The 71530-nt window shown below is 44.5% G+C and overlaps 1 protein-coding gene across 1 annotated transcript; it reads right to left on the bottom strand.

Annotated features, from left to right (window-relative positions):
- Positions 1–34156: 34156 nt before the first annotated feature.
- MTURN (maturin, neural progenitor differentiation regulator homolog) lies at positions 34157–67510 on the bottom strand. The gene is made up of 3 exons (XM_020892475.2): positions 66923–67510; positions 55164–55286; positions 34157–39439 (listed from the first exon to the last, which is right to left on the bottom strand). The coding sequence occupies exons 1-3, from the start codon at positions 67082–67084 to the stop codon at positions 39329–39331; spliced, it is 396 nt and encodes a 131-aa protein (XP_020748134.1). The 5' UTR covers positions 67085–67510; the 3' UTR covers positions 34157–39328.
- Between the last annotated feature and the right edge of the window lie 4020 nt (positions 67511–71530).

The following is a 71530-nucleotide window of genomic DNA, read 5'->3' as shown; positions in this document are numbered from 1 at the left end:
ACCAGTGGCTCCTTCTCCCAGGTGTTAATATAACTTTCCACTGGGGTCCCAGGCTCCCAAATCCACAATCTCCCAACCCCCTCCTGGCACTGGGGCTGCAACCTCTCCCAGCCCTTCAACCTCCATCTCAAATTCCTAGGCTCCACCTCCTGGCTCCAACACATGCCCATTTAGGGTAATTCCCAACCCTCCCTGGACCAGTCCAGAAAGACCAAATCAAAACCCAATGGGTGCTGTCTTTTCAGCAGCCTTTAAAACACAGAAAATCCCATCATTCTCAATGGGAGAAGGGGGCAGAATACTGAAGAACCTGAAAATCTGACTCTTCACTATGAAGGAAGAAGAGGAGTTTGTTGTTGTATTCTTATGCTCAGGAGTGTAAAGCAGCAAAATAAATCACTAAGTGGGTGCTTATATGAAAACTAAATATGCAACTAAATTACTCCAAATGCCCTATTGTGTCTGGGGACGGGGATGAGGAGGGGGACCATTGCCTCCTCACAACATATTCTTCCAATGTTGTGTCTCTTCAAAAATTTTAACTGTGGTAAAATACACATAACACTAAATTCCCATTTTAACCATGTTAAAATGTATAGGTCAGTGGCATTAAGTGCATCATATTTTGGGCAACCATCACCACTGTCTATCCACTTTTTCATCTTCTCAAACTGGGAAATTCTGTGTCCATTAAACAATAATTCCCTTTTCACACCTCCTTCCAGTCCCTGGCAACCACCATTCTACCTTTTGTCTCTATGACTTTGATTATACTACTTCACATAAGTGGAATCATATAGCACCTGTCTTTTGATGATGAACTTATTTCCCTTAGCATAATATTTTCAAGGTTCGTCCATACTGTATGTATGTCAGAATTTCCTTCCTTTTGAAGCCTGAATAATATTCCATCTCAATATTCCAATAATATTCCATAATGTTTTCGCTTACTCATTTATCCGTCAGTGGACAAGGACTGCTTCCACCTTTTGGCTATTGTGAATAATGCTGCTATGTAAATGGATGTATAAATATCTCCTTAAGTCCCTGCTTTCCATTCTTTTTGGCTTCAATAACGTTTTTGAAAATTCTATGTCAATATAATGGCCATGAAGTCTATGTTGAAACATCATAGGGTAAATTAAGAAGTGAAATGCAGAAAAGCCAGTCCAGGGGCGACTCCTTTCCACCCTCATTCTTTGGCTGATGGTCCCAGCTCAGTGTTATTCTGCCTCTGACAGTGAATTTCTCAGAGATTAATTAGACAGGTCATTGAAGTTAGGCAAATAAGAACACTGTGAAGAGCTCCTCCCTGATGCTCCCAACGCAGGGGGCCCAGGTTCTATCCCTGGTCAAGGAAATAGATCCCACATGCTGCAACTAAGACCCAGTGTAGGAAAATTTTTTAAAAAGAAAGGAAAGAACACTTAAAAGAGATAAAGGGAACTAGGGGTTTTCAAGTTGTCCAGGAGCAGACTCAGGTGCCTCTTCCCTGATCTCAGATCATCTTGATGAATTCCTGCTTGAACATCAAGTGTCAACCATGGGACTCTCCGGGGCCTAGGCTATGTATGATTCTAGCTTGCCACCTTCCAGGTAGTATAACATCAACCAAAGCAGGAGGAAAACTCACCAAGGTGTAAATATAAGGCAGAAAAAAAAAGACACTTGCTATCTCCACACCTGGAAGGACCTGCCCCACCCTAAAGGGGGACATAGCTTTAATAAACATCTCTGGACCGTTTTTCCCAGTATATTCTTTTTTTGTCAAACCAAGTAATTGAAACATTTTTAATAGCTTCATCATTAACAAAAATTGGACCAAGGTGGTTTTTATTTTTGTTTTTAGAGAACTAAACCAGGCATCTGAAATTTAAAAGGTACTAACTCACTGAATTTCTGCATAGGTTTTCTTATGTAACTCTGCTTTTCCCCAAACAACCAGGGCAAAGGGAGGCAGCAGGAATCTTTGGAGTCAAACTTTAACATGGCTGTTACTCAAGATGCCAGGTTAAAAAGTCAGCGAGACTTGACAGGTAAAGCTTCATAAATATTATTTTTATTTGAAAGCAAACTGAATATATTATAGAGAGGAAGACAGATCTTCCATTCAGAAGACTAAGAGGAAATTGAAACTTAAAGCAAGCCATGTGGGTCAGGAGCCCCAGCATGGAGGACCAAGGGGTTGATCTTACAGACATTCTTTAGGGAACAGCAGCCAGCCTGCTGATAGATGGAACGTGTCGGAGTCTTTGGCAAAGGAACTTCTATTGAATCTCAAGTTGTTTGGACTCCTTTGAAAAAACTGGTATTAATCCAAGTCTATTATTACCACTGCATTTTCATTTCCTCTTCTCTTTTATGTTTATATTTCTTGTTGCCCACACTAGTCCTGAATGGTTTACCTGCCATTCTACATACAAGCAAAGCAAATATTTTTAACCACAGTGAAGTCACATCCTAATATTATTCACAGGCCTTTTGTTCATTCTGAGTCAGAGGAAAAAATCTCCTATTCTTCACGTAGATCTTAATTGGGCTTTAATAGAAAAATAATTTGAGTTTTTCCTTTAATATTTAGTAAGCACAGTGCTGTGCTAACATTTACCTCGGCGCTCAGATGATTTTGCTAGAGTAGTGGATGGAGGGACATCTGCCCCCAATTATCCCTCTTTTTCTCTGCCTTTTATTGTTCTCTTTCTAGACCACTTATCCCCCAAAGAGAGTCATGGGTCAGTCAAAATTCACAGTGGAACCCTTTCTGCAGTGCCTTCGTGGAGTCTGTCCTCCTCTTGTTCCATGGCAAATCTGTCATCTAGTGGTTGGTCCTTTTTCTCACCTACATAGTGAAGCTTATGATTTATTACAAACTTGGTCCAAGGCCTAATTTCTGCTCCTAATACCCTGTCATTTTTGGATGAACTGTGCAGTTTAAGGGCCAAGATTATAATGAAATGCTGGCTTGACAGTTCAAAACAGCGGGAATTAGGAAATACAGGAGATGCTGTCTTCAACTTCATTAAACAAAGATGTTTAACATACCTAGCACCACTGTTTCTGAGCTATGGGTGGAGGTTGCCTCCTTTCATTCACTGTGTTAACTGGGATCCTCATTTTATTGAGTGTAGCTCATTTATCAGCCCAATGTCCTTAGTTCAATTCTTTTAAAATAACACCTCTTCCAAGAAGTTCACTGACATTAAGTAGAAGTGAAGCAATGATTTTTCTTCCTTATTCTGTTGTTTTGGAACAATTTGTCATCTCACAGCACCCAAACTGAAACCAGCTATTAACTTCATCTCCAGATGGGTTCCTTTTGTCTACAAATATGTTCCTCTAGTATTTCCTAGAACATGAATGGTTGAAGACATCAAGACTGAGCTGGCACAGAAGATATTAAAGAAGAGGAACTTTGCCTTATTTGATTTTGTGTGTTTCAAAGGGCCCAGTACATAGTTGATGCTAACCATGGGGTGGATGAATTAATTTAACAATAAATAGGCTACTGATTTATCACCTGAAAACACTCTGAGATGCTTTATAAGACCCCTACCATTTTTTTAGGGCTATTGAAGACTGTGCCTGTGTTTCAAGAAAGAAGGTATAAGAAACAACTTGGACCTCGGACAAATAGTAACAAAGCCAGACAAATCCAGCTCTGAAATGAGCAGTGGCAACAATCCAGCCATTGATTTCTTAGTATCTGGACATTTCCAGGAATGATGAGATGCTGCTTTGATAGTGATTCCAAATTGCTGCTTCTTAGTCACTTAGCTTCTACAAGATAATATTTTTTTCTAACCCCAAACCACAACGGTCAGAACCACAGAACAACATACTGTAATAAGAGACATGTGCACGGCCATGGCATTTCTCAAAGTGTGTCCCACCCAGAGACAGTCCCAGCAGCTATCTGTATCTGAAAGTGATTGGGGGCCAACTGAACTGTCACATATTATACCCTCATCCAGAGAATTGCAACATACAGTTCTATATCAAAGACAGTTAGGGAGTTTGGGATGGGCATGTACACACTGCTGTATTTAAAATTAAGAACAACAAGGACCTACTGTACAACACATGAAACTCTGCTCAACGTAATGTGACAGCCTGAATGGGAGAGGGGTTCAGGAGAGAATGGATACATGTGTATTTATAGCTGAGTCCCTTTGCTGTCCACCTGAAACTATCACAACATTGTTGATCGGCTATACCCCAATACAAAATAAAACATTTTAAAAAATGACTGAGAATTTGACCTGCTAAATATATTTGATCACAGATACCTATTTTCATATATTATCTATCACTTTCACACAGAGCCCACTCTAGGAAAAACAGTTCAGCCTGAAGTTCGCTGATAGTGTTTTCATGCACATAGAGCAAAGATTTGCACCTGTGAGAAGTCCACGCCAGGAGAGACATGCAGACTTGGCTACCAACACATTTTCCCTTCTTATCCTAAAAGGTGGCCTTGACCATCTGCCAGAGGAGTCACATTTAGCCACACACCCACAAGTGAGGCTTGGCAGGTAGACCAGAAAGACCAGAAAATGGGCAGCTTGAGGCATAGTCTTGCAAAGGTTGGCAACCAAGGGGTAGAAATGCCAAACCCTGGCCTGGGTTGAATGTGCCCTCATTCCTAGAGACATGGCACTATTCTGTTAGTCAGAGATAGAGTCTTGGCCTGTCACAGGGATGGGTGGTCGCCCTGGCAGCACATCCAACACTTATGTCGAGCACCAGGTCAGAGGCTGGCACACATCCTATGAATATTGGATTTCAGAGCCTAGTCACAGGATTTGCTAATACTGTGAAATAGGCCTACAACCTAGCAAAGGAGACAAAAATGTACACACATTTCCTCTACAAAATTCAAATAGTCTCAGGGGTTGCCAAGGTTTCTAGGGCAAAGTATGTACCAGACGCTGGTGTGTGAAACAGGTTTTCCAGTCCTCCCTGCAGAGAGCGATGGTGTCCTACACAGTTGTAGCCCTGTGGTCCTCCTGGTGTGATCAGGTGCTAGACGGGTGTGTTTTAAGATGTGTTTCTTCACCCTTCTGCCTTCCTACCCTGTGTCCTTTCCCCATCAGTCAGCCCCAACACTGTTTGCCTCACAGATGAAGAGACATTGCAGAAAGCTGAGCGATAGGTTGATGAGTCAGTTCTTAGCTTTTCATTTTTAAAAGCCTAAGCCTCAGGAAAAGCAAAAAAAAAAAAAAAAAAAAAAAAGCCTAGGGCATGAAACACACATTTGGAAGAATACCCAACGAGGGGGCAGAGTTTATTCCTCTCCCTACTTCCTCACCCAAATGGGAACTCTCCCAGTTGGGGAAAGGAGAGGAAGGAGTGGGCAGACACTGATGTGTCCCGGAGGTGCACTGTGCATTCAGGGAGAAGGGTTGACAGAAAAATCCAGAAGGTGAGAGGAATTGAAGTGTGTGAATTTGTAGAAGAGGCAAGATGGCAGAGAAGATGTCTACAGGCTCTCGAGTTCTCTGTGAGAACCGCTGGGTTCTCAGGGGCCCAAGAATGGCAGTAAACTCACAGAGAGAGAGCAGGGAGTGGGTGGAACAAGCGGCCACTCGGTGGTGAATCAACAACCCAAACAACAGACAAACACGTTCAACAATCTGAAGGGGTGGAGAGTGGTCCCTAGAGAGGATTTAGGCAGATCTGTATGATACAGCATAATCAGATTCTAACTCACTTCCAGACCTCCAGTCCCAGAAATCAGTCCTGACTTCCTTGTCCCCTGCCATCCCCCAGCTCTGGTCCTGGTTAGCGCCAACACAAAGAGGTGCCTGTGAAGACTAGGTGTGACTCATGTATGGGTATGACCCAACTCCTTGGGAACTTAGACAATCTCAAAGGAACGGGCGGTGGGAGAGGAGGAAGGTTGAATAACTGAAGTTCAATTTCTGTCTCCCCATGCCCCCCAAAAGAGGCTTATGATAGAAATTAATTTCTGCTAAAGCAAAACAGAGTTTCATTCCATGCACACTTGTTTGTGGGCTAAGATTTGTGTTTAATATGCTAGAATAGACAGTGATTGAATCCTCAATAACATGATTACTTCTGTTATGACAAGTTATTGTTTATCATGCTGAATAGTGACAGAAAAAGAGTATAGCCTCATGGAACTCAGAGATAGACACACATATACACAACACACATGTAGACACAGGTACACATATAACCACTACCTACAAACACAAATACATACACTAGAGATACAAAGATACATAAATAATAACATCTTGTATCCACAGACAGAGACATTTACCAAAGAGACACCCCCTCACATACACACAGGCACACACAAACACATCCCCACTCCCCTGAATAAATGTGAAGAACGGGTAACAAGGGCCTTTATACAAATGATCCAGGCATAACTACTAGAGCAGAATGACCCGTGGCAACTGCTGTTAGACATCAAACACATGTTTCCCATTTTGTTCCCATTTAATCCATCTTCTCTGACCATGGACTCAATCCACATTCCAGTGGGACTCCATCTGGAGTTCCTCACTGAAGTCTGAAAATGCACATTTCCAACTTTGGCTCGATTTCCAGTGAGAGCAAGAAGGAAGTATATGCCCTAAAGTGAATTTCAGGATCTGTTAAATCTGTAAAAGTGGATCAGATCAGAGATTGAGAGCCTGTGCCAAGTGACGAACTATCCAGAATTATACACATCTGTCAGTACTTTTGATACCTACCACTCAGAATAAAAATACTTGAAATAACACACACACACATACATGAATGCATACACAGACACTTCCTCCTTTATACCTATTTAGTTTGTTCGCACCACCCATTGCCTGTTGTTTTCCTCACGATTAGAAGTGTCATGGGCATTAATCAGCATCTATTAAAGCTGCTGAAGTGGGGTCACATGTCTTTGAATTTCTACATCAGATTTCCTATATCAGATTTCATCTATTCTGGGGCAGAGGGGGGTTAGCCTCCACTACTATGGTAGACACTGATCTTGTTGTCACATCCCCCACATCCATCCATACTCTCCATCCCTCCCTAATTTTTAGCTTGGCACATGGACATAAGCTTGGCTGAGACCCCTCTGGAGAATGTCAGCACCCTAGGAATGATGAGAAGACAACATGGAAGGACCTTGAACTCCCAACAACATCACAGGGCCAGGCTGACAGCCCAGCATGAACTGTCACATGAAACAGATACACTCTTTCATTTCGGGTATTGTTATTCAAGGAGTCTGTCAAAACTGCATATACTCTATCCCAATTAATACTAGATTCAAGGTGTTTGAGTTTGAACGTCCTTCAAGAACAGAAGAGAGAGCCTTGGGTCCATGAGTTGGAGAGTTAGAACTGAAACCTGCTGAAAGCAGAGCCCCTTCAGGTCTGCACACTGAAGGAGCCGGTTAGCCAGATAAAGTCCATTCACAGCAAATGGAAATGACAGAGAAAGCTGCCTGTCTTTGACTTGGCTCTGCATGGGGAAAATGTACTTCATGATTACCCTTAACTCTGCTTGTACTGAGGCTTTAAATTTGCATTGCTTCATGTCTGGTAAAAGTAAAGAAGATAAAACTTAGTCCTAGGCCTGTGATGCCCCTGAGACATCAGGCAGAAGCAATGGCAGAACCTCCATCTCCCCAAGGTACACTTCTTTAGCCCTGACTGAGCAGACAAAGGCCTGTTGGAGTGAGACATGAGCATGAGAGACAAAACATAGACACGAGAACAGGATCCGCCATGGGCAAGAGTCAGTCGGCAGAGCAAAGCATTCCGGTCTTCACTCCTTACTCTTCTCCACTGTTCTGTGCTTGGCCCGAGCCTGCAAAGACTCCATGCCAGTCTGGGGTCCAGGGACATTTGTGAAACTGGAACCCTGGAATCAAGACTCTAGCCTCTGGGTGCAGGAGGCACATGGCCCTCTGAGGTCCTCCTGTGAACCCAGGAACTCAAAGAGAGCATGGCATGTCCCTCTTCAGACGCCAGGCTTCAGGCTGCTTTCCTTTCTTGGGAGGACATTTCACACACAGAGACAATCACATTTGGACAATACATCTTTCCCAGGGCTCAAAGGCTTTATGCCATTCACGGTGGGAATGTGGGGACCTCCCTGGCTGTCCAGTGGCTAAGACTCTGCACTCCCGATGCAGGAGGCCCAGGTTCCATCCCTGGTCAGGGAACTGGAGTTTCAGATGCTGCAGTGAAGATCAAATATTCCATGTGCCGCAACTAAGACCCAGCACAACCAAATCAAAATAAATAAATTTTTGAAAAGGAGGGGGAATGTGGAACACTTATTCTTCTGCAGTAGATAACAAAACAAAAAGTGGTATTTGAAACAGATTATTTTGTGATCCTCTCTTTCAGATCCTTTGGAAAGGATGCACTCCTTTCTCCTCTATAGTTGTTAGTTTGGACAGAGCCGTGGCTTCTGAAGTGGAGTCTCTGGTCCCTTCTGCTTGATGCACTTCTCCCTCACTCTTGGCGGCTCTTTACTATTCAGTTCAAGTGTCACCTCTTCTCAGAAGACACCTCAGGCCCTCTGTTAGTATTTAGGCAACAGTAAAAATAATAGTATGTGTTTACTGAGCATTTACATTTTTCCCAAGCACTTTGTACATAGCATCTCATTTCAACTTCCCAACATTTTTATGACATTGGTGAAATTATTTTCTTTTTACAGATGGGGAAACTGAGGCACAAGATTAAATAAATTGTTCAAAGACACACAGGAAGTGATAAAGTTGGGATTCAAACCTATAGGTCTAGTTTCAGAGCCCACCTCCCTGGGCTTGGATAAGGATTTGGGTGCAAACGATCTGTCTGGGAGGTGATTCCAGGAAGCCCAGGTGAGGGGGTGGGAAAGTGAGAGAGCGAAGGAGGAAAGTCAGTACCTGAGGGGGTCACCACTGCAGACAACAGGGGGCTCAGGCCTGCCGTAGGCCGTCTGAAGGGCAGAGGATACCATACCTCAGAACTGCTCACCTGGGGGTGCGGGGGCTGGGGAGCTGATGCCATAAATGCAGTCCCTCGTCTGGTGAAAGCTGGTCCTCAGGGACCTAACCCCTCAGCCCTCTGGTCTGTCCTGTGCCTGGGCTGAGCACTCTCCTCCAGGAAGAGGAACATAGATACTTGAGCAGAAAGCTGGTGATAAGTACGGAAATGGTCCCCAGAAGCTGTAGGAGACATCCGGGGTGGGCCAAGCAGATACAGCAGGGCACCAAGAGCGTCTGCTGAACCAGCCACTCACCCATCATGTTCTGCTGCCTCCCCATCTTCCTTCTATCATAATGGCATTTGTCACCTTCTTGTCAAGTGGATTTCTGCCTCTTTCCTCATTAATCAGAATTCTTGATTTTAAGTGAAAAAAAAAAAAAAGACTCCCAACTTCAGTCAGTTTTTAAAAGGAAGTGTGTTGGTTAATGTAACTCCAAAGTTGGATATCCATCCACCCATCTAGGAGGAGGTGTGTGCTGCTGGGCCAGGGACTCTTGCGATGCAATCACAGCCTTGCCCTGACTCTCTCTTGCCCATTTTTTAAAAAAATTTTTATTTATTTATTTATTTTTATATTGTAGTGGTTTTTGCCATACATCGACATGAATCAGACTCTTGCCCATTCTTTCACGCTTCTCTCCTCTCGGTAGGCTCTAATTTCAGGCAAGATTTTTCCATGAGGTTTCAAAGGTAGCTCCTAGCATCTCCAGCCTAATGCTGTTTTTACCTTACTATCTCAGGTACAGAAAGAGTCTTTCCTTAGTTCCATTAAAAGTCCTGGGGAAGGCCTTCACTGGTGGTCCAGTGGCTGAGACTCTGCACTCCCAATGCAGGGGCCCTGGGTTCCATTCCTCGTCAGGGAAGTAGATCCCACATGCTGCAAAATAGATTGAAGATCCTGTGTGCAGCAAAAAAGACCCGGCCCAACCAAATAAATACATATATGTTCTAGGGAAGGATTTAAATGGCTGACCTCAGGTCACATGTACATTTATGAACCAATCACCATGGCACTCTGATTAGCCAAGCCTAGTCATATGCCCATCCCTGGAGCCAGGGGAGGTGAAGTTAGCACTCCTAGATCCACACTGACTGACTTGGACTCCTCACAGAGAGATGCTGGGCAGAAGAAAGTGTGCATCCTCTCCACTCATCTTCACGGCGAGATCTACAGCTTCTTCAGTGTAAGAATTCTGGTTTCACCTTGTATTGCCAGCTCCTCACCTAGCACATAGAAGGTGCTGACTATCACTTGCTGAACAAATGAACGAGGCTCAGTAGCATTCTGAATATCCACAGGGCATCCATGAGGCTTTGCAAAGTTGTTCTAGGACATCCTGAGCTTAGGGTTCTCCCAGGGTTTACGTTGCCGGCACAGGTGTCTTTCGAATTCAGACCCACTCTAACTTCTCTGCCTGATCTCCTCCTATGTATCAAGGTCCTCACCTTGAAGGCCCCTTCCTCAGAGACCCCTTTCCATCTCCTCAATGAGGGTAAGACTTCCTGCTGTAGGCTCCCAGGACATCTCATCCATCCACTTTTTCAGACCCATCACCTTATTGTAATTGCTTGTTTCATTGTGGACATTCCCTGCTACCTTGTGAGCTCATGGGGGTGAGGAAACTGTGGGATGCTTTAATATTCTGTGGACATCGGCGGGGTATCCTACAGTTCAGTTCAGTTCTGACAATAACTACCCAGAGTTAGCACAGACCCCACAGGTTAAGGGCTCAGTCCCACAAAACTACCCCTGTTTTAGATGCCAGTTGCAAGTCTCAAGCCCCCTGTACTTTTGACCAACCAGCTATAAGTCAGGAGTTCCTACAACCCCCTCCTCTGGTTCAATAATTTACTAGAAAAACCCACAGAACTCAGAAAAACACTTTCCTTATATTACTGGTTTATTATCAAGGATACAAATGAATAGCCAGATGAAGAGGTACATAGGGCAATGCCTGAAAGAGCCTTGAGCACAGGAAATTTTGTCCCCATAGAGTTGGGGTGGGTCACCCTCCCAGCAGGGGCATCAAATCTTCATATTCAAGAGTCTGTACAGAGCTTGACCTCTACACACTCCTTTTACCAAGTCCCTCGGATTTTGGAAGTTCAATGCCAAAGACCAGAGACAAAGACCAAATATGTTTCAAATTGGTGTGACCACTATGGAAAATAATATAGAGCTTCCTTTAAATATTAAAAATAGAGTTACCATATGATCCAGCAATCTCACTCTTGGGCATATATCTGGGGGAAAACTCTAATTCAAAAGGATACATGCACCCCAATGTTCATAGTAGCACTATTTACAATAGCCAGGACATGGAAACAACTTAAATTGTCCGTATAATAGAAAATGTCCATATGAATGGATATCCAGATGAATGGATAAAGAAGATGTGGTACATGTATACAGTGGAATATTACTCAATCATCGAAAAGAATAGGGAGAAAAAGAATGAAATAATGCCATTTATAGCAATATGGATGGGCCTAGAGGTTATCATACTAAATGAAGTCAAAGACAAATATAATAGGATATCACTTACATGTGGAATCTAAAAGATGACCCAAATGAACTTATTTACAAACCAGAAACAGACTCACAAACATAGAAAACAAATTTATGGTTACCAAAGGGGAAAGGGGTGGTGGTAAAGATAAATTAAGAGTTAGGGATTAGCAGACACACACTTGCTGCTGCTGTTGTTCTCTAGTCGCTAAGTGCTGTCTGACTCTCTTGTGACCCCATGACCTGTAGCCTGCCAGGCTCCTCTGTACATGGGATTTTCCAGGCACAAATGCTGGAGTGGGTTGCCATTTCCTTCTCCAGGGAAGTTTCCCAACCCAAGGATCAAACTGGAGTCTCCTGCAATGGCAGGCAGATTCTTCACCACTGAGCCACCACGGATGCCCAACAGCTACACACTATACAAAACAGATAAACAACAAGGTCTTACTGTGTAGCACAGAGAACTATGCTTAATATCTTATAATAACCTGCAATGGAAGAGAATACATACACACACACACATCTGAATCACTTCCCTCTATGCCTGAAACTAACACAACATTTTTTAGGTTATTTATAACACAACTTTGTAAATCAACTATGTGTGTGTGTGTATTAGTTGCTCAGTCATGTCCAACTGTTTGTGGTCCCATAGACTGTAGCCAGCCAGGCTCCACTGTCCGTGGAATTCTCCAGGCAAGAATACTGGATTCCCTTCTCCAGGGGATCTTCTCAACCCAGGAGTCAAACTCCAGATCTCCCACATTGCAGGCAGATTCTTTACCATCTGAACCACCAGGAATGCCCATACATCAACTATACTTCAATATGAAGGGAAAAAAAGCCCAAACACACTTCTTATTGCACCACAGGAAAAAGCTGAGCATGTTCACAGTTGTGCCATGCCTAGCACACAGTAGGCCTGCAGTCAGTATTTGTTCATGAATGAATGAGCTCACAAATGAATACATTATTTCCTCTGACATATGGGAGAAGCTCCCCCAGGTGCTGGGGAGGCAGAACCGAGCCTTGGCCCCAGATTCCTTGGCTCGGGTAATTAAAAACCATTCATGCCAGCTTTCCAGGAGAACCCTGGGTGGATTCAGAAGTGTGTGTTTCTTCACTACAAGAGAAGCGGGGTTTGGGTTGGCTCCCCGAAGGGCTGGTCCTAATGGCACCCCAGGGGAAGCAGCTGTCTTTGGGATAAAAACCACCTGGTTCCCAGTTTCCAGGCCAGACCTAGAGTCCCCCTCCTCCCCCTGGGAAAGACAGCCTCGGCTGGGGCTTCAGGGAGGCTCAGGGACCTCTGACTAGCAGCCTCCTGGTAAATTAGTCTGGGGAAAAAGAGATCCAAAACCCACTGGGAGAGCAGTTCAATAGGATTGTATAGTCCCAAAACTGAAGAGAACTTTTTTTCTTGAGAAACACCTTCCCAGAGGTATTGAGGTAGAATGAAATCAACAAAATTCCAGATAGAGAATGTCTATCAGGAGGTTGGGAGGATGGAGGATAAATAACCATATTAATGATTCTATTCAGTCACTTTCCCATCTGTTGTCTTAAAAACAGTAACAACAACAAAAATCAAAGACAGGCCTGTCATTTCTGCTCTTTCCAAAACCAAAAAGTGTGACTACCATCCTAAATGAGAAAACTGGATCTTATTTCATTGACATTAATGCTCAAAGGGTTATAAAGACAAGATAGTATTCAAAGAATATAAAATTTGAAGATATTTTCATCAAATAATGTCAATGAAAATAAATGTAAAAAATTGAAGATTGAAAATGTTTTCAAATACATATTTGTCTTCTGAAACGTCAAGATTTATTTTTAAAATCCAAAGGCAAAATGCAAATTACAATACAGAAATGCTAAAAATTTGAGTCAAATTATTTAAATAAAATTATTTTTAAAAAGTAAAACTATTCGTGATTCTCTAGTGTTCAAGGTCCATTGAGTCTCCAGCTTAAGAAATGTGTCACATTTCACTCACGTTCTATCCAGACCTATATAAAAATTGTCTTAAAGTAACGTAAGTTGTTTAATATCGCAGAATGTTCTCCAGTTCTCTCGTGCATCTGTTGTAAACACTGTGCCAAGCTGAGCACCCCCAGAATAAGAACTAGGAATTGAAAGTCAAAGAGAAGCCAGGATGCCTGGCTGCACCGGGAACTGATACTTGGTTATGCAAGAGTCCAGACACTGATGCTCTCTGAGAGGAAGGCTTTCACCAATTAATTGATTTGTCATTTTTGTTACTTAAATACTTAGGCAACTCAAACCATAGCACTCCAAAGCAGTGCCCACCTGAGCTGGGAACAGCAGAAGCCCTAAGCCTTCCTTTGGTGGACACATAAGGCGACGTGGAGCTCTGGGGCCTGAGGTGTGCTGGTCATGATAGGGGCTATCGAGGGGTATAGGTCACCTTCTGCCAGCACGGATCCTCGGATCCCCAGGGAGAGGATGGCTGTACATTTTTTAATACTTTGTATGTGTGTGTGTGTGTGTGTGTGTGTGTGGTTTTTGCAATTCCCAGGTGGCGCTAGTGGTAAAGGACCTGCCTGGAAATGCAGAGTACATAAGAAACACAGGCTCAGTCCCTGGGTCCAGAAGATCACCTGCAGGAGGGCATGCTAACCCACTCCAGTTTTCTTGCCTGGAGACTCCAATGGACAGAGGAGCCTGGCAGGCTATGGTCCACAGAGTCATGAAGAGTCAGTCATGACTGAAGCAACTTGGCACGCACGCATGTGCTATTGGGATCCTTGAAAGCAAGAGTGAGCAGATTTTTTTCTATAAAGAACCATGCAGCACGTATTTTTGGCTTTGGTCTCTTGCAATGAGTGCACAGTCGTGTCTGATTCTTTGTGACCGTTTGGACTGTCTCCTGCCAGACTCCACCATCCTTGGGATTCTCCAGGCAAGAATACTGGAGTGGGTTGCCATTTCCTTCTCCAGGGGATCTTCCTCACCCAGGGGTCAAACACAAGTCTCCTGCATCTCCTGAATTAGCAGGTGAATTGTTTACCACTGAGACACCTATTGCAATTACTGTGCCCAATTCCACTCTTCAGCACGAAAGTGGCCACAGACAATGCCTAAGTGGACAAGCATGGCTGTGTTCTCATAGAGAGTTATTTACCCAAACAGACTGGATTTGGTCTACTTTGCAGGCTACTAGTTAACTAATACACTAACTAACTAATACACCCGGTCCTGAACAAGGGCCTCTCTTTCCTGAATCTAAAGGCAGCCCAGACTTTCACAGTTCTACAATCTCTTGAATGTAAGCATTTCTAAAGTAATGGATTTAGAAGAAATGTGAAACCTTTGTGTTCATCTCCTGGATGAGACTGCTGGTGGTCATGACCTTGGGCAAATCCTTTAATCCCTCTCACTCTTGGTTTCTTTATCTACGAAATGATTAACTTGCTCTATCTAGCTCTCCTAGAGTATTGTTGAGAAAGTCAAAGCAATGATGATGGTAATGATGGTAACAATATTTTTCATTTGCAAAGTGCTGGATAGTTTTCCAAATTATTTTTCACGAAATCCTTGCAAGAATCTCATGAAGTAATTAGTCTCAACCCCACTTTTACATATATTGAAATTGTGAGGCAGAGTAAGTGACTTGTTGAAGGACTCCTAACTGGTAACCAATAAAAACAAAGTCTCAAAACCATATATCTTAATTCCTAGTATAGGGCCACTTTTTCTGCAGCTCTGAGGGACTTCCATGTAAATATTAAAGGCAATGTAAAACCAGTGATACTTGAAACTTTACGTGTTTCATCTTGGATCACTGAACCTCTGGGTTATAATTCTTCCAATACTTCAACTTATCATAGACACTAGACATTCTCCCAAAATGTCTGTGACACTTTTGAGTCATTAGTGAATAAACACCATTTATACCTATACCTATTGGCTGTGCCAATAGGAGTAGACAACCTGCCAACTTTATTAATTTCTCCCCTTGTGGGCTCTTTCATTAGACTGCCAATGAGCGAATTCATTGCCAGCTCTGCAGTTGGTTACATAAGCATGGCTTCCTCTTTTTATCTTCCCTCCTAAAAATGACTCTCACCTACAGGATCAACATACACCTTGAGAATGACACTTAAGAAACTCTCCTCTACTTGTGTGGTTTGGTGATGAGATCTGGTGTTGCCTCATTTGTGCTCTATGATTGTTTGCCAAAGGACACAAATTTTGTGACTGTAAATTCCAAGCCAAAGTCCAATCTCTTTCATTGCAATGGAATTACAATTTGTCAAAAGGCTCTAAAACTGGATTGTTTGATGTTGAACATTTAGAAATGGTTCAGATTTTGCTTGCTTTTACACTAGAAGGGTAGGATAAGAATTATGTTCATCACTCATTAAAAATTTGGTTCTCTCTGATGTCTTCAATCCGATAGGCTCTATGCTTCCTAATATTTAACTGCTCCCTGACAGTGTTTGTCCTTTCCCACATAGATTTGGCAGTTTTAATCTTATAAACTCTGCTGTCTACTATGGTAGCCATAGATCACATATGGTTATTTAAATTTAATAAGTTTGAAAATTCACTTCCTCTAACCAAATTTCAAGTGCTCTCAACAGCTTGTGTGACAGTGGCTGGACTGTACCGGGCAGCACAGATATAGGACTTTTCTATTCTTGCATTATATTCTACAGGACAGCAGTGCATAATGGATTTAGAAACTAACTTGACAAACTTCATAATCTGGTACTAATTCATCTCAGAATTGCTCTTGGCCCACACGTACTTTCCTCTTTTAAATCATTAATACTAATACAAAACTAAGACCAAGGTTGCCAGTGATCACAGGTTCTATTTGTTGATTCCGTGTCTTGTGCCAGGCACTGACTGCCCTTAGTATATGCTACTATTTTATCAAATCTTTATAAAACATGTTATAAAGAAGATGTGGTTTATATATACAATAGAATATTACTCAGCCATTAAAAAGAATGAAATTTTGCCATTTGCAACAACATGGATGGACTTGAAGAGTATTATACTAAGTGAAATAAGGCAGATAGAGAAAGAAAAATACTTTATGACATCACTTACATGTGAAATCTAAAAAATAGTACACATGAACTTCGTTACAAAGTGGAAACAGACTCACAGACATATAAAAACAAACTTGTAGTTGCCAAAGTAGGTGGGGGAGAGAAATCAAGAGTACGGGATTAACAGATGGACACTATCATATGTAAAATAGGTAAACAATAAGGATTTATTGTATAGCACAGGGAACTATATTCAATATCTTACAATAAAATATAATGGAAAAGAATTTTAAAACACACATTTATGTGTGTGAGTGTGTGTGTGTACACACATAAACACGTGTGTGTGCTTGGGCTCAGTCACTCAGTTGCGTCCACCTCCTTGCAACCCAATGGACTGTAGCCCACCATGGACCCTGTCCGTGGGATTTTTCAGGCATCAATACTGGAGTGGGTCACCATTTCTGCTGCCAAGGGATCTTCCCCACCCCGGGACAGAACCTGTGTCCTTATGTCTCCTGCATTGCAGGCGGATTATTTACCTGCTGAACCATCAGGGAAGCCCATATATATACATATGTATGTATAACCAAGTCATTTTGCTGTATTCCTGAAACTAACACAATCGTTTAAAACAATTATACTTCAGTTTTAAAAAGCAACTGAAAATAAGGGGCAAAAATAAGCCCAGGTTACTATCAAGACTGAACTGGAACCTGAGGCCCAGGGTCACCTAGCAGGTCGCAAACTTGAGATTTGAACCCAGTCTTTCCGTCTCCAGAGCCTTAGCTCTCAAACATTCAGCTCTACCATCTCCTCCCCGTCCTCCTCCTCCCCGACAACCCCACTCCAATGTGGGCCTGGCCAGTCAACCTGGGGACAAAGCCAAGACTGAAAGTCATGCCGGAGAGACACCCTGCCAAAAGCTAGAGCAGGGCTGGGCATGAGTAGGCTGCATGAATTATCCACGTGGGGGTAACTCAGTCCAGGCTAATTTTATGCCCAAATTAAAAGTAGCTTCATAACACAGCTACTGAGGCTTTGCATAGACTGAATCCTTTTCCACTGGAAATACCCAATTAAGAATAATCACTAGTGAGTCTATTAAGATTGATGAGTAAAATGTGACATTAACCAAAAGAATTGAATGTGTGGGCAGTAGCTCCTCCTCCCCCTCCCCTTCTTCCCTTCCTCTTCCCTCCTCTTTTTATTCTTCTTCTCCAACTCCTTCTTCTTTTTTCATTTTTCAAAAAAAATTATTTCATTCCACAGGTCCTATGCACCAGCTAGCATTACAGTCTGTGTTTCAGATATTTTTCTCTGGGCCAACTCTAGCAGACTGCCTCCTGCCACTCCTTCAAAGCCAACAGTCCATCTGTCTGCCCTGAATGTCGAGTGTTTGCTTTGAAGCTTAAATTTAGTTTTGCTTTTAATGCAAAAAAATCTATAGATTAGATAGCAGGAAATTGCCTCTCTAGGAGGCAGACTAGAGGTTCCTTTAGCTTGTTATGAAAACCCCACATTTCACATCAGTCATGGATTTCTTACTAGTCCTTCTTTCCGGGCATTCCTTTCTTTGCTTCTCTTCTTTCTTTCTCATGATTCCTTGAAATCTGGCTTTTCAGTTGTCGGTACTTACTGTATCTATTATCACTTTTTTATAGGTCATATCACTGCCAAACTGAGAAAATCCAAGTTGAGACAAGTAAGACAGAGTTTTCCTCAAAATGAGTTTGCACAGAAAGTATGCTAAGCCCAGGATGGAGAGGAAATTTCCTTGGAATCAAGCAATCTTACATGATATTCAGGATCTAACCTGCCTTCCTCAAACCTGCTCTAAAAGGAAAGGTGTTGGATGGCAGAATGGAGAACTGCATGAACCTCCTTCCCAGGGCGGTGGTTCTCTTGAACTTGAATATGGCGTGTCAGGTTTCATCATTAGACCATTCATTAAGCATCCATCTGGCATATCAGACACAAAGGGTAATTAGCAATAATAAGTAAGAATCTGAGAGCAGACCAATTAAATAAAATCTCTACCTATTAATCACATTTGCAAGTTACCAATTATCAAACACCAGCCAAATCCTGTCCATAATCAAAAATAATAAAAACATCTATTGAAAAGACCTTTGAGATCATGATGTCAGGACCGGAATGAACTGTATGAGTCAGAATGGAAATTCACTGGGTCAACAGACCGAATGAAAGTATAAGATAATAAGACGTGGAAGAGTCAGAACCAATAGACTCAGATATTAAATAATCATGTGGTCAAAGCTAAATTTCTAGATTTCAAGACTTAGCAAAATTGTTATAGACTTAATAATGTTAAGTAGTCTGTAGGCTCCAAAGGTCATGGACCATTTCTGTTTGTTCTTCCCATTATATCTCTGGCACCAAAAAGCACTCAGCTTAGAATAGGCATTCAGCAAGTATTTGGAAATTAATTAACAAATGACTAAAGTGAAATTTGTTCCCTACCCTTTGTCACAAGTCTACCTCCCTTGGTCAAATATGAAAAGTCACGTGGCTGCCCAGATGCCCTAGATGGGCAGACTATGGTGAGCAGTGCTCTGTTCGTCAGGAATTCCTGTTAGAGCTTGTCTTTCTGCTCTCCATCAAACCTTAACCTATGCTGAATTCTTTCCCTCAGAGCCATTTCATTCCGTTAACTTGTTATGGGTCAATGAATGCAAATAAATGTATGAGAATAAGTGTATTCATCCCTTACAATATGTTAACATTTTAATGCCATGGTTAAGAGTGAGGGCTTTGGAGTCAGACATGGATTGGAATCTGCCACTTAATACCTGTAAGACCTCGAGCAAGTCACTTAGATGCTTTAAGGCTTAGTTTCCTTGCCTATAAATAAGAGATATAAATAGTACCACACCAACCTCCAAGCATCGTTGTGAGCACTACATAAAACTATGTTGGTAAATTATGTGCCTGGCATGGCACCTGTCATACAGAATGCCCACAGTTAACCGGTCGTTCTCAAAGTGCGTTTCCAGACGCCAGCATCAGCACCACGAGGAATCTGTTACAACTGCACATTCTTGGTCCCAGCCCAAACGCACTGACTCAGAAACTCTGGGTGTGGGGTCCAACAATCTTTATTTTAATAAGATTTGTAGGTGATTTTGACGCAAGCTAAGTCTGAGAATCAGTGCAGTGCCAATAGTTAGTGTGTGTTAGTCACTCCGTCTTCGACCCCATGGACAGAAGCCACCAGATGCCACTGTCCATGGGATTCTCCAGGCAAGAATACAGGAGTGGGTAGCCATTCCCTTCTCCAGGGGATCTTCCCAACCCAGGGATCAAACCTGGGTCTCCTGCATTGCAGGCAGATTCTTTACCATCTGAGCCACCAGGAAAGCCCATAGGCCAGTAGTTACACGAATAATAATAATAATATTCTTGTGTGTGTGTGTGTGTGTGTGTGTGTGTGTGTGTGTGTGTGCGCGCGCTCAGTAGCTTCAGTCGTGTCTGACTCTCTGCGACCCTATGGGCTGTAGCCCTCCTGGCTCCTCTGTCCATGGGATTCTCCAGGCAAGAATACAGGATTGGGTTGCCATGCCCTCCTCCAGGGGACCTTCCCAACCCAGGGACTGAACCTGCATCTCTTATGTCTCCTGCAATGGCAAGTGGATTCTTTACCACAAGCACCACCTAGGAAGCCCATTATGCTAGTACTTATATCATAGTATTGTATTAATACTAATATTGCTTTGTCAAAGACTATGCAGGACACATTAGTTCAGCTGTTTTCCAACCAAGTTCTAAGAGGCTTTGGGGTTCATGGTGACCTCTGAAACTGTTGAGGAGCAGATCCCAGACAAGGATCTAGGTTGTCCCCCCAGCTCCACTCTGATGAATGAGCTCCACTTTGTCAGCTTCATGCTTTTCTGCTCTGTTCTGTGTTGTTTGCTGGACACAAGAGTTCTGCTCTGAGATAAATCTTAAAAATCACTTCCTTATCCAAAATGCCCATAGGAATTTTGCCAGACTGTAAGGGAGAGATAGGCGATAGGAAGGTTTTCTCCAGTCCCGCCCTACTTTCCAGTGCAGACTGCAACCAGCATTCTCCGGGAAGCCTGCTAGGTACCTTTTGTCATACATCATATCACTAAATCCTTACAAGGTGTTCTTTTCCCTCCTTTCCAAGGGAGAAAATAAAAACACAAAGAAGTTAAGGAAGCACAACCAAGGTCACTCAGCAAGAGCAGCTTGGACTCAAGGCCAGATCACTGGATACTGAGATTGGTTCTCATTCTCCAAGTGTGACTGCTGGTCACACCTGAGCAGACAACCTCGCCCTGCAGGAGAATCACCTATGGGGGCACTGCAGGGATGTTCAGATGGTACTTTTGGACTCACACATAGAAGGCAGCTGGCTTATGTGCCACCATTTGCTCACACCAAGGCCTGGGGCAACTGATTTGTTTCTTCCAAAGTGAGTCATAGTCACAGGAATTAGAAAGTTCTAATTCAGAGGGGCTTTTCCCTATTTGCTAAATCAGTCAAGCTGGGAAGATGATCTCATCACACTCATATGTAGGAATTGTGAGCTGAGAGTACAAGTAACTGAATCCCAACCCTATAACCATGTGAGCTCAACGGTAAGGTCTTAGGCAAGTCTGCCCTTTCTGATCTTTGTCAGATGCCTAAACAAATGGCCAGACTCACTACTTAGCATCCAAGTTGGACTTGGAAACTGCATTAGATGATACTGAAAAATCTTTGTGCATCTTAGAAAGATGCACTCCATAAATATTTCGCCATTAATTGCAGCATTATTTATTCATTGACTAAACCATGCCACAAATGTTTTTGAAGACTCATTTTTGCCTGTAGTTGTACCAGATACTAGCAACACAACTGTGAGCAAGACTTGATGTGGTTCCAGCCTTCAGGGAGTCTACAGTTTGGCAGGGTTGGGGAACCGCCGCTAATGTCTGTCCTGTGTTGATCATACAGAAGTATTGTTAAATATTTATTATGTCCTGGGCACAATACTAAGTGCTGCACACAAATTATTTCACTTAATTTGCACTTATAGTCCTACAAGGTAGGAATAATGATCTTCAATTTACAGAAGAGGAAACTAAGTTTCGGAAAGTTTAAGTAACTTGCCAAAGTAGAGTCTCCTGTTACTAAATGGCAGGATCTATCTGACTTCAAGGCTCTTAGCTTCTATCACATAGGTGTCTACGTACATATATATCCACATACAAGGAATTTCTCTGTTACAGTGCCTGCAAGGATATCCGGCCTACAATGAGTTCTTAACAAAAAGTCATTAAATAAATATGCCCATGTGGATCAAGCTAGAGAGAGAGGTCCCAAATGTTGAGATGAATGAGGGTGATGAAAACTGGGCGAGCATTCTGGGGAGGTGCGGGCGGTGAGGAGAGGGTGCCACCCAACTGCGGCCTGACATACAGGTGTAAACAGAGGAATGCCCCAGACTGCTGTCTGAGCTGCTGAGAAGCCACAGCGCTGGAAATTGCAGTGGTGGTTGTTCAGTTGCTAAGTCGTGTCTGACTCTTTGCGACCCCATGGATTGCAGCACACCAGGCTTCCCTGTCCTTCATGATCTCCCGGACTTTGCTCAGACTCACGTCCATTGAGTTGATGATGCCATCCAACCATCTCATCCTCTGTTGCTGGCTTCTCCTGCCGCCCTCAATCTTTCCCAGCATCAGGGTCTTTTCCAATGAGTCATCTCTTCGTATCAGGTAGCCAAAGTATTGGACCTTCAGCTTCAGCATCAGTCCTTCCAATGAACATTCAGGGTTGATTTCCTTGCTGTCTAAGGGACTGCCAAGAGTCTTCTCCAGCACCATAGTTTGAAACCATCAATTCTTCAGTGCTCAGCCTTCTTTATGGTCCAACTCAAATTGTTGATGTCGGAAGTTTTCAGGGTGTGATAGTGGTGACTGGGGGGAGATAGGAATGATAGACACTAACCATCTGTCCCAGCTGTCATCACAGAAGGACATTCCATCAATCCATCCCTGCTCCATCACACAGACTGGAAGCTCTGTCCACCCTAGTGGTGTGGAAGAAGGTGGCTCCCTGAGAAGGCTGCTGTGACAGCGTGCTAGCGGCTTTTCTCCTGCTCCTCTACCACACTTGTTTCTCCAGAGAGGCAGACAGTTTGCTGGGCCAGGCATACAGAGATTATTTACCAATGGTCTCTGAGTGCAGGACGGGGTTAAAAGATGATGATAGTTGTCAGCTGCCTTTATCACAAGGCATCATATTTGCTCCTCCCTTCGTCACTCTGTGCTTCATCACTTTAGCTGCTCGGCTTTAAATAACACTGTTTTAGAAAAGTTGTTTATTTAAAATTCCCGTTTCTTGCTTGTTAAAATCAGGCTACTCAAGATCCCTGGCTAAAAGAGTTTTTAGTTGAGGTAGTCACATGATAAAGGTGATATCACCATTACGTTTTTGTTCAGACAATAGCAAGGAACAAGCACTGAGGATCCAGGGGTGCAGAGAAAGAAAAACCCAGACAATGGAGGCTGACAGACCTGAGTTAAATCCCCAGATGTTACTTCCTGTAGCAGACTGACTCAGATGGACCCCCTCATCACCACTCCGAGTATTGACGCACTTGTGTAGTCTCACTTTGAGTGTGGGCTGGCCTAGCAACTTACTTCTGACCAATAAAATATAGCAAAGGTAATGGGATGTCACTTCTGAGATTAAGGGCTAAGAGATTGTAGGCTCTGTCTCATTTGCAGACTCTCTGTGGCCTTTTCAGCTCACACACATTGATGACATGAGGAGCCACATCACATTGGCCCCCACGGCAAGGAACTAACAGTGGCCTCCAGACAGAAACCAGTAAGGAATTGAGGTTCAACAGCTCAAAAGGAACAGAATTCTGTCCACAAGTGAGTACCTTGGAAGTGGATCCTCACCAACTGAGCTTTCAGATGAAACCCCAGCCCTGCCTGACATTGATACCAGCTAAGATGCGCCCAGGGTCCTGAAGCACAGGAACTGTCAGATAACAGAGGTGAATTGTTGTAAGCTTCTATATTTGTAGCAATCTGCCATACAGCAACAGGATACTAAGACACTTCCCTTCTGGGTGAATCTGGACAGGTTAATTTCCCTTCATAAACCTCAGTTTTCTCATCTGTCAAAAAGGCACAGACAATAATAAAAATGATAATATGTCTGCCTTTGGGGAAGTAAATGAGAAACTGTGCCCCAAAGTGTGCACATATTGAAATCTCCTGAATGAGTAAGGGATCTGGGCTCTGCTTGGGCTGGCGTTTGAGAAAAGGGTGAGTGGAGTGTTGGAGTTACTCAAGAGTGGGAGTAACCCTCAGCCCTGAGGCTCTTGGAACACAGGGGTGTAAAGACAGGATGCCCCTTATATGTGAAATCTAAAAAGAAATGATACAAACTAACTTATTCAGACTTCAGTTCAGTTGCTCAGTCCTTTCGGACTCTTTGAGACCCCATAAATCACAGCATGCCAGGCCTCCCTGTCCATCACCAACTCCCGGAGTTTACCCAAACTCTATTCAGACTTAAAGCATGAATTTATAGTTGCTGGTGAAGCAGGGGGAAGGAATAGTTAGGGTGTTTCGATCCCTAGGTCAGGAAGATCCCCTGGTGAAGGAAACGGCATCCCACTCCAGTATTCTTGCCTGGGACATCTCACAGACAGAGGAGCCTGGTGGGCTACAGTCCATGGAGTCACAGAAGAGTCTGACATGACTTAGCAACTAAACCACAACAGCTAATGAATGAAATCCTGAGTATTGCCTAAGGAAGCCTTGCTGCTTCCACCAGAAACATCCCAGCCGCATGCTGCAGCTTCCTCCAGGAGCTGGGCCTTCAGGAAGGTCTTGGGGAAAGCCATCAGGCTACCTGATAAACCACCGCAATTGTTGTCCTGCACTGTCCCTGACCACCATGCTACAGCATTTAGCTGGAGCGCAATTACATTGCCCCTTAAGAATCAAGCAAAGCCAGAACTCAGTAGCTACCTATGATTTATGGCCATTTCCTTACTTAAGTCAATTGGAGCTAGACAATCCTGGGTTTTTGGTGCAATTCATTCTCCTAAATCCAAACCCGAGATAGTTCCCTGAATCTGCCAGAGCTCAGCTGTAAAGTCGGAGCGGGAACACAAAAGCTGCTGCCGCCAACTCGTCTGACATCACACCAGGGCCACCCTACCATTGTCTGTGGCAGAACAAGGCCTTTCTTTGGCAGAGGTTTGCAGCCCCGCCCATCAATGCCTGCTGGGAATCTGGCTACTTTTCAACAGGCCCGAGAGCCTCTGAGTGCCCCAGGAATGCCTTGTCTATAAATAGAAGTCCTTTGCAGGGTTTCCACTGCTTGGCAGCCTGAACAGCATCTGTACCATGTTATACATTCTGCATAGAACCAGCTGCGGGCCTGGTGGGAAAGATAATCTTGGGAGAGGAGCCTGTGCGGTCAGCGGGCAGCTGTTCAAACTCCCTAGCCTGGGGCCATCACAGACTAGCCCTGGGAGCAGACCCTTGCTGCAGGCAGCTGTGCTGAGTTTCAATAGCGAGGCCAGGCAGCACAGAAGTTGGATTTGACTGGCGAGTAATGAATCTGATTCTTTTATCACTTCAGACTCACTTTTCTCCTTGGACAGAGATTCCAGTTGGGTCTTTGTAAACAAGTTACCATGACTTGGGGGCTACCTGAGGTCAACACAGACCCAGTTGGAAGAAGATGCTATCTGTGGACTTGGTCCCAATCAGAACCCAGTTCTGCCACCCAGTGGCCCGGCTTTGAGAAGATGTCAGAGCTCTAATACAGCTCTCTCAAACCAAAATCCCTGTTCTGCATCTTTGAACATAGCGGGGAAATGCCACTCAATTTTCTTCAGGGTCTAAAGCAGAAGGGTCAAGTCTATGACTGGAGTGACCATTCCTGGGAGCCGAAGCCTGATCCAATAGCCATAGGCAGAAGGGCAGGCCTGCAGCGGGAGAGCACGTCCATGCGGCACTGAGAAGGGGGTGCAATCCTAGGAGCAGGGATTGAGAACCAAGGAAAGGAAAATGGAACAAGGAACAAACAGGGTTCTGAGAACACTGAATCCCAAAGGCCAGCTGTGCTGAGAGCTTTCATAGAGTCAGTCATCCAGCACTGGTGGACTGGCCATATGAGGACTTCAGGAATGTGCCCCACTCCCTTGGTGACGACTACGTTGTGGGGCTGGGGGTGGGGAATGGTGTGGATTCATGGAAGATTCTTTTAAAGAGCTGGTGTTGGAAAAAGAGGACTTCAGAGTTCCAGGGTTCTTATGACTCTGAAATCAGGTGATGGGGGCTGAATATATATAGTTCTAGATGCTGAAACCTGGGTGACTTTATGCTATAGGTTGAATGTTTGTGTTCTCTCAAATTCATATGTGGATACCTAATCCCAGTGTGATGGTATTTGGAGGTGTGGCTTCTGGAAGGTGATTAGGTTGTGAGGGTGAAGCCCTCACGTGTGGGATTAGTGTCATTAAAAGGAGACCCGAGAGCTTCCTCACCCCTTTCACCACGTGAGGACATATGAACCAAGCAGATTATCCTCAGACAATGAATCTGCTTGATCTTGGACTTCCAGTCTCCAGAACTATAAAAAACAAATGTCTGTTGCTTATAAGCTACTCAGTCTATAGCCTCCTATTATAGCAGGTTGCACTGATTAAGAAACTTTAATAGAACAATGTCACATCAATCTCTCACCACTGGCCTGGAGGCACATGAGCCATTTTCCTACTCTCCAGCCTTCCTGCTCAAATGGGGCCATTTCTGAGCCTTCCCAGAGATGGTGTCTAGCCAGGCAGCCTTGGAGAACGGCATCAGCCACCAGAAAGTGAGTGTTTTGTGTTGGCAGGTAGCTTCTCTCCTGACCTGGAAATTTTACAGAAAGTAGAAAGGGCCACAGCATATATCCTTGCCTTCCCACCAGGATGTGTCTGGGGCCAGGGCTGCTTCATGCCTGTCTTATCTACTGATGACACTTCCTGGAGGATCATTCAGGGATCATGGGGTTGAAGCAAAGAGACCCGTACCATGGACCCACTCCTGGGAAGTGTGTCAAGCTCAAAAACTGGGTTCCAGGGTGACAGTAGGAAAGGCTGGATGAAAAGGTGATTCCTAATCTGTCATTCAAAGCAATGTCCAGCTCTTTGGACTCATGCCCCTTCGGCACATGGCTGGAACAAAAAATAAATAAAAACAGGGCTGTCACCCGGGAGGCACCCTCCCTGGGGTCAGCACCCTGGACCACACACCCAGGGTCTCACTACCTCGTGCTGGCAGCCTTGGGCCAAAACTGGCAGGTGGTGGCAGCAAAATGGACACCTTTGGTGGAAAACTGGGCCTGTCTGTGGACACTGGCCCGCCAGCTCCCCCTTGGGAGTCTTGCAGCATTAGCGGGGATGGCTGCAAGTTCACCCAGAAAGGAGAACATGAGGTGTCACCAATGATGAGCTCGTCAAACACATATGAGACACCCCAGGGGCCAACCTCAGAATATTTGGGTGGAATCTGAGGAGGGCTGAGAACTGCTAAAGTGAGCATCAGAGCCAGAGAAATGAAAACTTATATCTGTAGCTGTGGGTCTCTCCTCACCTGCAGGCTGGCAGGTTTGGGGAAGATGGATGACATCAGTAAACGTCCAGAGGTTGGGAAACAATTAGTCACCCTGCCAAGAGGATCAATTCCCTAGTTTCTGCCTCCTTGTGACATCACTGCTCCAAAGCATAGCACACTCTGACACCAGATGAAGAGTTCTATTTCTAGAAAATCCACAAAAGTGCCATTGTCTTGATGATGAACTAACACACCAAGGTCATTGTATCTCCCAGCAGCTGCTCTGCCCAACTCCACATCTGTAACGCTCTCCCTGGGCAGCAGGCAGGACCATCCCCGGGAGAGGAGGTCCAAGCAGCAAACAGCATTCCTAACTCAGTGTTTGTTGTGTCAAAATTCTGTCTGGAATCGCCAATACTAGCTTTCAAATGGGATTTTCAAGAGCAAGTGCCCAACTTTGTTTATGCTTTTTCAGATCTAGAGTGTGTGGAGTCAGAGCAAGGTTTGAAATGCACCCCAGGGAGTCAGCTTTCGTGCGTTAAGTAAAGGTTTGGCCAGAGTTCTAAAGGGACTGGGCCATGTGGCTGGGCTGGATGAGTTCATTAGCACTGAACTGGATGATGGCTCTGGCTCGCTGATGGATAAGAGACCTTTTTTCAAAATCTTGGGAGGTGGAGGTAGAGAAGATGCTTCTCACTCACCACAAGAAGGGCGCTGCTTTGCGTTTCCTTCACAACAAGAGCTTTACACCACGCCACTCATACTCCCTCACTAAGCACTTCTTGTAACCAGTCACAGGAGTAATTTGGGAGCTGGCCAGAGTCAGAAATAGTCTCTGAAGGAAGGAGGAAATCAAGAGAACTGGAGAGTTTAGCTCTATCACCAAGTATTGCCAAATCACCAAATTTCTTTTGGCTGCTTGGTTTTTTGTTTTTTTGTTTTTTTTGCTGCATGGCATGTGGGATCTTAGTTCCCTGACCAGGGATGGAACCTATGCCCCCTGCAGTGGAAGCATAGTCTTAGGCCCTGGAACGCCAGAAGTCCCCCAAATCACCAGTTTTAACCATAGTGTAAAGAAAGCTAAGAAATGGCATGGGTTCAATATAAATAACACTTTCCTGCACGAATTTTCCTGTGAGTTAAGACCGCTTGCAAAGATAAAGGACATATTTCTGAAGTAGTAATGTTGTCTACTAAAGGACTGCATTATAGCCCCATGTTAAATTTAGATGAAGTTTGAATGATAAATGGTTTCCCTGGTGGCTCAGATGGTAAAGAATCTGCCTTGCACTGAGGGATACCTGGGTTCAATCCCTGGGTCAGGAAGATCCTCTGGAGAAGGGAATGGCTACCCATTCCAGTGCATCTTTGAGTGAGATGTGCGGATGTTTGGTCAGGCATGTTGTGGCTAGGTGGCTAATCATGTCACTGGAAGGACTGGGATGAGGTGGCAGTTGTTAGGAAAGGGATACTATAATGGCTATAGGCATAGGTCGTGTGGGTTGATGGGAGCTGGGGAGGTGTGTGGGTGCATAGGTACAAGCTGAGGTGGCTAGGCATGTTGCAGGGTGGGATTATGTGAGGCAAATGGTGTGTGGCAGGGTGGGATGGAGCTAGGTAATTAAGCTGTGCCGTGGCAGATTGGGGCATGTATTCTTGCCTGGGAAATCCCATGGACAGACGAGCCTGGTGGGCTATAGTCTATGGGGTGGCCAAGAATTGGATGCAACTGAGCGACTAGCGCTTTCACTTGAGTAATACAGGGCCCAATGGCCGGTGAGGAGTGGAGGCCCGTTGGGTGTGGAGGCAAAGCCAGGCCTGGGTGCGGTGGGGGTGGGGGTGGGGTAGTCCTCAGTAGCGGGCCCCTGGACAAGTGCGAGTCCAACCTGAAATCCCACTGCAGAGCAACATCGGGGGAGGCTATGTAGTCTGTGTCCCTTCAGTCAGTAGATTTCTATTTCTGATAACAGGGCCTAGTGGAATCAGAAACAGTTAAACTGGACATTTTCCAGACCCGTTTTAAAGTTGACTCTCAAGAGTTTGTCTTTTTATAGCCTCTTGCAGCTCAAGTGGCCTGTACCACTTCTCAGCAGAAGAAACTCAAGATTGCAAAGACCAAGGTTACATAGGAATCAAGACTCACATCCAAATCGCCTCTTATCTTCATCACCATGTGACACGGTCTGTCCCCTTGTCTTTCTGATCCCATGCAATTTCATGCTCCCTGGAGAATTCCTACGCTCATAAGTCTGGTTTTGACTCAGCTTTTCTGCTCTCCTTCGTCTGATCCCAGCATCATTCGGAAAATAGAAAAGCACGGCTCCCGGGATTCAGCACTATTTCTCTGGAGCCCCACGCCAGTGAGCCCATGCTTGCTGGGTCCCAAAGGATCCCAACCATGGGGGATTATGTAGGATACTGGGGACCTCAGAAGCAGGGAAAGCAGGTTTGGGGCACCAACATTTCTAGGGGATGTGATGTGGTCAGCTTTTCTTTTCCCACATTAGTGCAGGAAACAATGGCAGAGATCATCCAAACCAGCAAATGAGACTCAGAGTCGATGGAATTTGCCTTTGGAGTGTTTTCCAATCCACACACCTGAGAAGTACGCAGTGGTGCTGGGGTTACTGAGGGCGTGTGGGAAAGGGAAGTATTGGGAGTTTGGCATTAGCAGATGCAAACTAGTATATATAGAATGGATAAACAAGGCTCTATGGTACAGCACAGGGAACTATATTTATTATCCTGGGATAAACCATAATGGAGAAGAGTATGAAAAAGGATTTATATGTGTATTGTTGTTGTTGTTATTTAATTGCTAAGTCGGGTCTGACTCTTTGACCCCAAGGACTGCAGCACACCAGGCTTCCCTGTCCCTCACTGTCTCCTGGAGTTTACTAGAACTCCTGTCCACTGAGTCATATATATGTGTGTGTATATAACTGACTCATTTTGCTGTAAGCAGAAATTAAACAAGATATTGTAAATCAACTATACTTCAATAAAATTTTAAAAAAGCAAAACTTGAGATACAGAAAGATTAAAAAAAGGAGGGATATCAATCATAACATCTACCTTTTGTTGGAAGGATTGTAGGAGTCTAAAGGAGCTTAGCACAGTACCCAGTACTTAGAAAATGCTTTATAAAAGTTTGTTAAAATAAACTATCACACCTAACAGTGTACACGGCTGGGGTATATTCATTTAGAACTGTTTGCTTGATGGGAGAATGATCGAAAGCTCCTCGGGCTATTCCATACTCACAAAGGACGCAGCAACACTGGTGAGCCAGGTAACCTCAAACCTTGTCCACACTCACCAGAATCAAAGAACATCATTCTGAGATCTAGTGGAAGTAGTGAGGCTGCTGTTAAGCCACTGTTAAAATATTTCTCAGGGCAGTAGGGACTTCCACTATGCTTATGACATGTTTTTTTGTCCTTTCCATCAATCTCCCTCCTCAGGGAGGGGGGTCCCAGCTCAGCCAAGTCACCCAGCAAAGGACAGCTGTCAATCCCACGACCGTGATGTGAGTTAGACCTAATGCAGTAGAAACAATAAAAAACCTGAACAGAGGGGGAAATGGGGAGAGAGGGAAGGAAAGGACTTCCTGTTCCTTCTTGGGCAACTCTGGGAGCCACTGGGAACCCCCAAGGCTGCCCTGGTTTTGGCTTTGCCCTCTGGTGGTCTGTGACATTCCATGCTGCTACTGCATCTTGTGTCCTGGGGCTCCCAGGAGACTCAGCCAGTTTTTAGGGGCTCCCAAGTACCTTCTGGACAGATGTCCGACAGACGTGCAAATCCTTCCCCACCCACCCCTGTTCTGTGCAGGCCTCAGGGAGCCTGACTTGAGACCTGCTGGGATCTGTGGTCCCAGCACCATCCTCGGCACCCTGAAGTCAGGTTGGAAGCAACAGGTCTTCACAAAGCCTGCCCGCTGATCACCAGAAAGGCCTGGGCTACCTCAGAACATGGAGTGGTCTTTCACCTTGCTCAGAACAAAATGAATATGCCATCCATCTCCTCTCTGGCACTTTCCCAGCCCTTCTCAGAGGGAGCTAAATGCCATGCTTCATTGATCGGTCAGTAAGTCGTGCTTATTGAGCTGACAGTGTGTATGTATGGGGGTGGGGGAGCTGCAGAGAAAGATGGATGAGAAAGCAAGAAAACCAACTGGGGTCCGATGCTAGGATTCATGTATAAAGAAGGGACTCTACACCTTTCCCTCCTATGCAGAGCTGGGCTACTCACTCCTTTCGTGCCATGCTGGGGGTCTCCTTTCTCGCCTCTCCCAAAGGCTCCACAAGGAAACGGGTGAGAGCCTCGCCAGCACTAGGAAACCCTTTCTTTATGTGGTGCTGACCTCTAGAGGCTTCCAATTAAAAAGCATCCCAAAGGACCAACTTCCTTTTACGGCTGGTTTTTACATCCTGCGTGGTTGCCATGTTTTCCTGGAAAACAAGGAGAAAATTTCTCTGCTCCTTTAAATGCTGCCTAATGGGAAATGCCGACTTTATTTTTTGGCTGCCTAATTACAGTCTGCTCAGATTTTTAGAAACATCATTGCTTTTTGCTCCAGAAAAGGGAAAAAGGTAGGTTAGAAATCGGGGAAGTATTTCAAAGTTAGTGTTTGCCTACTACGAAACTAAAAGGAAAAGCAGAGGGCCAGCTATTTTGGGACATATTTCTGGAGTTTCCAAAGTATCAGGTGGCCAAACCCACTAAGGGAGCAGGAATGTTTGCCCCTCACCCATCACCCCTCACCCCAGTTCAGCAGGAGGGCACGGTGGTGGTGGAGGGGGCACTATCTGCCAGCCCCTCCTGCACACATGTGCCAGCCCACTGGCTCCAGTTCCGGTGCAGGGTACAAACACTGGGTTTTGTTTATTTTATTTCAACCCATTTACATCCAAAATGAAAACTAGGGACATTGGGAGGTCCCACTTGGCCTGACTTTATTATGAACACAAGATCCATTTCTAAAGGAAAGAAGACTATTCTTTACATCCCTAAGCAAATCACCCCAAATTACCCCATTTTGTTATAGGTTTTTATTCTGTTTTCAGTATTTATTTACTTGGCTGCCCCTGGTCTTAGTTGTGGCACACAGCATCTTCGATCCCCGTTGCTGCATACTGGTTCCTTACTTGTGGCATGTGGGATATTTTTTTTTTTTTTTTTTAGTTGTGGCAAGCGAATTCTTAGTTGTAGAATGTAGGATCTAGTTCCTTGACCAGGTATTGAACCCAGGACCCCTGCATTGGGAGCACGGAGCCTGAGTCACTGGACTACCAGGGAAGTCCCCTATCCTGTATTCTTGATCACAAAAAGAAGGGACATGTAGGAAGGCAGGAGAAAGTATCTAGGGATGTCAGCACTGGAGCTAATACACGTCTACTATTTTGGCTGGGGTCTTTCTTTTTTGTTGTTTTATTAGTGCTTACTTTTTATAGTAGCTTTAGAATCACAGCAAATGTGAGCAGAAGACAGATTTCCCATTGATCCCTGGTCCACACACATGCGTCAGTTCCCCCATTTCAACATCCCCCACATAGTGATGCATTTGAAGCCTACACTGACATACCTTATCACCCAGAGTCCATCATTTACATCAGAGTTCACTTGGTGTTGTATATTCTATGGGTTTGGCCAGATTTATAACGATATGGATTCACCATTACAGTATCACAGAGTAGTTTCCCTACTAGAAGCCCTAAAAATCCCCTCTGCTCCAACTATTAATCCCTCTCTTTTGGACTCTTTATTTCTAAAAGGGATCTTAGAGAACACGGGTTCAAAATGGAGAAATAGTTTTGCCAGTGTTGGTCGTCCAGCCCTGGTTTCCTGAAGAAGCACTCTCCTTATAAACTTTGCTTCCCTCCTACCCTGATCTCACTAGTCAAGACATGTCCCCACAACACTAGTGCCCAGAGGGAACTTGGAAATGAATCCATACTCTTATCTTTACAGATGAGGAAAGAGAGATGGGGGGGCAGGGAGGTGACAAGCCTGTGATCACACAGCCAGTCAGGGAGGAGACTGGGTTAGAGCCTTGTCCTAGGACAATCAAGTAGAGAAAAAGTCTCTGCTAAGGGAACACTAGGACCTGCACTTGTAAAGAGTAGCAGGCTTGCATTTTTAAAAGTCTTATCTGTGAGGGACTTCCCTTGTGGTCCAGTGGCTAAAACTCCATGCTCCCAATGCAGGGAGTCCACGTTCGATCTCTGGTCAGGGAACTAGACCCCACATGCATCAACTAAGTTCCGATGCAGCCAAATAAATATTAAAAACCAAAAGGTCTATCTGTGAGAGTGCTCGACTAACAGTAACAAGGGAATTCTCTTGTAAGAAAGGCTTTGAAGACCACATCATGGCCACTAAATGAGGTCTGCAAGCTTGTACACTGCCCACCACTCAGTACAGTCTCTGACAACAGCCATGTTAAAACGAAGCAGCACAAGTTAAGTTGCCGGAAACACACACATGAGCTTCTAGGCTGTGTCTATTTCAGGCAATCGCAAATCTAATTTAACAATCTATGGAGACCTATTCATTTGGGGAAAGAAACTTGCTCTTAAATAACGGGACTTATTACCAACTTCCAGATTTATTCTTTAAATGCCACTGTTTCTGAATAACAAGTGGGAGGAAAGTAGTGGGAAATAGTGTCCTGTCATCACAGAATGACCGCAGGTTTCTAATTGGTGCCATAATGGATTCCTGATTAGGACAAAAAAAAAAAAAATCTAAAGTTCGAAGGAAAAGTGGAAAACTACTAAAGACCAGCTGCAGCATCAGAATAGATTAATGTTTCCAAATACATCAATTATTAACATCTGAATCGTATCAGTGGTTGTTGTAATCACATCCTCACTTGCCCACTACTACCCCAGCCAGGCCCCAACAACCAGCACCACAGAGCTGGCTGATGATCCCCAGTTCCCGTCCCCTTCGGATCAAGTAAGGTGTCCTTTAGGACCAAAGGTGGTGGAGACGGTAAACAAGAGGCACACGTCACCAGAGATTGGAAGGCTCTTTAATAGCAAGCGTATGGTAATTACATCGTTGGATGAGATCCTCACCCGCAGGGGAGTGAGGAAGGAGCAGGTGTAGACAGGGTTCAATTTGGGGTTTACACTGCTGAAGCATCTAACGAAGGGCAACAGTTTTTGGCAACCCATTTCACAGTTCTGTAATTTACAAGAGATTTCTTCAAAAAGAAATATAAAGGCAAAGAAAGCATACACACCCGGCATGAAACATTTCTCACCTAAAAAACAAAAGCCCCAAACCATTCCTTGCTTTTGCTTCTGATGCGGCTAGCTCAACGTTGCTCTCTTACACAAATGAAGACTGTTCACAGATGGTTTCAGGTTTTCCCTAAAACTGACGGTTTACTCTCTCCTCTAAAAAGCTGAGGAGATACAAAGCACTGCTCTGTATCTTATCTGCCTAGTTATCAGAAGGTATTTAAAGTAAAAAAATGAATCTGAAGAAACAAAAACAAAAGGAAAAAACAGGCAAAGGCAGTTTTTACAAAGAACAGACCGTCAGCTTTCTCCGTGGTACTGAACAACTTGAATGCACAGTTCTCAGCAAACTAAATGTTCATCTGTGTGTGGCCTGGCACCTGCTTTTAACTACTTGTGCCTATTCAACCATACCATGCTTTAAATGGACTTTCTACAACATGAAATGCTCACGGGTCCTCTGTTTTTGTAATCCAAATGTGAGTACAGATATCAAAGACATCTTATTAACAACCTGCCCAATGAACATGAGCTTTAGCAATATATTTTACCACAGACACCACGTTGCCACGGATACCAGTGGCTACTGGCATTCTGGCAAGTCTGAGAATTAGTCTGCATAAAATCCAGAAGACTTCAGCCTTTCACCTCATACCTAATATCACCAAGATAACTGATTGTGTCTTTATGGAAGAGGATTCATTTTTAATGCAAAACATTTGAGGCTTCTCTGGTACTCTGAAGACTACACCATCAGGCAATGGCATCTCTTTGAAGTTAACACTCACTAGAAGGAAGCTGGATCTGGGATCCACTTGAGTTTCAATTGTGCTCTTTCTACAATCCGGAAGCATGGTGGAGGAGGTGGGCTCTGCCCTCTGGCCAGCAGGGACACTTCTGATACAGACCCTTCTCTGCAGCTGACAGCGAGGTCAATTTTGGTTCTCCTGCCTGCCAGGTGATCAGTGGCCCCTCTCAGATCTGACAGCACTTTGGAAATACAGGCTTCTCAGGCTGGTGGTTTAATGAGGAACAGAATTCCACCAATTTGCAGGATATCCACTGTCTCCTTGGCTGGGGTGGGGGTGGATTTTTAAAGCCACAAAGCCACCCCTCACTCAGGCCTTGCCTCTCAACAGGCAAGCAGTCCGTTTTCAGGAAAGCAGGACCCTGGTGAGATAGCCAGGAAAATAGTTCTCTTGTACTTTATAGAATAACTGCCTCTTGGCTTTATTTATTTAAATAGTCAGACCCTAACTCTGTCATTCTATTGAACACCTCACTCATCTCCTCCTACCACAGGTTAAGTCCTGCCTATTCTTAGGTGTCTTCACTCAAACCATGGGAAATCAGGTCTATTCATACCACAGATTCCCCACCTGTACATTTTAATATGCAAGATTTCTAAAATATAAATTCTGACAATGCTCTAGCATCACAGCTCCTCTGGGTGCAAACACTTTGTGCTCTCATGAACCGGAAGCAGTATTTAGAGCTATACTTGTGCTGGGGAAAGGTTTCTGCTCCTACGTGGACACTGACTGTGGCAGGAGAGAGGTTTCACCTGCAGACACTGGAAACCTTGATTCTGGCACCAGGACACAAGGAGAACTCCTAAATAAGAGACTTTTCATGTTCTAGGCATGGGGGGAAAAGCACTATGTGCTGCTGGGAGCCTGGAAGACTTGGGTGGACACTGGGGTCTCCAGGGTGATGACAGGCATACTAGGGGGTCTCACCTCCCTCCAGAATCTGTTCTTCAACTCCCCAAAGTCTCTTCAGTATGATTATTAGGCAGGGAAAGTAACTGTATCACCATCAGAAAAGTGTTTCTGTGATTCACTCAAACCTGGGATCCAGGTTTTGTAATGTTATCACGGGCATGACTTCACAGTTAGGCCACAGTGATCAATAATCAACCAACCATCCGCCTATTCACACACCCACCCACACTCACACACATGACTGTGCATACACACTCAGTCACTTCCTATTACTTCTTTCTCTCTCCCTGGATGACATGGCGACAAAGTACTCATCTTTCACTCTCTCCCAGCTATTCCTCATGTGAATTCCCCTTCTCAGTTAAGTTAAACATATTCTACTGCCAAAGCCTCAGTCTGTCAGGGCACCAGGAAAACCCTTGCCTTCCACAGCAAAGCACGCCAACTGGAATAAGTGTGTTTTCCACATTCCTGGGGGCCCTCCTTCACCTTCTCACCCAAGGAAAAGAATCTCATCAGCCCCTTAGCATCGGGGCTAAGAGGCTGTGAACACTCAGACCAACACAAAGAAGATTCATAATAAGGTATTTCCTTTGCATTTCTTGAAGAGTTTCCTTGACTGTAGCTCTTGATACACACACACAATAAGACAGTTAAGGAAGGGCAGTGTTTCAAGCAGGAAGGCAAACACCACCTGCTTTAGGTGAGTAAAGTGACTGGCCCAAGGTCACCGGCAGAGTCAGGACTAAAGCCAGGCCTCTCTCCTGACTCCTGGGTCTCCGCTCCTCCCGTGGGGCCACAGAGTCTCTCCAGTCAGTGCGTTTGTGTGTTTGTGAGTCTAGCCAGGGAACCACTTTCATAATGAGAACCACAGGCTGCCTGTGTCCCTGACCAGCCAGGTGAGGCTCCACAGTGAGCAAGCTCTAGTGCCAAACAGAGAATCCACAGCGCTGGTGGGTGTGTGTATGTGTGCACGTGTGTCAGCGTGCACTGGAGCGGATATGCACAATCAGAGAAAACGAAGCTTTAGAGGAAACAATCTGATTCGCAAAGTTCTTTGGGGTTTTGCCACAAAAATAAGAAACACACAGCGATGTTCCCCCCAACCCCTGGGGGCAGAACTAAGACCAGATTTCTCCCCGGCATGGAATGGCTGAGTTTATCTCAGCTCAATTTTTATAAACAGAGAACATTCGCATAATAATACCAAAATGCATCTGGTCAAAGCCTAAACACTTTTTTCATAAAATACATTTTATATTAATGTCCATTCCATTTTCGAACATATGTAAATTTAGATTTTTAAGCATCGAACTACAAAATTTCCAATTTACCTCTGAGTGGAGCAAGCTAGTCAAGCGTCTTCATCTTGGTGGCAGAAGTCATCCTTTCGGCCTACCGTGTGAAAATGGAGCTTATGGATCTGGGGGGTGCAATTCCAATCACCTGTGCTCAGGTACACAGCCAATCAGAACACGGGCATGAGAGCAAGGCATGGAGTCTGCTTACCCCGCTGGATGAAACCTCAAGGTTTGCTTTGTTAACAGGCTACTCTGAAGGAAATTCATTTCACTTCAAGTTAACCTTTAATATGTCTTTCCAAGAAAAAAAAAATCAAGACAAAACGTGGGCACTGAAGCACGGATGGAAACCGCGAAATTATTTTACCCAATGACTTAAAATTGCAGGACACCATTTTAACCACGAGCAGCTGCGCTCCTCACAGCACCAATCAATTAAACAGAAAATGTTGAGATAATCAAGTTTACACCGACATGCCTGGAAGATATACAAGACTCCCATAAGCTCTGTGGCCTCTACCACTGCTTTCTTAATCTAAAACTTTGACAACCCAACAGGCACATGTGTGCATGTTAACAACAGTTCCACCCCAGATGTTACGATTTGTCAAGTGTTGTAAAAGAGGCAGTCCGCATCTTTTATTAAAACCAGAGATGCAGAAGGGTCTAAGAAAAATGAATGTTCTAAATAATTCCATGTTAGCATTGCAAAGAATTTCCCCACTCAGTGTTTGTGGCCAAAAGGTGACAGCAGTGTTTCCAGTTATTATCACAGTTGTTTCTGTGAGTTGTCTATTTTGATCATTAAAACTTCCCCACTGAACCAAGCTAACCCATGATTTAGAAAGTCCCACCTTCATATCACTTTATGACTTCATTGCAGTTGAGTTCTTCAAAGCACTTGATTACAATTTTTAAATAAATTATAGAGTGGGATCCTTTTCTTGACTTTTTTGAAAGAATAAGAGATGAATTAAGGAAGTAAAGGATTCCATCATATTTAAAAAAATTTTTTTTAATCCTGCTTTATTTTCCTTTTAAATTTATCTATGGCTTCAAAGTTTAAGTGGCACTTGGATTCGGGATGTTTTCATAATTTAATAAGTTGCCATCTTGTTATAAGGAGAGAAGGTAAATGTTTCATTTCATATGGGGGTGGCTTATAAACGTTTTCAAGAAATCAATAATTTATGTCACCCCATTTATATTCTCCACTTTAAATGTGGCTTTGGAATCAGCATGTTTTAAAATAATTGAACATGCAAGTAATGTTTCTACCTAACCATGAACCAGTTGCTCTATATCCAGGTAACTCAGTAATGGCAGAACACTTAAACAAAGGCGTCTTTGCCTCTCTTACCCTCTTAATCCAAAATTAAGTAATTCTCCTTTTCTGCCCGTGTATTCGCACTTGGGCAGTTTTAATGACTAGATATTAAAACTCATGCTTTATAAGCAAAACCTTCCACTTACACACACTTAAAAGGTACATTAAAAGTGCAGACTGCATTTCTTCTCTGCCATGCTTTCCCTCAATAACGTCACCTGTGATGACTCAACGCATACCCTTAATACATTCAGAGTTCTCAACATTCGAGTCAGCAAACGTTAGTTCTCCAACATAAACTCAAGAGAGAACAGTCAGCCACAGAATGGACTCTAAATTCAAACTGGCAAAGGCTACCAAGACAACTCCATAGAGACCCACTGAAACGGGAGTAAAATTCAGGTCACTTCTGAGCAAAGCTCATCCCAGATATTGTGTGGTCATTAAGAAGGTATTTCATATTAATTTGGATGCTGGGAGTCAGACGTCCTGTTTCGAAGTGCTAACGCAAAATGCTAACCCAGGAGCTCTCGACCCCACCCTAGGTACACGGGGCTCACGCTCCTTCTCAGGCGGGAGCCCTTGGAAGTCTACTGCTGGCTGACCCCCATCTGGGGGTGGTCCGCTTCTGGCTCCTCCTCTTCCACGTCTGCACTGTACTCTTCAAAAGCGTCATCATCTGCATCCGGAAGCCCCAGTAACTACAGGGGAGAGAAGAGAAGCAGCTGTGAGTGCACGTGGCCAAAAGGCAGGAAGACAACCAGAGGCGGCTGATACGGACTCAACAGCACTGATGACAAGGGAGGCAAGGAGGCACAATGGAGAAAAGACACTCTCTTCAGTAAGTCATGCTGAGAAAACTGGACGGCTCCACGTAGAAGAATGAAATTAGAACATTCTCTCACATCATATACAAAAATAAACTCAAAATGAAGTAAGGATCTAAATGTAAGACCAGAAACCATAAAACTCCTACAAGGAAACATAAGCATAACACTCTTTAACATAAATTGTAGCAAATTTTTTTTTTGGATCTATCTCCTAAAGTAAAAGAAATAAAAGGAAAAGTAAACAAATGGGACCTAATGGAGCATAAAAGCTTTTGCACAGCAAAGGAAACCACTGACAATACAAAAAGACAACCTACTGAATAGGAGAAATATTTGCAAATGATATGACTATTAAAAAGCAGACATTACCTCAGAATGGGAGAAAATAATAGCAAACGAAGCAACAGACAAAGGATTAATCTCAAAAATATACAAGCAACTCCTCCAGCTCAACTCCAGAAAAATAAATGACCCAATCAAAAAATGGGCCAAAGAACTCAACAGACATTTCTCCAAGGAAGACATACAGATGGCTAACAAACACATGAAAAGATGCTCAACATCACTCATTATCAGAGAAATGCAAATCAAAACCACAATGAGGTACCATTACACGCCAGTCAGGATGGCTGCTATCCAAAAGTCTACAAGCAATAAATGCTGGAGAGGGTGTGGAGAAAAGGGAACCCTCTTACACTGTTGGTGGGAATGCAAATTAGTACAGCCACTATGGAAAACAGTGTGGAGATTTCTTAAAAAGCTGGAAATAGAACTGCCATATGACCCAGCAATCCCACTTCTGGGCATACACACCAAGGAAACCAGATCTGAAAGAGACACGTGCACCCCAATGTTCATCGCAGCACTGTTTATAATAGCCAGGACATGGAAGCAACCCAGATGCCCATCAGCAGACGAATGGATGAGGAAGCTGTGGTACATATACACCATGGAATATTACTCAGCCATTAAAAAGAATTCATTTGAATCAGTTCTAATGAGATGGATGAAACTGGAGCCCATTATACAGAGCGAAGTAAGCCAGAAAGATAAAGACCATTACAGTATACTAACACATATATATGGACTTTAGAAAGATGGTAACGATGGCCCTATATGCAGAACAGAAAAAGAGACTCAGATGTATAGAACAGACTTGTAGACTCTGGGAGAAGGCGAGGGTGAGATGTTTCAAGAGAACAGCATTGAAACATGTATATTATCTAGGGTGAAACAGATAACCAGCCCAGGTTGGGTACATGAGACAAGTGCTCGGGCCTGGTGCACTGGGAAGACCCAGAGGGATCGGGTGGAGAGGGAGGTGGGAGGGGGGATTGGGATGGGGAATACATGTAAATCCATGGCTAATTCATTTCAATGTATAACAAAAACTACTGTAATGATGTAAAGTAATTAGTCTCCAACTAATAAAAATTAAAAAAAAATAAAATAAAATAATACCTTAAAGAAAAAAAAAAAAAGCAGACATTACTTTGCCAACAAAGGTCCATTTAGTCAAGGCTATGGTTTTTCCAGTGGTCATGTATGGATGTGAGAGTTGGACTGTGAAGAAAGCTGAGTGCTGAAGAATTGATGCTTTTGAACTGTGGTGTTGGAGAAGACTCTTGAGAGTCCCGTGGACTGCAAGGAGATCCAACCAGTCCATCCTAAAGGAGATCAGTCCTGGGTGTTCATTGGAAGGACTGATGCTGAAGCTGAAACTCCAATACTTTGGCCACCTCATGCAAAGAGTTGACTCATTGGAAAAGACCCTGATGCTGGGAGGGATTGGGGGCAGGAGGAGAAGGGGGCGACAGAGCATGAGATGTCTGGATGGCATCACCAACTTGATGAACATGAGTTTGAGTAAACTCTGGGAGTTGGTGATAGACAGGGAGGTCTGGTGTGCCGCAATTCATGGGGTCACAAAGAGTCAGACACGATTGAGCGACTGAACTGAACTGAACTGAACTACATTGTTGGTGGGAATGTAAATTGGTGCAGCCACTATAGAAAACAGGATGGAGGTTCCTCAAAAAGCTAAAAACAGAACTACCATACGACCCAGCAATTCCACTCCTGGGTATGTATCTGAAGAAGAAAAAATACTAACTCAAAAAGACACATGTACTCCAATGTACACAGCACATTATTCACAACAGCCAAGATATGGAAGTAACCTAAATGTCCACCAACAGATGACTGGATAAAGAAGACGCAAGGCACACATACACAAACACAAACACACACATACACTGGAGTTATTCCTCAGCCATGAGAAAGAATGAAATTCTGCCACTTGCAACAACATGGATAAACCTAGAGAGTATTATGCTTAGTGAAATAAGTCAGATAGAGAAAGACAAATACTCTGTTATCACTTATATGTGGAATCTAAAAAAATCATATGAATGCATATAACAAAACAGAAAAAGACTCATAGATAGAGAATAAACTTGTGGTGACCAGTGGGGAGAGGAAAGGAGAAAGGGGCAAAACAGGAGTAGGGGATTCAAAGATACAAACAGCTATGTATAAAGTAAATAAGCAACAAGAATATATTGTATAGCATGGGGGATTATAGCTACTGTTATGTAATAACTTAAATGGAATATAATTATAAAAATATTGACTCATTACACTATGTTGCATACCTGAAACTAACAAAATGTTTTAAATAAATTATATTTCAATAAAAAAAATTCAACAGCACTTAACAGGACTCAGTACAGCAGCTATGGATATCTCATGGACGTCAATTACCTTTATAATTATTTTCATAAACTTATTTGATGGAAATGTCAATTGCTCAATGGATTGGTGCTCACACAGCCAGTAGGTTTTATCAGAGTCTAGAGTCTCTACTTTTAATATCACCCACATATAATATTCATGCATACACAGATATCTGGGCTGTCAGCAGCAATACAATGAACAGTTCTGACTATCCCATCAAGATGTTAGTATCTATTCCCCTCTATATTTTCTCCTATAAAAATGCATGCTGCTATTATTCATAACACACGTAAAAACACAGAAACTACTAAAACATTCAACAAAATGGTTAAAATAAACTATGGTGCATCCATAAAATGGAATCATATATTCACTTAAAGTAATATTTTTGAATAATCTAATGATACAAGAAAATGTACTGGACTTCCCTGGTGGTCCAGTGATTAAGAATCCACCTGCCAATGCAGGGGACATTGGTTCAATCCCTTGTCTGGGAAGATCCCGCACACCTCAGGGCAAATAAGTCCACACGTCACACTTACTGCACCTGTACTCTAGAGCCCAGGTCCCACAAAAGAAGCCACCACAATAAGAAGCCCACACACCACAACTAGAGAAAGCCCATGCACAGCAATGAAGACCCAGCCCAGCCAAAAATAAAAATAATTTTTAAAAAATGTTCTCGTGTATAAAAAGATGAAAATTACATTTTCATTATGATACAATTTTTTTTAACTATACACAAATGCAAAGAAAAAAAGACTTCAATGAAATAAACCCACATTTTAAGAGTAGTTTTTTAGGCAATGTGATTATGGATAATTTTTTTCTTTTTGATCTTTCTGTATTTTCCAAATGCTCTATAATTATCAAGGAAATTCACAATAAATACACAGTAAACATTTTATTAATGCACTGGCTGGTCCTGGGTTAGAAACTGTGAGTGCCCCTTGCTGGGTCAGTTCAATATGGATGAATGCTCTGGTGCCGGCAGGAAGCCATGGCTGTGGGCATCTTGGCCTTGTCTGTGATCCAGGGCTGCCAACACTCAGCTCCTTGATGAAACTTTCTCACATGTGGCCCCTTGATTAATCATTTTCAGGCAAGGATCAACCATTTTCAGGCCACTTCACTGAATGGCCCTATGATACAAAGACTAAATGCATTAGGACAAAGTAAGATGGACTGTCCCATTGACTCTGCACTGCCTCCCAGCACCCTGCCATCCTCCCCCTTGCCATTCCCTCTCAAAGACTTCCAGGAGGAAAGGGTAAGCTGAGTCCTGACCAAAGTAACACCTTTACCCTGAAGTTCTCAGACCACAACTCTTTACAGGTCTCAGAGAGCTCTCTGAACACACTTGGGACAAAAATCATCTGCCAGGCATCACGGATCATATGATGCATGGGGTCTGCCAAGGCACCACAGCCAGCTGCAGACATGGGCTCAAAAGGCTGCAGCTGTCTCAGAGATACTGCTGAGTGTGGAGAAGTGCGGGGAGGGCGCATCTTGTCTCCACAGTGTGTGCTGGGGGGAAGGGAGAAGCCCCTTTCTCATACCACTGTCTCCCTTCTGTACCTCAGTGGGTGGGAAAAAAGGTAAAGTTGGACTCCAAGCAGGGAAAAAAGATGGTTGGTTACCATGAACATAGTTGACTAGTATTTTGGTGTTCAGTTTTAAGAGCTGCTGGATGACACAGCAAAGTGAAAGTATCAAATGAACGGTACCATTGAAGTAGCTGATAAAACATAAATATTGCTGCTCTGACCAAGAACTTCAGTGTCACTGAAATGCTAAAAGAAGACTCATGAATTCAATAAGAAATGTAACTTCTCATTGTACTGAAGGGATGCTCCTTAAAAGAGGAATGGTCACTGGATTCCTTTTCAGTTAACAAATCCGACTGGCTGCCTGGAACCTTGGGTTCAGGACGATTCTGAGGCTCAGTGGGGAAGATCCTGTTCAGTTAGCAATGGCTGTCACAGGTACAGAAAGTGCAGCTGAGGCATGCATCTATATACTGGCCATCTTGTCCTAAAGTGACATGTCATTGATTATCCTTTGCCATTATACTTTTACATAATTTACATGGACCCAAACTGTAGGTACCCCTTACCCACCCTCTCCTCAGCTTAGGTTGGCTTGTAGAAGGGGTTCCAGCAAGTCAAGCGTGAAACCCTTCCCCTCTCCTCTGCCCAGCTTCCCACCTTATCTTCTGTGTGAATCCAAAGCACATAGGTATAGGTCCAGAGCATCAGCCACACTGGGAGGCCCTTCTCTTTGGCAGGAAATATTCAGATGCTAATTTGAGAGCTCAACATCCCTATCCTTGGGCTTCCAAGGAGTGCTAGTGGCAAAGAACCTGACTGCCAATGCAGGAGACATGAGAGACATGTGTTTGATCCCTGGGTAGGGAAGATTCCTTGGAGGAAGGCATGGCAACCCATTTCAGTATTCTTGCCCAGAGAATCCCACGGACAGAGGAGCCTGGTGGGCTACAGTCCGTAGGGTTGCAAAGTGTCAGACACACCTGATCCAACTTAGCACGCATGCATGTACCCCCATCGTTATAGAGAGAGAGAGAGAAAAGAAGTAGCTCTCAATGGCTGTCAGGACATTTCAGGTACCTTAGTAAAGGGTCTTCAGATTCATTGAGAGGTTCTGTGGAAAAGGCACTGGACCTGGCAGCTGGAAGCCAGGGTTCTGGTTGGGGGACCCCACCTTTGCTGAGCCTCCGCATCCTTCTCTGCGAAGGACAGCCGCTCGACTCCAGAGAAACTACGGAGATTAAATGAGAAAGTGAACGTGGCCAAGGTCTGTAAACCATACAGCCTCGTATGAATCATCTAGTTACAAAGACTGTCTGTTTCTCATTTTAAAGCACAGCTAGTTCAGTGATTCAAGGGGACTAATGATGCATGAGTAGCCTGTCTCCACCCCCAGCTACTACTTCTCTCTTCTGTTGGGCTTGCTTCTAGACCCCCTCATGGCTAATCAGTCCTAGGAAGTAGGACAAGAACTGAGAAACTCAGTTCTATCAGCCTCTTTATTTGATTCTCAGGGTTCCATTCCAACGAACGAACCAATTCTGTCATACTTTGGATTCAATCATAAGACTTAATATTGGTTAGGATACTGTGCTAGGTACTGTATAAGCAGCTTTCTGTACATGAATTCCTTTGGTCTTCATAATAATCCTATGTGGTAGGTATTATTATTATTTCTCCTTTACAAAGAGGTGTTGAGTAAATTTGCCCAGTGTTACCCAGGAAGCATCAGAGGAGGATTCAAAACCAGGCCACTGGTTTGTAGACTTTACATAGCTAACCACCAGGCTACCCGGGAGATTCCCTTCCAGCTGTCCATGCTATTTCTATAGCTGGAGGCTTCAGTGTTTTCAACTAGGTAATAAACATTAAAAAATTCAATATGCAGTGTTAGCATCAACATTTATGAGTATGTACAATTTGGAAGCATGCAGAGGAGAATGAAAAAAGCATAAGAGCAAGAAAAGACACCATACAGAAATGTAGTCATCTAGCATTCCCACCGCTGCCTCCGCTGTCATCTATGGAAGATAGGTCTAACTTCTGGGTTACCAGAGGTGGGCGTGGGGTGGGGAGGGAGAACTGGATGAAGACAGTCAAAAAGTACAAACTTTCAATTATAAGTTATTAATAAATACTAGGGATGTAATGTACATCATGGTAAATATAATTAAACATTGCTGCATGCTATATAAGAAAGTTGTTAAAACCGTAAATCCTGAGAGTTCTCATTACAAGAGAGAAAGGTTTTATTTTCTGTTTCATTTTGTATCTGTATAAGATGATGGATATTCACGAAACTTACTGTGATAATTATTTTTCATGATGTATATAAGTCAAATCACTATGCTGTACACTATAAGCTTATACAATGCTTTATGTCAATTACATCCCAATAAAACTGGGGAGGAAAAAGAACAGATTGAAGAGCCAGACTGGAAAAAAAAAATAAATTTAATTACTGGGTCCAAAATTTTAACAGTCAAGAAGACATATCAGAAACAGGAGTATAAACAGACTGGGAAGAATCCTGAGTCCTTGCTTTAACTGTACCCACACATTCTTATAAGGAAAAAGACAGGCCAAGAAACCCTGTCAAGTATATTTGAATTACTCCTGATAGAATCATTCACTTTTAGTAAAATTTTTTCACTTGCCTGGAAAAAATCTTTATGATTGCTCTGGACAACAATGATAGCATTCCCAGGGTCTTGCTCCTTTGGAAGTGTCTCTGAACACATAAGAACTACTGGAGTCCACCCATCCTAACAGAGTTGTACCTAACGGGCAGAGGTGCCAATCCTTGAGAACTAAAGCTCTTTGGACCCATGAGAGTATTGGTTATCTGCAAAACTAACTCCAGGTCTTTTTAAAGGTAGTATAAACTAGCTGAGGCTGAAATCAGTTGGCATTTAGCATCTGCTATCTCTAAAGGTGGCACTCAAGCACTCAGATTATAGTGTCTTTATAAAAGGAGACAGTATCTAGGCCTTGGAGTGCATGGTCAACCAGCTAGGCATCTGGGGCTTCCAGGAAGAGCCCTGTGGCTTCTGAGGTCCCTGTAAGCTCCTTCCAGAGGACTTTTTGAAGCAGCATTTCTCATACCTTGCTGTGTATATGACTCACCTAGGGATCTACCTAAAAGGGAGACTATGATTCAGTGGGTCTCAGGTGGGACCCAAGATTCTGCTTTGCTAACAAGCTCCCAGGTGATGGGGATACTGCTGATCCAGAAACCACAGCCTGAGTACTGAGACTCTAAAGCATTTGGGAAATTTGTCACTGTTTATCTTAAGCCAGGAGAAGAGAACGGCAGGGCATGAGATGGTTGGATGGCATCACTGATTCAGTGGACATGAACTTGGGCAAACTCCAGGAGGTAGTGAAGTGAAGGACAGGGAGGCCGGGCGTGCTGTAGTCCATGGGGTCAAAAAGACACTACTTAGCCACTGAACAAAAACAACAATCTTAAGCCATGATGCTGGTGCCACCAATAAACCTCTGATGGGATCTTGGTCAATCTGTCTTCTCCATAATAGGAAAAGTAAATAGTTAAGCGGCAAGAGTGATATAAGACCCAAATGGGCAAGAGCAATAGGTACTCCCTTACTTTAGGGGCTATCATACCCTAAATGACAAGGGTTTGAATGTTCAAAACATGAGCAAACAACGAATGCCATGATAAACTTGTCAGTGTTCAATGTGGTTTTCTTCTGGATGTGGTTGGCTGTTTTGTGTTTATTTTTCTTACCAATATTTTTTGAAGTATAGTTAATTTATAACATTGTTAATTCAATGTGTCTTTATTAAAACCCACATTTGTGCATAATCTTTCCTATCAGACTTTATGACCACTGGGGTAGCTTCCCAGAGGTGGATTCTTTCTCTTCTTCCAGACTCTTGAGCAGACTAGAGGAGTAGAAGCAAGAAATGAACTTTTTCTGGGTCATAAAGGGTTTCCCTGTGGGGTTTAATCCCTAGCTCCCCAGCCATTAGTGGCAAAAAAATTACCAGTCTTGCTCATGTCAGTAAGACAGAATTAAGGAAAATTTTCTTGTGGAAATGTCTCTGCTTCTCAAAAGAGAAAAAAAACGTGGAGTCACATAGCAACCCCAGAGAGAGGATGAAGGTCAATCCGAGTGAGAAAACCTGGAAAAGCGTGGGCCCTCTTTCAGTGAAGGGCCATGAAAGCAACATCAACCAAAACAGCACAGAGAATTGTCATAGCAACAGGTGCCTCGTGACCCTAACGTCCACAGTGCTGGTAAGAGGAGGAAGAATAACACTCCCGGAGAATAGAGTAAAGCTTTGAGAGAGCTGAAAGGCAAAGATGAGGTTTGGTTTCACAGCTAGCTTGGAAATGGTAAGCTCTCTCTTCTCTTGTGAACTGTTCTCTAACCAGGGGGGAGATTGTCAATCACTGCTAAATAAAAGATACAAAAACATGGAGGGGATAAAAAGGAATGGTATGGTCAATATTACTTAGACCTATAACCACTCTTTCATTGACTAGCTCACTCATGTGATAACCAGCGACCATCAATTCAGGGCCACTTAAACAAGAAAAATGCAGAACTCCAACAATTCTCCAACTCACATTTATCGGAGCTACTGAGAGGAGTCTCTGAAGCCATTACTAGTCTCAGGACACAGAGAAACCCATCTGCTCACAAACTGCAGTGACAGCCAACTTGGTGTTGTCACTGAACACATGTACCATTTGAATACGACAATCCGGAAGCAAGGAGAAAAACTAGGTAGAAGCTAGGAGGCCCCTGGAGTCCAGCAGAGTATGGGTAAGTCCAGGCTGCCCTGCTCCATCCATGGAGTCACATATCCACCTAATAAGCAGTTCCTAACAGCAGTTACGAGCTGGAAATAGAGCTGTAGTTATTGTTTAGTCACTAACTCATGTCCTGTTCTTTGCATCCCCATAGACTGTAGCCCACCAGGCTCCTCTGTCCATGTGATTTCCCAGGCAAGAATACTGGAGTGGGTTGCCATATCCTTCTTCAGGGGATCTTCCTGACCCAGAGACTGAACCAGAGTCTCCTGCATTGGCAGGCGGATTCTTTACTGCTGAGCCACCAGGGAAGCCCCTGGAAATGAAGACTAGCCTTGCTAGGGTGGCTGGGCTTTGACAGTCCTGTGTGTCTTTTGATTCGGAAGCTTTCCATGCATCCATAAGACAGTGAAATATGTATGACCCCCATTTAAAGATGGGAACACTAAGGCTGAACAACCTGCTAGAGGCCACACAGGCTAGGAGCTGGCCAGGCTGGAGCTGAGCCACCATGCCCCACGTATGAACACCTCCAAGGTTCTCTCAGTAAAGGAGCCAAGGCAGGCCTTCCCGGTCTTTATTCTTGGCCAGCATTTCCTCCCCTGCTGACCCGATCCAGATCTTGCCCTTTCTTCAAGTCTCACCTCCCCGGTAAGCCCCTGCCCATACTTCATTCCTCGATGAGCCCACTTACTTCTGAGATTCCCAGTCCTCTGGACACATCATGGACAAGAAAATATTAAAAAAAAATCACAACATAGTTCCTGATCATATATGGTTTCTGTAACATCATGGAAAATTTAGAAAATCCAGAAAAGAAAATAAGTATCATTCATAGCCTTTGTCACCAGAGGCTCTTTGGTCCTGTGTCCCTCTGGGGGAGAGGAGCATCTGGTCATCCCTCTTGTAGCACTAGCCTCCACCCCAGTGAGCTGCATGGATGAAGTACCAAATGGACGATTATCATTTTGCCAAAATCACTGCTGATAAACTTTTGGCTATAATACCTCAACACTACCCCTTGAAAATCCTTTACTTTAGCCAGATGATTCTGTTAAGTATGTGCCGAAATGACTTAGCAAATGGTTTTCTCTCTCCACCAAAAACCTAAAAGTCCTACGAAACCTCTCATCAGTATTTTGCCAAGTGTCCCCATCCCATCCATGTCAATACCAGCCTTTAATCAATGCTTCTCATGTGTGCTGTGCTGCACTAGGTCCCCAACAAAAATTGTGTCATTTAGTCTTCACAGCAGCCCTAAGGTAACTATCGTCATTTGTTTCCTAGTTTTAACAGACGAGGAAACTGAGAAACAGAGTCAAGTAATTTAGCTGAGGTCACACAGCCAGCAAGTGGAAGACCTGGGATTTGAATCCAGGCAGCCTGCCCCCCAGAGCATGGGTTCTTCATCACTGTAGTAACCTGATTCTGCATAACTAGGTCAAGGGACCACAACCATCATGCTGCGGTCTGTGTCTGTTAATTGGCATCCTCTCGGAAAACACTTCCCCAAAGAACCAGCAGAGTGGAGCAAGGAGACAGGGAATGGAACTCCCTTCCTCCATCTGCACGGCATCAGGCAGAGTGTCTGGACCAAAATCAGTGCTTAGTCAGGTAACCTGGGCTTTCTTTGTACCTTTCTGTGGTTGCCTCTCCTCCCAGAAAGCCAGCTCCTAGAGCACCAGGACTGGCACCGCTCCTGTCTCCTACAAGAGCTTCCCAGGTGGCACAGTGGTAAAGAAACCTCCTGCCAATGCAGGAGACACAAGAGACAAAGAGATGTGAGTTCGATTCTTGGGCCAGCAAGATCCCCTGGAGAAGGAAATGGCAACCCACTCCAGGATTCTTGCCTAGAAAATCTCATGGACAGAGGAGCCTGGTGGGCTAAAGTCCAGGGAGTCGAAAAGAGTCAGACACGACTGAGCACGCACACCTGTCTCTTACTCGCCAGAGCGTTGCTTTGGCAAATAGCAAATGATCCTGCATTTTTGTTAATTATGTTATGAAGAGACAGAGGAAAAAGAGGAAGGTAAGATGGTGAATAAGAAAAAGAATCATTACTTTTTCTTGTCAAATCCAACAACAGATTTCTCTAGTAGGGCATGGACTTTGTGAGATTGGTTGTTTTGGCAAGGGAGGGGCGGGGAGGCAAACAGAAAGCGGGGAGAAGTCTACAAAATGGGAAGGTCTAAAGGTAAACAGTGCTACCGCAGCATGCTTAGCCTCTTGGGCAGGACGCTAGGGAAGGCCAGGAGATGACGTCATGCTTTTGGTCCAGGCAGACAGGCATGTGTGGGCTTCAGCAAAGTGAACTGAGTCTGCTTGACTGCTGCCCCAAAAGGCAGCAGAAGGCTGTCAATAGAAAGGTCCTTATCTTTCTGGAAACACTGCACAAGACAGGGGCTGGCAATGGGCCTGCCGAGGGAAAACAAGGATTCAAAGCCATGAATGAGGCTGTTCTAAGAGGACGGTGAAAATATTCCTCCTGTGGTTTCCCCAACTATTAAAAAAAAAGCAGCTGCACAATTGGATCAGATTATCAAAAATTTTCAGGGAAATGACAGACTCAAGTTCACCTGCTTGATAACCTTGCAGCATTTGGGTATGTGTTACTTCTACAAACACTATGAGCTATGACAGCAACAAGACCCTTTCCTGAGTCATAACCTAAGCCTCCTTTATATAAAATGTCCTTTATATAAAATAGATAAACAGCAGTGGGGAGAAAGGCACTCTTCTGTGGAGAAGGAGAGGGTAAAAGCTTCCCTCCTGATCTCCAGGAGTCCTTCACTCAGGTCTGGAACACTCCCTTCTCATCCGATCTAGGGCACATCCTAACTGAGAGAAACCCAAGCCTGTGTGTATTTCACCCTCACCAGTCCTGAGAAGGCACTTCCCTGAAGACAAAAAACTCAGCTACAGCGCCCAGCACACAAAAGCTTTCCTAGCAAAGGGGGCCTCACACCAGGCAAAGACCCCACCTTGGGAGCACCATCCTGCCCACTTTGGCAGAAGTCTCCACTTGAGAAATGAACTCAGGAAGCCCAACAGCCTTAATAAAATCTGTGTGCCTCAGTTACACAAAGCAGCTTCATCTGAAAGAAAGTATTCAATCAAGTCAATCACTTTTAGCTAAATATCTGGATTTTTTGGACTGCATTTTTTCCCTTTCTATACAGCTGCCTGGTTGCTTAAGCACAGACACAGGCTTAGTAAAACAAGATGGCAGAAGGGGCTCTGGTGGGAGCTCACCTTCCCCAGTGAAGCACACTCTTCAGGTAACCTGTTGCTGGCCACCTCAGGTGAGAGAACCAGGTGGCCAGCCCATGAGTGGACCCTCTGTGGAAACCAGCTGCAAAGTGAGTACCATGTGCTAATCAGATATTTGGGGGGCGGGGGTTGGGGCAGGGGAAGGTAAGATTTAAGGGAATCCATTTTTTTTTCTTTATCTTTTGCCTGCTTTGATGTCTCTACTTGGATGTCTAACAGGCATTTCAAACACTGACAAGTCTACAACTGAAGTCTTGGTGGTCTCACTCCCCAAGTTTCTTCCTGCAGCTTTCCCCATTTCAGTAAATGAACGCCATTCCCTTCAGTGAGTAGATGAGGAACTCTAGAGTCATCCTCATCTTCTTTTTGGATGACAGCCACAGCCTCCTCACGGGGCTCCCTGCACCCCCTCTCCCCCCTCACAGCCTGCTCTCTACTAGGTGGATCTCTCTGGTGCTCAAGCCCTTCAAAGGCTCCCCAGGTCAAGTCCTGCTGTGACCCACAAGCCCCGGAAATTCCTCAGACTCATCTCTCACTCTCCTGCCTTCCCCCTTCGCTCGGGCCACACCAGCCTCCCCTGGTTCCCTGGCCCTGGCTTTCTCTCGCCCTGTGGTTGTATCTGCTGCTCTCTACCTGGAAAGCTCTTTCTGCGGATCGCCTCATGGCCCACATCTCACTTCAGTTTCACTCAAGTAACCTTCCCAGTGAAGCACTGCCTATTCCCCTAATCAAAACTGTCAGTGCCTCAGACACTTCTCACCCCCTCTCCCTGACTCACGTTGTTTTCTCCTTGGCACTTGTCACTAACACGTTATGTGTTGTCCTCATTTATCTTGTCTCCCTGACACTAGAATACAAGCCCCGTGAGATCTAAGGTTTTCGTCTGTCTGGTTCAAGTGCCAGGGACAGAGCAGTCGAGAGTGTCAAGTGCTTACTGGGTGTTCAGTAAATACAAATTGAATGGATGAAAGTGGGGTAGACCAGTATCTATAAGTAAAAAATCTATTTTGGATGAGTCAGGCTTAGAAAATGAACAAACAAAAACAAAAAGAATTGGTTGGACAAATGATCCTAATCAGACAGAGTGACAAAGGCCATTTAAAATGCGTCTTCTTATGGTGGTGGATTAAGTGATCCTGGTCAGGACCAACTCTTCCATACAGAACTAAAAAAGCTAGATTCAATATGAAAAATGCCTTCTTAATTATATTGAGAATTAGTACCCACAGATGTAAGCCTATCATAAAAAGTTGCTTTTGTCCTGAGGACATCTGCTGTTCTCGAAGAAACTACTGCCTGCCTGGCCTACTCTAAGAGCTACAGAGACCAAAGTCAACAAAGGAGCTTCTGTGACAAACATCCTTGCTTTAGGCTAGGATCCCAAAAGTCTATGCTATGGTCTGAGTATTTATGTTCTGCCCTCCAAAGTCAAATGCTGAAATCCTAACCCTCCAGGTGATGATACTAGAAGGTGGGCCCTTAGGGAGGTGATTAGATCATGAAGGTGGAGTCCTCACAAATGACCAAGTGCCCTTATAAAAGAGGCTCTTGGGTTCTCTCTCTCTCTCCTTCCACCAGATGAGGTTCAATGAAAAGATGGCCACCTGTCTAGGAAGTGAGCCCTCACAAGATACCAAGTCTGCTGGCACGCTGGTCTTGGATTTCTAACCTCTAGAACAATGAAAAATAAATTCTTGTTTATAAGCCACCTAATGTTTTGTTGTAACAGCCTGAACAGACTGAGTCTGCTCTCAGAATTAGAAGAAACCAGGCCTGCAACCTGGCTTTGCATCACCTGGAGAGTTCTAAGAACTGCAAGTCTTAAATTGTTTGAAGGTGGTCTCCAATTGAATCCTCTCTGGAGGAAAGTACCATTATCTTAGGCCTCAATTTATCCTGATATATAAATTTTCAAATACAAATATACAAATTTTCAAGCACACAGAGATAATCCAACACACAAAAACAAGATACCAGGAGGGGGACCCAGTGAAAACAAAAGATGACAAAACAGACTTTAAAATTTTGAAACACTGGAATATCCCAAAGTCTCTTATGCAGCTAAGCCTACCATGTTCAGAGAAACAAAAAACAAGTTTGAAGATTCCAAGAAAGAAATAGATACTAGGGGTTTCCCTGGTGGGTCATGGGTCAGTGGTAAAGAATCCCTCTGCCAATGTAGGAGACATGGGTTCAGCCCCTGATCAGGGAAGATCCTCAGGCCTAATCACAGGCCTCAGAGCAACTAAGTCCGTGTGGGATTGAGCCTGTGCTCTAGAGCTTGGGAACCACAACTACTGAACCCATGTGCTGCAAGTACCAAAGCCCGCACACGCTAGAGCCTATGCTCCGAAACAAGAGAGACCACCACAATGGGAAGCCTGAGCTAGACTAGTTCCTCCCACAACTAGACGAATAGCCCCTGCTTACTGCAACTAGAGAAAAGCCAGAGCAGCAACAAAGACCCAGCACAGCCAAAAATAAAATTAAAAAAAAAAGAAGTAGATACTATATTAAAAGATATGAAAAAAAAAAAGGAAATTCTAGAGCAAATAACCTTGAATGTGTAGAGTGCTTACAGTGGGCAGGGAACTGAACTTGGGGGAAATGTCACATAATATGACTTCCAATTATGTCTTCCAATAAAGAGAGAGAAGTAGTTTATAAAATAGGGGTGAGTATTCATTTCACGTGTTTTTCAGCTGGAATGAAACAAGCCGTCAGCTAACCACAGACATCCAGATTCCTAAATCCTAAGGAGGCTGGGGGGCGGGGGTGGGGAAGCAAGCTCTCTATAAGAGACTTTATCAAAAGAGAAAAGAACAACTATCTAGTTTCTTCATCTCCATATCCATCCACATGAGGGTACATCCTTTATACAGCCTTCCGGCAATTTCCTATTACAAGAGAACCTCCATAGTACTTGCAAGCATTTTGGTTTTAAGTCTACTGGATGAGAACCGGAATACTCAGTTGTCTCATAAAAGACTGTGTGCTTCCCACCCAATCAGAGACTCTTAACTCAAGGGATGCTAGAAATAACCATCATCCTTGCAACAAACAGCTGTGTCACATCCCGTTCCCCCTCCCTCTCCGCCTTCAGCCTCCCTCCACGAACTGCTATCTTTAAGCCACAGGGCAGACAAGAGAAAAACAATTAGTCATTCCAGGTTTTGCCCACTTTCCCCACAATCCGTGTTATTCAGAGCACAGTCACTGGAGACAATAAGACGGCTTTGGAAGCCAAGCAGTCACCTACAGGTCTGAAAGACTTGAAGACTTTTTCCAAGACTTCATGGAGTGTCTTCTTGCCGCAGGAGGAGATGTAATCCTGTGCTAGCTGCAAGAAAGGCAGGCAGTCTTCACTCTCACTCCACACGTGCTGCGTGCCCACCGGTAAGGGAAAGGAGAAAACAAAGACACACAGTTATTATACTCAGTCTGAAATACACAAAACCAAGAAGATTTTGTTTTCAACTATGTGAATTTGAAGAAGGCCTCCATTCCAGAGTAAAAATCCATACAGTTATTCTTGATTTGTTTGTATCGAAGGCAGAAAATGAATACCCTGCAGAAACCCCCCCATGCTCCTGGTCCATATCTCACCTGCTCAATTTTCCATCAGATCTGCCCATACATAGTAAAAGGGCAGGGAGATCAATATTTCCCCACCCGTGATTTCCAATGTCCCTCTCCTGATGCTGGCAAAGGGTGGCTTTAAAGCGGGAGGGAGGAGAAACCAAGAGCTTGCATAATCCTTACCACTGCCTTCAGCAATGGCTGAAGGATTAAGCAGGCAGAGTTTGTAACTGCTTACTCGGAAACATTCTTTACCCAGATTAGCCTGAGAGTGCGGGCAATGGTCAATTTACTTCAAAATGAAAATTTAGGAGGACATATGGAAAAGTCATCCCTAGTAACCAGGAAACAAAGGCTCTCTGAAATCTCACCTTCCTTTAAAATGCTTTAAGAGGACATCACAGGGCTTCCCTGGAGGCGCAATGGTAAAGAATCCACCTGCCAATGCAGGAGATGTGGGTTCAATTCCTGGGTCAGGAAGATCCCACGTGCTGTGGAGCAGTGCCACAACTAATAAACCTATCTTCCAGAGCCCAGGAGCTGCAACTCTAGAGCCCATGTGCAGCAACTATCAAAGCCCCTGCACTAGAGTCTGTGCTCTGCAACAAGAGAAGCCTGTGCAACTAGACAGCAGCCCCACTTGCCTCAACTAGAGAAAAGCCCATGTAGCAATGAAGACCCAGCAAGGCCAAAAAAATAAAAATAAAGTAAAAAGTATATATATATGTGTGTGTGTGTGTGTGTGTGTGTGTGTATAAGAGGACAATGTACCCAAGAAACACTTTGCGATGTTAACATGCACCAGGGGGAAACTGATTTAGGCTTTATTTTTTCTTAGGCTAGGCAAGTTTTTTGTTGTTTTTTTTTTTCTTTCCCACATGAGGATATCCATTTTAGCACATCTTTAAGACTTGGCTAGTTTCTCCGATAAATGTTCAAGGATCTGGAATAAGCCCAAGAACCTGGTTTGAGAGATGAAGATGCAGAAGTCCCCTGCTCTGCATATCTGAGCAGCAGGATGGGGGTAGGGGTTACTGAAGACCAGGATAACATCAGGGTGTCAGTCAGGTACCGAGCATCGCTGTTTACAGGGGCCGGATCAATGACAGCTCAACACTGGTGAAAAAGGTGTAGAGGAGAGGAAGATGCTTGGCAGATGAGAGCAAGAAACAGGCACCGGGCAGCAAGGGACAAGATCAATTGGGAGAAATGGTCGATGTCAAGCACATACTTACCCCTGCTATTAATACAAATGATTAGAGCATCACCCCAGAAAGTCATATGCCCAACATGCAATAAACAGATTTCCCCGTCTTCCTTTTTACTGCAGGGTCTTCAGGAACTGGAAAGAACTGAAAACGCTGCTCAGATTCAAGAGAGAATAACATGGTGCTAATATGCCATCTTTACAGCCCAATTATCTGTGTTTCATAGATGTCAAAGTCCAATTCTGATACAAGCTGCTCTACTTCCAGCAGACTTCTAGAGTAGCTTCCTCCTTGACCTAATAAAGATACCTTCTAGAGTCTCTAACTTTAGAGAACAGCTCAAATATGATTCCCTATTAAGTGGAGGCCCTTAAAGTTGTCGAGTCACTGAAATGACAGTCATGTAATAGTCTCTTGCACTATACAAAAAGCATAATAGTATGAAGTGCCTTTAAATCCATTATTGCGCTTGATTCTTAGTAGGGATTCAGCAAGAACAATAAAGTCCACTTTAATACAAGTCTGGCTCAACACCTATTTTCAAACTCAAATTTTAAAAAGTTCTGGTATATTTCAAATTCTTATCCAAGTCAGAGATGGGATTAACACCTAGCACCACACAATGGAAAATCTTAAGCCTGCCTTCTTCCCTAGACTTGGTATGAAGATTACAGAGAAAGTAAAAAGTCGATTAAGTACCTAGTACAGTGCCTGGCTGGCAGACAGTACAATAGATAGTCAATAAATGGTGACTCTAAGTCCCCTATTTCCCCTTTTGCATTTGCAGGAGCATGGTGTGGGGGATTTCCACCTGCAGTAATGCGAAATCAAACAGCCTGTGTGACTTCACTGAGAACACTATCCAAGGCGACTCGGGTTAGAATTCATTCAGAAGCAGGTGTATCTATGAAAACCTTGTATTTTTTACAAATATAGCTTATTTTTTAACTATCCTTTTTTTAAAAAAAAAAGTATTTTAAGTTATAAATTAAGGAAATAAATTAAGAAAAGTATATCACCCTAAGCGTTAGTCGCTCAGTTGTGTCCAACTCTTTGCAATGCCATTGATTGTAGCCCATTAGGCACCTCTGTCCATGGGATTCTCCAGCCAAGAATAGTGGAGTGGGTTGCCATTTCCTTCTCCAATACCACTCAAACTGTAACAGAAATCACAGTGTATCCACCACTGCCTGGCAATCCGTTTCTTCAGTTTAAGTGTTTCTAGGGCATCTACAGCCTCATGAAGGGGAGGTTACTCATGCCACCATTTTCATTACTCCACTTTTGGAGTTGTTGATCTATGAATACATTGGAGAAGAAAGACTTGCAAGCATGTCTCCTAACTCACTTCAGTCATGTCTGACTCTTATGTGACACCATGAACTGTAACCCACGAGGCTCCTCTGTCCATGGGATTCTTTAGGCAAGAATACTGGAGTGGGTTGCCATGCCCCCCCTCCAGGGGATCTTTCTGACCCGGGGATGGAACCTGCATCTCCTGCAGCTCCTGCACTGCGGGCAGATTCTTCACCGCTGAGCAACCAGGGAAGCCCTAGAGAAGAAAGACTTAACACCTACAAAAGGACTTTCTGTCCATTCTCCCTAAATTTCCTTGCCGTGGCTTTCTAACTTATCCAAAATTTCCAGCAGTGTTGGTTTTCTTGTTTTAGAAAAGTTTTAACTGAATCCCTGCCCATATGATAACCTGATGGAGCAAGGGGTTTGGAATGAGACAAAACCAGGTGTACACAGCCATTTATAAGACATCACTTACTAAATGCTCATTATTTCACATCCATTGTATCTCATAACAAAAGGTATTCAGTTTTACTTACTGAAACTGCCCCCTTCTAAGACTAATCATGGCAGTCAGTGAAAATTTACAGAATACAAGGTAAGATGAACCAAAAAATAAGTCTATAGTTGGGAAAAAACAGACAAAGGGAAAACAACAGGAGAATCATATAAAAACCAGTGAGATCAGGAAAACAGTGCCAGGTAAACAAGCCTGGCACATGCCATGGCTGGAACACAGATTGGCTGCCACTGCTTTGCAGAGGCCTATGCAAAGAAAGACAAGCAACCAGTGACCCGAAGCAGTGCCCACATACAAAACAGACCAACTCCTCAGAACTAACAGGAATGGGACTAGGGGCAGGAGCGCTGTAGTTGTTGTTCAGTCGCTAAGTCGTGTCCGACTCTTTGCGACCTCATGGACTCCTCTGTCAGCCTCCTCCGTCCCTGGGATTCCCTAGGCTAGAACACCTGAGTGGGTTGCCATTTCCTTCTCCAGGGGCAGGAGGGTTACTCTTAGAAAATTAGAGAGGCCTATTCCAAAACCAGGGGAGGGCAGAGAGACTATGTGGTGGCTGGGCTAAAGCACCTGAAAGCAGTATCTGGGGTCTAGCCTTGTACAAGGACAAACGGGAACTTGACCCAGAGTCCAGCACCGTGGGGCATGGCCACAGGCCTTCCACTTGGAAAATATCTTAAGCATGAGAAACCAAACACCCACTCTGGCCATAGAAAAACTATAGCAAGGGGTCAGAGAACCTGTGGCTCGGAACAATGTTAACTCCTTGGCAAACACACATCTGGGAACAGAATGTACTGAACTTCCAATCTGGTAGTTAGAGCCAAGGCAGATCACAGACATGGACTGTTACAATATTAGAAATGCCAAGAAAAGGCTTCACAAAGGAGGGGAAAGAGGTGGTTCTTAAGCATCAGAGTCCATCTCAGTCACCTGTGCTGTGCTGTCCTTAGTCACTTCTGACTCTTTAGGGCCCCATGGACTGTAGCCCACCAGGTTCCTCTATCCATAGGATTCTTCAGGTAAGAATACAGGAATGGGTTGTCATGCCCTCCTCCGGGGGATCTTACCGACCCAGGGATCTAACCCGGTCTCCTGCTTTGCAGGCAGATTCTTTACCATCTGAGCCACCAGAGAAGCCCTCTCAGTCACCTGGAGGCTTATCAAAACACCATAACTGGGTTCCACACGGGAGTTTCTGACACTGCATATCCAACAAGTGATGCTTATGTTGCTGGTTCTGGGACCACCATTTGAGGACAGAACTGTGACTAACCACATATTTGAGGATGGGCATTACATTACTTTGCTGACAAAGGTCGGTCTAGTCAAAGCTATGGTTTTTCCAGTAGTCATGAATGGATGTGAGAGTTGGACCATAAAGAGGGCCGAACACTGAAGAACTGATGCTTTCGAACTGTGGTGTTGGAAAAGATGACTGAGAGTGCCTTGGACTGTAAGGAGATCAAACTGGTCAATCCTAAAGGAAATCAATCCTAAATATTCATTAGAAGGACTGATGCAGAAACTGAAGCTCCAATACTTTGGTCACCTGATGCAAAGAGCCGACTCATTAAAAAAGACCCTAAAGCTTGGAAAGGTAGGCGGAGAAGGGGACAACAGAGGCTGAGATGGTTGCCTGGCATCACTGACTCAATAAACATGAGTCTGAGCAAGCTCTGGGAGATGGTGAAGGACAGGGAAGCCTAGCATGCTGCAGTCCACGGGGTCACGAAGAGTCAAACATGACTGAGCAACTGAAAAACATTACATTAAAAGGACTTCCCGGGTGGCTCAGCAGTAAAGAATCCACCTGCAATGGAGGGGACACAAGAGATGCAGGTTCAAACCCTGGGTCAGGAAGATCCTCTGGAGGAAGGCATGGCAAGCCACCCCAGTATTCTTGTCTGCAAAATCTCATTGACAGAGAAGCCTGGAGGGTTACAGTCCATGGGATCACAAAGAGTTGGATACAACTGAAGCAACATAGCGTGCACTCATTACATTAAAAAAAAAAAAACTAACTAAATGCCATTATCGACTAAAACCACTTCCAATTCTCAGGACAGCATGGGTTGCAGTGAAGCAGCCCCAACTTGTGCCTGCCCTGAGCAGCCTACTCTTTCCTATAGATTCCTGCCCATTTGGAGCTGAAAATCCCCAGTAAGAACTCTGATTTCAGCACATGTCATCTGTGGCCCTTCTTTCTGTCAGTAAGCTGGGTCAGAGTTTATTATCAAAGCTCGTCTGGTTTAAGACAATAAAACAATGTCAACTGCAAATAGGAAAATGAGCACCTTTCTGTTTTCTGTAGTAGAGATAAGAATATCTATTAACCAAGAATGGAATTAGATTATTAAAGTAATTCAAATGACAAACACCTTTTTGATCACAGTCTGTATGCTCCTACTGTTTTAACACTTGTGGGGATGGCGTTGACTTCCTGGTGCTTAGGCAGAGTTGGGGATGGCAGGGAGCTAAGAACACACGCGCTGTCCTCCCAGGACTCAGTTATCTGTGTCAAAGGGCCATTGTGAAGCGCCTCAGTCTCACCACGTGGGTTTTCTGCTGCCAGCAGCACTGGGGAGTCCATTTTAAGTTGGTACGGCTTAACCCAAAACTGACTGCTACCCACATAAGACGTGAGGTAAGAGTGACAAGCCAACTCATGACAGCCAGCATTATTTCCGAACATGTCTGACCAAACCTCCAATCTGCTCTTGGTGTCAAACACTGATCTGGTTTATCAAGGAGGAATCTGAGACTCAGAAAGTTTAAGCAACTTGTCTGTGGTCACACAGGAAGTAATGGGCAAAGCCAAGATATCAAGAGAGATGTCACGCTTTCAACCTGAGCCTTAGCTCCTTCCTTTGTAAGTCAAAGAAAATAATAATACCCCCAGGGTGGACATGGGTTTCCCAGGTGGCGCAGTGGGAAAGAATACACCTGCTAAAACAGGAGCTGCAGGAAACGCAGGTTCCATCCCTGGGTTGGGAAGATCCCCTGGAAGAGGGCATGGGAACCCACTCCAGTATTCTTGCCCAGAGAATTCCATGGATAGAGGGGCCTGGTGGGCTACAGTCCACAGGGTTGCAAAGAGTCAGACATGACTGAGCTACTAAGCACAGCAGGGTGGATATAAAGATTTCAGATTTCAAGAGAGGGACTTCCCTGGCAGTCCTGTGGTTAAGACTTTGCCTTCCAATGCAGGGATGTGTGGGTCTGATCCCCTGTAGGGGAACTAAGATCCTAAGATTCCACATGCCACACTGGCCAAAACACCAAAACATAAAACAGAAGCAATACTGTAACAAAGTCAATAAAGACTTTAAAAATGGTCTACATAAAAAAAAAAAAAATCTTAAAAAAAAAGGTTCCAGATAAACTGCCTCTCATTTAGCAGAGGCCAATGAGTGCTTATGTCTTCTCCCCCTTACTTGAGTTTATATGAGCAGAAATTTACTCTCCTTGGGATTACCACTCCATGAATGGTAAAGGACGTATCTTTTTCCCTGATGTAATCTCTCTAGATGAATAGTACATGGCCACCATAGGAAGCTTTACAGTCTACCACTACTGCTCATTTAACTTGCAAATAAAGTGATATAGGTATGATTATACCCATTAGACAGAAGAGGAAACTGAGAATAGGGTTTAAATTGAACAAGACAGGGCCTTCTCTCCACTATACCACCATGGAAACATGATGATGCAACCTCATTCAAACAAGTTGTATCCTCTTTCTCCAAAATAAAAAGGTTGTTATTTAGTCACACAGTTAATAATAGAGACATGCCTAGAATGAAAATGGGGATTATATCTATATATATATACATATAAAGTCACAGTTATAGGGACACACACAAAATTAAATCACATATTTCTTCTATAAATAAAACATTTTTCTTTACTACTATGACAACGGCTATCTTTGTTTTGTATTGAGGAGGGATTAAACGATACATGTAGAAGCAAACATGTTGTGAATGGTTGGCAGGACAATAAGCGAGCGCCCCCACCCCCACCCCCACTGTCAGCAGCAGGGAGAGGCTGGGCAGTGGGCTTTGTTTCCAGAGAGCTCTTTTCTCCAGGACGAGGCGAGGAGGGAAAGCAGCTGGTGCTGCCATGCCCAAGAGCACGTGCCCCTCTGTCCGTCTGGCATGTTAGTGGCTGCCAACGCCCCATTCCTCAAGCCTGACCGAGCCCTGGGGACCTTTTGAGCGGGCAGAGGATGGGGCCTGCCGCCTGTCTAAGCCCTCGGCACCCTCCCTGTGACACCCGAAGAGCCAGGCAGGGTAGCCGTGTCCCTGAACCCCAGCACACACAGAGCACTGGCAGCATTTTATCCCAGGACCTGAACTCCTCAGCCATCCGTAGAGAGAGACTTGAATGAGCAGCAGTTAGCAAAGGGGCCACATGGCCTGTAAAGCAAGCAGGGGAAGGAGTTCACAAGGGGCCCAGAGCTGCCAAAGAGAGGAGAGACAAAAAGAAGCCCTTGTTCCTAGGCCCCAGCCTGCTCCGGTCCAGGAGATCTTCTGCATGGTGGAGGGGACAGCCCTCTGGGCTTTGGCTCCAGTCCTGACTCTGTCAGTTCTTACTGGCATAGTCCTGGCTGAGTCCTTACAGTTACTAGCCTCGGTTTCCTCGCCTATAAGATAGGGGTATATTAATACCCACCTTACAGAATTTTTGTGAGGCTCACTAAGAAGTAGCCCTTGAACCCAAGTCTGAATCGGGTCCCCTGTTGTCATCCTTGTGGTGCCAGGTATTCAGTACAGGGCTACCATCTATTAGATGTAGGGAAGTTAGTAAACCTCGCTTGGCTTCAGTTTTCTCATCTGTAAAGTGGAGATAATTACAGAGAGTGGCTTCTGAGATTACTAAAATTAAATAGGTTCATACATACAAAATCTGATACATGGTAATTCACACTTAAGTGGTAGCTGTCTTTGAAGCTGTCACTCTTGAAATTTAACATGTCTTCTATACTAGACTATTATTCATTCATTCATTCTTACAAACATGGATTGAATATCTATCACATGTCTGGCATGTTCTGAGTGCTGCCATACAGGGATGAATAAGATAAGCTCTCATGAAGCTTACAGGCTAGTGGACCAGGCAGGAAATAAGCAATGGACTATCAAGTATTAGTGAGTGCTATGGTAAGAATAAAAGAGGGTGAAGTAAGGGAGTATGTGGTCAGAAAGGTTTCTCCCAGGCTGCAATGGTATAAAGAAAGGAGCTATGTAAGGATGTGGGGGAAGAGTGTTTTAGGCAGAGGGAACAGCAGACGTAAAGGCCCTAAGGCAAGAATGGGCTTGGTTTCTCTAAAGACCAGAAAGGCCAGTGTGGCAGGAACACACTAAGCAAGGGGGAAGAGTGGGCCAGGATGAGGTCAGAGAGGCGGCGGGAGGCAGATCATGTGGGGGCTTGAAGCCGGGGAAGCTTAGGTTTTATTGCAAAAGTGATGGGAAGTCAGTTTAGGAGAGGGAAGGAGTGGTAAGAACACAACCTGCCGTTTTATCAACATTTTAAATAGATCCAGAGGGACTGCTATGTGGAAACGCCGCCTGAGAGTTGTTAATATCATCTCCACTTTAGGTACTGTTCTCAAACAAGTCCGCTAGGGAGGTACTAATATCATCTCTATTTTACAGATGTGGAAGTCATGACAGAGAGGGGTTAAACAACTTCCTCCAAAGCACGAAATTAGATGTGGGGAGCTGGGGTGAAAGCTCGAGTAGCCTGCCCTAGAGCCTGTGCCCCTAGGCACTATACCACAGTTTCTTAGATGAAGAGAATGGCCCCATTCTAAGTAGCCCTGGCCAGGTACAGAGTGAGCACTCAATAAATGTTTGTTAAATGAATGAATGATATAAAAACACTTTGTAAACTTAGAAATGCTATGTAAATATTCTTATTGTTAACAAATCCTTCAGATTACAAGGATTCCATTCATCTCAAATTTCTTCTAATACTTAGCAGATTTTCCTGGGAAAAAGAAATGAACAGAGGTAGGACATTTTCTTCATGTCTGAGTTTCTTTAACTAGAGGCAAACAGCATCTTGACAAACCTGGTCTGCAAATCTGAGGCAAGGTTTTGGGCTAAGAAAACTCCAGTGTTTGGCATCTTGTTTATTATGGCCTCTAGAAACTGAAAAGGTCCAGTCTGCCCAACGAGTTACTCCCTGCACCCTCCCCCCTACCACCACTTTCTTTCTTTCCTATTTATTTCATTTAATTGTCAGTGAATCAATACTTTCAAAAGAAAAACTTCCAAGTATTTCACGCATACAGGTGGAGCTTTAAAATGTAATATGAGTGGCCTTGAAAAAGGCCAGATAGACTTCATGTTTCTGAATGATGGTTTGCTAAACATATTCAAATCAAAAGAAGAGCCTTGCTTTTCTTCACCCACTTATTCTCTTTGAAATGTCTCCTGCAGTGACAGCAGGATGGCTGTGTGGACCTGTGAGTTCTGGAGCCATGAGTGATTCCTGCCCCATCTCACACAGTAAGGAGGGTGAAAGGTCACTGGCAGACCAAGGAAGCCCAGGGGTGGAAGGGACTCCTAGTCAAACCCTAACACTGCAATTATTTGGATCCTGGTGCCCTTTCCAGTACATCCCTGGCGCTTATTCATACTTTTACTATGGAGTAAATCCCTTTTTAAATGATCTTCCACATTGACAAGCAACACTTACTTATTTTAACAATGTTCTTACATACATTTATACCTTTCTTGCACTTTACAAATACCTCCGATGAAGGCATTCTGATTAACCTCATTTTACAGGTAAGAAATTGAGGCTCTTAAAGAGACACGTTCTAAACTCTGGGGAACCCCAGATCTCTGACCCAAATTTGTGGGGCCCTTACTGTGCAGGTGAGACTGTCAGGCGCATTATCTATCCGATCACCTGGGGGTTGGTGTTATACCCATTTTTCAGTTGTGTACACTGAGCATTTTAAAATATTAAAATGCGTTTGACCAGAGTCACTGCTGTCACAAGTCAAATCTGACTGTCACTCAAGGCTATCTCTCTTCTAGAGGGTCAGGAGGCTGGGGCCTGGCGAGTCTCTCACCTTTGCGGAGTGGAGTGGAGTGGTGGGAGGGGCATGCTTCATGTTAAGTCACATTGAGGACTTCATCTCTCTGGGGCCAAGAAAGACAATCACGCTAACTCCTCGTCGAACTTTCTGTGGCAGTTGGGGTGCGCGACAGCCTGGACTTTGAACCAGCTTCGTCTCACCCCACCTGAAGAGCCAGCGCCAGGCCGCGCCTCTGCACTGCCCCACCTCCGTCCCCAGGGGCGGCAGCAGCGCCAGCTCCAGGCTCAGGCCGGTAACCTGAGCCCATAGCCGCCTCCATCTTACATGTAGGGACCATTATTTTTTTCCCCGTCCTTACAAATACTTCATGGAACGCCATCCTCGCCCAGTCTCCGCACCTCCCACCCCAATTCCCCGGCCCTCTACCTCCCCTTCCTTAACTGCCAGCGCCAAGATCCCAAGTGAGGGCAGGATACGAAGTCGAGAATTTGGACACCGCAGTTTCAGGTCCAAGTCCCTCCGAGCTCGGGGCGAGGCGGGGCGGGGAGGTGGGATAGGGAGGCGGAATTTCACCCCCATCTGGAAAAATCGAAAGGCTCTGGCAGGGCCCAGGCCGCTGCCTCAGCTGGACAGAACCTTTCGGGCTCCACACATCTCGTTGGAAGCTCACAGAGGAGCAATGGAAGCACGAGAGGAAAGGGGGCTAGGCGTGCCTCTGTGTGAGTGTGTGTGTTTGTGTGCGCACGCGCGTGTGCCTTTTTAAGATCCGGGGTGTGATTCCGCAAAGATGGTCCAGGAGATGGGGCATCGCTAGTGTGGACAGAGGCTTTGTGTCTTAATACCACTGAGAATACCATGGGGAGAGGGGTCGGGATGAGGGTTCTCTCGGGCGGGGAAACTCGAGGAGTTGTGTCTGCGCATTGAGAGGGTAACGGGATTCCTCACCCGGACGGGACGCCTGGGTGGAGGAAGCTCTGGACTCCGGATCCTGCGGGAGTGAAGGGTCCGTGCGTCCCGGCCCGGACTGGCGCTAGGCGGAGAATCCTCGGAGATGCTCTAGCCGAGGACTGCGCTCGAGCCGCGGGGTCGCGTCCCGGAAACTGCCCTCCCTAGCCCAGCTTCCCGGATTCTAAGGATGCCCCTGCCTGCCTCCTACTGGCCTCACCCGGAGTGCTGACCCCAACGTGCCAAGCTCAGGGGCTCGCTTGGCGGAGCGCGGAGCCTTGGGGGTGCCTGCGAGCGGTTACGCCCCCCCACCTCATGCCCCACCGCCTCCCCGGCAAGCGTGAGCCGGGGCGCAGGGTAGCGGCCGCGCGTCCACACTCCCGCGCGCTGCGGCGGTCCCTCCCCCGAGCACTCACAAAATTGTCCCCGCAGCCGTTGTCCGGACACAACACGTAGAAGGAGACGCCGGGATCGGCGTAGAAATCCATCCTGCGCTCGGTCTCCTCGGTGGCGATGAGCTCGAAGGGCGTGTTGGAGCACCATTTCTCCGCAACGTCAGCCAGCTGCTGGAAATCCATCCTGGCCCGCCGCGCCCGCCGCTCCCTCAGCCTCCTCGCGCGCCGCCCGCCTCCCGCTCCCTCCGCCGCCCGCCCTCCTCTCCTCCGGCGCCCTCCTCCGGGACGGGCAGCGCGCGGCTCTGTGGCTCTCGGGCTGGCGGCGGGGCCGGGCGGCTCGGGCTCCCTCCGGTCCCGGGGCTCCTCCCGGCGGGGACTGTTTACATGCTGTGTGTAACCGGGTGGGCGGTGGCCAGGGACTGCGCGGCGCCGCGCCCGGCTCCTCCCAGCTCCGCCTCTCCGCCCGCCCCTTTTCGGGCAGCCCCGGAGGCTGGCGCGGCCCGGCCGGGCGAGGTTGGCAGTGGGCGTGGCGGGGAGGGACGGAGCACGGCTGGAGGCACCCGGTGCTCCGCGGTCTCTCCTGTTTCCACTTGCCCCCTTTTTAAAAAACGAACCCGGAGCATCCCCGGGCCCTTAGGAACCTAGGGCCGCCCCGGCCTGTGACGTCATGGGATCCAGCCAATCACCGGAGTCTGAGACCAACGCCGAGACCTGTGAGCCGGGTGACGTCACAGCGCGGGCCCGAAAACGGCAGCTCGCAGGTTAAGTGAAGCGGAGTTATCTGGATCGCGTTTATCTGGAGTTTGAAGGTCGGGGAAGCATTTTTCCCAATGAGACTGAAGTGTAGAGAAATTCACAGAACTGCAGATAACGTGTACCCTGTCTGAGGCTAGGAATGGAGGAGCTGAGAAAACCAAAGGGAAACAGAGCTTATCTTTTTCAGAAATCACAACTCTGTCATCTGAATGATGTAAAGAAATGTTTTCCATAAATACATTTACTAGGCACTGAAATGAATGTCCGTTTGAAAAGGAAGATGAAAGTTTATGGATTTTGGATTTTTTTTTTTTTTTGGCATTAACATAAAGCTGAGTATTTCTAAAAATAAGCCTCATAAGTCTAGACTGAAGGCAGGAGAAGGGGACAACAGAGGACGAGATGATTGGATGGGACCCCCGATTCAATGGACATGAGTTTGAGCAAGCTCCGGGAGGTGGTAAAAGACGGGGAAGCCTGGTGTGCTGCAATGGGGTCGCAATGAGTCAGACACGACTGAGCGACTGAACAACCACAAATCTAGATTGAATAGTAATCACCTTATATTCATACTGTAAAACCGAAAATGACCAACTGCTAATTTAGGAGAGGAGAAACTACATTTTAAAACAAGAGTACAAGGTCCAACCATTGCACCTGTTGAATGTTCAATGGCTGCCGGGACCAGACAGGCATTGCTGGATTGCAGAAAATGTATTGGACAGAGCCCTGGCCCACAGGAAGTGACTAAGTACTAGCAGAGACAGGCCAAATAGCATTCATTCCATAATACAAACATTCAGTCAGCTTTTATCTTTAAAGTTGGTCTTCTGAAGCAAGCCTCATGCTAGTTCTAGGGATATAAATGTATTGTTGTTCAGTCGCTAGTATCTGACTCTTTGTAACCCCATGGACTGCAGCATGTCAGGCTTCCCTGGCCTGCACTATCTCCGGGAGTTTGCTCAAACTCAGGTCCATTGATTATGTGATGCTATCCAACCATCTCATCTTCTATCGCCCTCTTCTCCTCCTCCTGCCCTCAATCTTTCCCAGCAGCAGGGTCTTTTCTCATGAGTCAGCTCTTCACATCAGGTGGCCAAAGTATTGGAGTTTCAGCTTTAGCATCAGTCCTTCCAATGAATATTCAGGGTTGAGTTTCTTTAGGGTTAACTGGTTTGATCTCCTTGCTGTCCAAGGGACTCTCAAGAGTCTTCCTCAGCACCGCAGTTTGAAAGCATCAATTCTTTGGCACTCAGCTTTCTTTTTGGTCCAGCTCTCACATCCATACATGACTACTGGAAAAACCATAGCTGTAACTTATACAGACCTTTGTTGGGAAAGTGATGTCTCTGCTTTTTAATATGCTGTCTAGGTTTGTCATAGCTTATTGTTCAAGGAACAAGCATCTTTGAATTTCATGGCTGCAGTCACCATCTGCAGTGATTTTGGAACCCAAGAAAATAAAATCTGCCACTGTTTCCATTGTTTCCCTATCTATCTGCCATGAAGTGATGGGACCAGATGCCACGATCTTAGTTTTTTTAATATAAATATTATGTAATTCCACTCTCAAAGAGCTAGCAGACTAGGCAAGGAAGCTCATGACACCTTGAACTCACTGAAAACACCTTTTACTCAACAGAATTGATTCAATTCTGGAAAGTTGTTTCTCTTGCCCATTTCTGGGATAGGAATTCTTTTCCCCCTGACCTCCCTTAATGAAATCAAAGCTGCATTCCCATAGTGAAAGTAGAAAGTCCACTTAATCTTTTGATAGAGGAAGAGGTCATGATAGAGATCACCCTAAAGGCTACTGGGGCATTGCATCTTATTTGATCTTTTTCCTGATGGGAGTTGTCCTTACCTGGAAATTAACGCATATATATATAACAATTTCATGACTTCAGTAATTTCTCAATCCCTTTAAAACAATTCAGTTCAGTGAACATTCATGGAGCATCTCTTGAGTACCAGACAAAGATGCACAAGACCCAGATTTTGCCATCAGCGAGTTTACAGACAGAACTAGGAAGGGTTCTAAGATGACCTTCAAGATTCCTTGTAAACCAAGATTCTTGCTATACATAGACGTTCTCCCAGCTATTCAAACAAACATGAATCTAGGTACTGCTGTGAGGGATTCTGCTCATGTAACTAAGGAGTCAAATCAATAGACCTTAAGATGGGGAGCTTGTCCTTGGTGGGCCTCATGTAATCACATGGGCCCTTACAGGGGACTGGGCTTTTCTTGGAGATTCAAACCATGAAGCAGATTCATCATCAAGTGAGATTTGTTCCTAACAGCGTTGATGATGGAGGGAGCTGCTTCATTGGAGAGGAGTGTAGATGGTCAATCCCTGACCATCTGCCAGCAAGTGAGACTTTAGTCTTAACAATTGCAGCAACCTCAATGAGCTTGAAAGTAACTCTTCTGCAGAGCCTGCAGAGAACTTAGCCTGACTTGATGCCATGATTTCAGCCTTGGGAGAGCCTGAGCAGAGAAGTCAGTTATGCCTTGGCTATGCATAACTGATTTTGGACTTACAGAACTTCTGACTTACAGAACTGTGAGATAATTAATAGGTATTGTCTTAAGTTGCTAAGTTTGCTTTAATTTGTTCTGCAGCAGTAGGAAAGGAACACAGAGGACAGAGAAGGAGACTGGCACATGAGTAAGAAAATTCAATCTGCTCTTGTGAATGTTACAAAATGGTGCTTTTTTCTTTCTTTCTTTTAAATACAGACATCCCAAGATAGAGTCTTTAAATTTGAGACTAAAACATATAAAAGACCTAGCTTTTCTTCTTTGGGGAAAGGAGGGAGTTTTACAAATACATGTGTTTCAAAATCCATCTATCAAGTTTGCTCCAAGTGATGGATGGCCATAAGTACAGAGTTTTAGGTATTTAACAAATACTTTTTGTCAGAAGATGAAAAATTCTTATGATGAAAAATAGAATTCTGAGTATAAAGGAATTGTTCAATAAATTGAATGCACACTGTTGTTTTTCATAGAAAGGCATTGAGTTAAAGATCAGAAACTTGAGCTCTGCACTGATTCCCACCTCAGTGAATTTAAGCTTCGTGTACATCTCCAACTTAATTGCCCTGAACCTCAGTTTTCTCTTCTGAAAAATGGTGACAAAAAATGAGATAAAGTATATAAACTCATTTTCCCAGAACCTGGCACATAGTATGAACTCAGTAAATGCCATGATTATTATTAATCTGCTTCTTGGGAGTGATTTGTAGGAAGATCAGCTGGTGAATTTTAAAAGTAAAATTCAGGAGTGACATGAGAATGGTAGCATGATGAGTACTGGTCACAGATGATGCGAAATCTCATTTCTTTTCTAAGCCTTTGGAGCGGAGTTTCTCAATAGCAGCACTACTGGTATTTGGAGCTGGATATTTCTTTCTTGTAGGGAGTTATCTTTTGCATTGTAGGATGTTTAGTGGCATCCCTGGCATCTACCCACTAGATGCCCAGCAGCATTTCCCCCACTCCTCTCTGATATTGTGACAACCAAAGATGTCTTAATTGCTTAGTTGTGTCTGACTTTTTGTGACACTTTTGACTGTAGCCCACCAGGCTCCTCTGTTCATGGGATTCCCCAGGTAAGAATACTGGAATGGGCTGCCATTTCTTCCTCCAGACAATCTTCCCAACCCAGGAACTGAACCTGTGTTTTCCTGCATTGCAGGAGGATTCTTTACCCGCTGAGCCATCAGGGGAGCCCCCACAATGTCTCCAGACATTGCTAAATGTCCCCTGGAAGCCAAAATCACCCCTTCTTGAGAACCACAGATTTAGAGAGAGAAGTCTTGCACCTTTAAGGGAAAGGGTTATCACAAAAAAGCAGTGGAAATTAG

The sequence above is a fragment of the Odocoileus virginianus genome, chromosome 1 (genome assembly GCF_023699985.2).
Source record: "Odocoileus virginianus isolate 20LAN1187 ecotype Illinois chromosome 1, Ovbor_1.2, whole genome shotgun sequence".
Classification (NCBI taxonomy): Eukaryota; Metazoa; Chordata; class Mammalia; order Artiodactyla; family Cervidae; genus Odocoileus; species Odocoileus virginianus.
The sequence above is the reverse complement of the archived record's forward strand: the minus strand, read 5'-3'. Positions and strand labels throughout refer to the sequence as shown.

What these genes read in the sequence shown, in the direction of transcription:
- MTURN (XM_020892475.2), bottom strand. Translation starts at nt 67,084, where the DNA reads ATGGATTTCCAGCAGCTGGCTGACGTTGCGGAGAAATGGTGCTCCAAC. An exon ending in ACGGCTGCGGGGACAATTTT is followed by an intron (nt 55,287 to 66,922) that starts GTGAGTGCTCGG and finishes GTGGGCACGCAG; the next exon opens with CACGTGTGGAGTGAGAGTGA. An exon ending in TCTTCAAGTCTTTCAGACCT is followed by an intron (nt 39,440 to 55,163) that starts GTAGGTGACTGC and finishes TCTCCCCTGTAG; the next exon opens with TTACTGGGGCTTCCGGATGC.